Raw genomic sequence first — 72,089 nt, 5'->3', positions numbered from 1 at the left:
GCACCTTCATACATGTTTAGCACTTTAAGGCACTCTACAAGTGCTCTTGGCATAACTTACGCACTTGCATGTGGTCCTTGACTTGGTTAACAACATTTTAATTTTTTTTAAAAGTTTTTTATGTATTCTTTCAGCTTGTCTCCTAAGTGCAATTTAAAGTGGTTCATAAGTGCTTACGTGGTCTAGAAGAACTTAGAAGTTGTCTAGAAGCATTGAAAAGTGGTATGATGTACTGTCAACTAAAGTGTTTGCGGCATAGCCTGTTTGGACTCCACAGCAACATGCTAATGTGCCTGCACAATTTGTTCTCAGAGAATAAGCAGTTGGATGTGTTTAGCTATACACTTTGGTTACACTAGTGTTACCACTATCTGGGACTCCTTGTTTCCAAGTGGAGTTCTACAAAAGATTCAAGGCCCACTATTTGCATCTGATAATTTCTCAAAGAAGCTTTGAGAGCCTCAAGCCCTTTTTTGTGTGTAAGTTGAAGGATCGATATACTTGTTGCTATGTTGCCCATGTGCAGATGTTTTTTAAACGATTTATTCAATTACATGCGGCATAGCCAGTTCGGACTCCACAGGGCAACATGCTAATGTGCCTGCACAATTTGTTCTCAGAGAATAAGCAGTTGGATGTGTTTAGCTATACACTTTGGTTACACTAGTGTTACCACTATGTGGGAGTCCTCCTAAGGCCAGAAGACTCAATGTTCTGTAATTATTAATGCATAACAGGCATGTGTGGTGAATGTGGCACACAAAGAATGGTGTTATGTTCCAACAAGATAACAGATGTCAGTAACTTGCTCCTTTCTGTCAGGCTCTTTGAAGACATAGAGACATGACATTTAGATGAAGGTGGTGTAAATAAAAAGAGAAAGGAATTGGTGGTGCAGCAGATGAAGTGCATGGAATTTTTATCCTTGTTTGCAAAGTACATAAAGAGTTTTACTCAACACAACTTCATTTGCAGATGGAAGGCCCAACAGTACAAAGAAAACTTTCCTGCGCTGATGTGGTAGTTTCAGTCGACTTTGTTGAGAACTATTCCTTCAAAGAGAAAAATGAAATCCAGTCAATGCATTGGTATTGTAATCAAGTGACCATCCTAGTGCAAATAACATATGTGCTCACCTCTTTAGGTGATGTTAGTAAAACTCTCCATTTCTACATTTCAGATGACAAGATACATGATACTTGGTTTGTGCAACACTGCTTCTTGTTACATGATCAGTGGCTTAATGCTCAAGCTCTTACACTCAAACATCGGGTGTGGTTTGACGGCTATGTATGCCAATTCAAATCCAGGCATCCATGCTACTTCGTCGTCTCGCAAGGTACTTTAACTTAACAGGCCTAGAAATGTTATGGAGCTACCAAGCTTCAAGACATGGGAAAGGGGAGCACGATGGAGCTGGGGCTGTGATTATGCAAGAGCTCACACATGATCAGCTATAACCAAATGGTTGGGCTTTGAGGTGTGCTGTTGATGTTGTGAGTTTCGTAAGGGTAAGTTTTTCTGGTAAGGTTAATAGAGTGTTCTGGGAAATCAAGAAGGATGATAGAGTGTTCTGAAGAAAACAAAAGTATTATATGGGAACGCAAGCATGTTGGAGATTCATGTGCCATGCATTTGGTTAATGGATTTTCACCTACAGATAAATGTGCCTTAAGATGTAGGAGGCTTTCATGCTTTTGTGATCCTTGTATAAAGGGAAAATGGGGGAGATGCAAGAACAAGGCATATGTAGAGAGCTGGGAGTATCACACCATTCAACCAATGGGTGATAGAGACATATAAGATGATAGATCTAGTGATGAAGAAGAGGGTCTTGATAGCCCCACTTATGCCAGTCACCCAGATGCATTGAGTAACACATTGTGTGTTGGAGACAAATTTGCTATCAATGTGTCAAACAATGGGCAACAAGGTTCAAAAGACTTCTTCATTGTTAAGTGTACTAAAGAAAAGCATAGGATACCCTGGGAGATGCCTGACAATTGGGGCAATATTTGTGCTACAAAATTGCTTGTAGTTTTATAGGACTCTACTCTACGAGAGAGTCCATGATGATGTCTGGGAGCTCCTTGTAAACAAGTCTCTAGTTCTGATGTACTCACACCTCATAAGGGACATCAAGTTTCATATGGAGCCTATACCAGGACAGGAAAACCTCTTTAGGCTAGCATCCTAGGTGGAGGAGAATATATATAACATCATGCTCTTTATAACTAGCTAATCCTAGATCTATGAATGTGTTAGTAGGTAGCATGTAAAAAGAGGGTTTTGTTTTACTATCTCAACAAGCACATAGCAAGAATAGAGCCTACTTATTGTAACCATCCATACTCAGCTCTATAATGACTTGAATCATCGTGATGACTAGTCCATGTTGCTAGATTTCTGGTAGAATCTCATGCCTCACTTCCAAAAAAGAAGACTTGATGCAATGAGTTCTTATGTATTTTGCTACATTTTTAGTTCCTATATTGATGTTCTCATGGACTATGTACTTTAAACATATTAAAAGTATTTTAGATAGTTTTAAATTTTTTTAAACAACTCCTAACAGTCTCATTCACTACAAAGACAAAGTGATGAAGTTTCTCAGCCAGGAAGCAGAGTCTGGTTCTTAAGTACTTTACAATACTACAAAAAGTGTTTTTAAGTACTTTACAGTACTACAAAAAGTACTTTAAAGGACTTACAATATCAAGTTGAGGGGTTTACATTAATTTCTCCTTTTCCATTTATAAGTTTTTGTCCACCAATCTTCATAAGACATAAAATGCCCTCCATTCAGGAGAGGCACTGCTTTACAAATCCTTCTTCACATTGACGGGATACTATATCCCACATATTAAAGTAGTCCAGAGCAACTTGTTCTAGTTGATTTGATAAAATGAGCCATTTGCATAGCCATTGCCCAAGTTCCTTCGTCAAGAATTCTGCCCTACTGAGCTTCTTACATTGTTGGTACGATGAGATATGTGCCCACAGTGTTTCAGCTACACTTATAAAGGGAATCGTCAACTAATATGGTGTTGGACTCATCAAACTATGGATATTTGAGCCAAAACTGCTCAAATTGTTGAACACGAGCTTTCCTTTTGGAAACGTGAACTTGGCAATGAACAAGCCTCTTGCCCCATCCTTCCAGACAGCAGCGTTACAGCCCTAGGGAAGCATTTTTGTAACTTGTGGTCAAGATTGACAAGGCTTGCGGTGCTCCAGATAAAAACATTTGCATAGGCACTTTCCACGGCCAAGAACAGCTTTGCATCCTTCCACACATAGTATTTTCTTCTTCCATCTTGAATAATCTTCTCATTATCGATGCAAACATTCGGAAGATCTATATCCCTACTAGCATCAAAAGTCATTGTCAAACATGGTTCATGTCTATTATGAGTGATGGTTTCCCTTGTAAATCTTCCTCTCTGAATTTCATAGGTGTTCATACTTAGGTGGCACCTAGTCTATTGTAATTTCTTTCAATAGGTACCCAGACTGGTCTTTTTGTGCATCCTGGCTCTATACAAATGGGAGCATATTAGAATATACACATGCTATAACAAACAAGAATAAACAATAGTGTTGAAAGAACGGTAGAGGGGGAGGAGACACACACACAGGAGCAAAACCTAATGTATATTGCAAACCCTAACCATAGAGGGAAGCCATGTCCACTCTCACACAAAGCATAATGCCATAAAACCATAATCCACACAACACAATATGAGTTGTGTCCACACACATCTAACCCTAGCTAATGTCCACACACTATGACCAGCTAGACACACGGTCATTTATGTCTCACACATGTTCCTACCTAATCTGCCAGCACATAGCATAGCTGGCTCACACTGACATTGAGCTTGAATCTCAACAGCCCCTCTCAAGCTCATGATGTACTGCCGATGAAGATGTAGATGAGCTTGGGATATCAAGACTCTCAACACTCCCCCTCAAGCTCATCCCATGTACTCCCAACATAGAACAGAAGTACTCAAACTTCTCCCTGCTAAGTGGCTTCGTAAAGATGTCTGCCACCTGCTCATCAATCTTCACATACTGAAGATCAACTGTACCATCCAGCACCTTCTCTCTGACAAAATGATAATGGACCTCTATGTGTTTGGTCCTCGCATGAAATACTGGATTCTTGGCCAATTGTATACTGCTCATGTTGTCACAATGAATGACAACTTTGCCTTCAATAGGCTCACATAAATCTGCCAAGAGACTCTTTATCCATATTGCCTCACAAGTAGCAATGGCTGCACCCCTGTATTCAGCCTCTGTACTAGATAAAGCAACTGTAGGTTGCTTCTTGCTACTCCAACTCACCACGGCACTTCCAAGTGTAAAAGCATATCCACTAGTAGACCTCCTGTCATATGCGCTACCTGCCCAATCAGCATCTATGTAGCCATGTATGTCCAAGCTTTTACCACTCTCATAAAGTAGACCATAATGTGTTGTGGTCTTCACATATCTCATGATGCGTCTCACTGCATCCAAATGAGGCTTTCTGGGGCTCTACATAAACTGGCTTACTAGCCCCACATCATAACTCAAATCCAGGCGTGTGATAGTCATGTATATGAGACTACCAACCATCTTCCTGTACATAGAAGGATCATCCAATTCCTCGCCATAATCAGCCCGCAACTTCACATTTTGCTCCAATGGTGTACTCATAGGCTTACACCCTGTCATGCCATACTTTGCCAACATATCCAATGCATATTGGCGTTGTACTAACCAAGTACCTGCATGATCTTTGACCACTTCAATTCCAAGAAAGTATCTCAACTCACCAAGGTCTTTCATGTCAAACTGCCCACTCAAAGCTTTCTTGACATGCTTCACATCTGCACCATGATCACCTGTGATAATCAAATCATCCACATAGATGACGAGTAAAACAATCCCATGCTGTCTTCTTCACATAGAGTGAAGAATCTACTGTAGAAATCTGAAAACCAAGTGAGACAAGATATCTGCTCATCTTATCACTCCAAGCACGAGGTGCTTGCTTCAGACCATACAATGCCTTTTTCAATCTGCATACGTGAGTGGGATATCTTGGGTGTACATACCCAAGCACGAGGTGCTTGCTTCAGACCATACAATGCCTTTTTCAATCTGCATACGTGAGTGGGATATCTTGGGTGTACATACCCTTCTAGCTGTGCCATATACACTTCCTCTTGTAAATCTCCATTTAGAAATGCATTTTTGACATCCATCTGATGCATTTCCCAGCCATTAACTGCAGCCATAGCAATGACTGCTCTTACTGTGCCCATCTTAGCCACTGGACTAAAGGTCTCATCATAGTCCAAACCTTGGGTCTGTGCATAACCCTTTGCTACCAATCTTGCTTTATGTCTCTCAATAGAGCCATCAGATTTGCACTTCACTTTGTAAACCCATTTACATCCAATAACATTCTTGTCCTTTGGTAATGCAACCAAGTCCCATGTGTCATTATGGACCAATGCGTCCATCTCAACATCCATTGCTTTCTCCCATACATTCTCTCCAATAGCCTTTGTATAGCATGTAGGTTCCACATGCTTCACCATAGATGTCATATATGCATAGTGCATAGCAAAATCTCGATATATCAATCTGTCAAAATGGGATATCTGACCCTCTGGGATCTCCGCAATGCATGCGGGTCACTCTGTACACCTGTAACTCTAGCATGTGGTGGCACATATTTGTCCTGCCTAGCACCAGGTGTGCGTAAAATAGGTATGCCAAGCTCCTCATCCAAACTCTCAGAACTAGATGACTCATAACCTGTGATTCCAATTCCTTCAACTTTCTTCTTGCCTTTATCCATAGCACTACTCCCAGTGCTCACACTCTCATACCTCAAACGTCCTGACCATGGACGTACACTGCTACTCTCAGCTTCTGCTCCAGACATAGAAGTAGAACTAGAACTTGCTTGTGGCAAGTTCACAGGCACATCAGCCTCAAGTGACTCAATGACACCCTCATCTTTTGCTTTGTACCAAAACTAGCAAGCTCATCAAACACCACATCACGTGAGATGACCACTTGTCTAGTTTGTGGATTATAACATTTGTATGCCTTTCGATCCTGTGCATATCCAACAAATACACATTTCTCTGCCTTAGGATCCAACTTCCTTCTTCTTTCATCAGGCACATGTACATAAGCTATGCATCCAAAAACTTTAAGGTGTCCAATGTCTGGCCTATAACCTGTAAGCCGCATCTCTAGCGTGCTTCCATGAATGACTGCTGTAGGTGTTTTATTCAATATATACACTGCAGTAGCACATGCTTCTGCCCAATAGTAATCTGGCATGCCCTTTTCATTGAGCATTGCCCTAGCCACTTCACATATGACTCTATTCTTTCTCTCAACCACACCATTCTGCTGAGGTGTATACCTGCAAGTCAACTGTCTTCTTATTCCATGTTTCCTCAAGAAATGCTCAAAAGCCTTTGAGGTGTATTCACCACCTCCATCTGTTCTCAAACATTTAATCCAACAGCCATATTGCTTTTCTGCAAAAGCTTTGAAATCCATGAACTTTTCCAATACTTCACTCTTCTCTCTGAGAAAGTATATCCATGTCATCCTGCTGAAATCATCTATGAATGTAACATAGTATAAACTGCCTTTGATAGATGGGTTTTGTGCAGGACCCCATATATCACTATGTACGATCTCAAGTGGCCTGCTACTCATATTTCCTTCTCTAGGAAACCTCAACCTTGCCTGCTTTCCAAACTGACAGGCTTCACAAACATGCATATGTCCATCATATTTGAACCTAGGCAATCCACTGACAATGCCTCTTGTTTGCATGTTCTTTAATCTCTGTATATTGACATGTCCAATCCTCTTATGCCACATATCAATGTCCTGTAGTACCACATTCCTACTTTTGGAGAACATGGCTGATTTTAGCTCAGGAATTCCAGCATCCAGCTTAAACAATCTGCCTTCTTTCTTGCCTTTAGCAATGACTCTACATCCATGTTTGAAATCTTCAACGAAGCATCCATGCTCGTTGAAACGAACCTGTAATCCCTGTTCCACCATTTGACCAACTGAGGCCAAGCTTTTTGTGATCGAAGGCACGTACAATACATCAGACATAGACTTTGTTTGACCATTGTGCATGACCAATGGTACACTTCCAACATGTGTAATGACATGCTGGGTATCATCACCTGTCTCCACATAGCCCTTTATATCCATAGGCTTCATATGCTCAAACCATTCACCATGACATGTCATATGGTTTGATGCTCCTGAGTCCATATACCATGTGTCATCATTCTCAGCATTTGTCGTCATAGAACCCACAACATGCTTCATGGCAAACAAATGATTTGCAGTGCCATCATTACTGCTTGATGCATAGTTTCCACCATGTTGTGCATAATTTCCACCATAATGACCACCACGTTGTGCTCTTCCCCCTCTCAAATCATTCTGTTTGCGGAAACAATCTCTTGCCATATGACCATATTTGCCACAATAATGGCATTCCACATCCTGTATAGAATTTTGTTGGCCTTGCCAACGTCCTCTACCGGGGTTACCTCTGCCTCTCTGAGGTGCATATCCACGACCACCTCGAGCACCATATGAAGGCTGAAAATTTTGTTGTGGAGGCCTGTCCTGCCATCCACGACCATTACCACCACGTCCACGTGATGCAAATCTCCCCCTGCCTCTAAAGCCTCTCTGCGAATAGAAAGCCTGATTTCTGCCATCATCATGGCTAGTAGATGCATCCAGAAATGAATCACTGAGCTTGATTTCCTCAACCAGCAAGAGTGAAACCAACTCATCAAAGTCGGGTAGACCTGTACTCCGAACTGAGATAGATGTATCAAAAGATTTATATTCCTTGCCAAGACCACGCAAGGTAATATCCACCAAATCATCATCAGGCATGGGGGCATTTATTGTGGCCAATGCATCTGCAAACTTCTTGATTTCTTGCACATAATCATGTATGCTCCTCTTATTCCTTTTCACATTATGTATCTGCTGTCGCAAATTGAGACTTGCGAGCACTCGTATCTGTATCAAACATCTTAACCAAAGTATCCCATGCATCTTTGGGATTCTCAGCATCCTGTATGTGTATGAGCATAGCATCAGAAATACATATAGACAGATAATGCAGCACTTTGAATGCTCTCTCTGACCATTGCTTTGAGCAATAAGCTGCTGCTGTGTAGGTTGTCGAGGTAGCTCAGGCTCTGGCTCAGCACCTGTAATTAGATTCCAAAATCCTTTTCCTTTCAAGAAACTTTTTATCCTGTACTTCCATGCCTGGAAGTTCTTCCTATCCAGCTTTTCACCAACAATCTGAACTGGATTATCCGACATGTTTGCTCAATGCATACACCTTCCGCACACTTCAAATCTGTAAATGAGCCTTCCTCAGCTCAACCACACTCCAATGAATATTCCAGATACTCCAAGGTAGCCAACAAACTCCAAATTTGATGTAGAAAATCAACCTGTATGCATCCAAGATGAACTGTCTCGCAGTCCGGGATACCCTGCTTTGATGCGCCTTCCACGGCTCCAAATCACAATGTAGTAGTGCAATCAAGTATGGACAACTTGCATTGACACCTAAACAACCTCAATGTAGAGTATCAACACCATCTGACATGTGTACATATCAATTTTTGAAAACCCCTTTCTCTGTTTTGGGAAAAACCAGTAGTAATTTGGCTCTAATTTCTTCAATATTTGTTCAAATTGAGCAACCAGGCATTCATTAGCTTAGCAATAGTGTCCATCAACTCCATGTAAGAGGAATTTGTCCAATTGTATAAGACCAAAGATTAATTGCTCAATTAAAATTGCTCTGTTTCTCTGCAACCAGGGACAACCTGTTTAATCAGCTTATTCCCAGCTCAATTAAGCATAATTCATCAATCCAATCACATAGCCCTCTTCTCCAAAGTGTAAAGCAACCAATTGCTCAAGCAAACTTGAAATGTATCAAGCAACCAATGATTAATTGGCCTCCTCGCTCCAAAATGAACACAAACTGCCCTGTTTCTCTGTTGCTGGCTGTGCCGCCTGCTGTAGAGGCCTTTGGGAAGGATTGAAGTGCTATTTGATGATGTAATCAAGTCCCTAACACTCCTAGGTAAGTGTGTAATCCATCAATGGTTGGATTTTAGCCAAAAACTCACTCCAAATGCATCAATTTTGGGCTTCCTTTTCCCTGTTTTGTGAGAGCTCAAAAACCAGAGATTTTCATACATCCAAATGCTTCCAAAATGCTCCAAAATCACAGTAGGGCTTGCATAGAAGTTGCCAATACATCTCTCATTGTCAGATACATGTTTGCTTTGCCAGATTTACATGTATTTCCACCATACATCAATGTTTCCAAGCTTTAATGGAAAGCTTTCAAAAACCAAAATTTCTCTTTGCTTTGATTTGCTTTGTTTTTGCCTGTATCACCTGCAATCCGCTCAAGGATGTTTAGAAGACCTTACCCGGTAGGCCAAGCTCTCAGATCTGATAAGATTTGGTGTGCTCCAAGCTTCACAGCTCCAATGGCAAGCTTCACAGCTTCTTCTCCCTCTTCACTCACTCACTCATAAACCCTAATAAACAGCACAAGGCTCTGATACCATGTTGAAAGAAATGTAGAGGGGGAGGAGACACACACACAGGAGCAAAACCTAATGTATATTGCAAACCCTAACCATAGAGGGAAGCCATGTCCACTCTCACACAAAGCATAATGCCATAAAACCATAATCCACACAACACACTATGAGTTGTGTCCACACACATCTAACCCTAGCTAATGTCCACACACTATGACCAGCTGGACACGCGGTCATTTATGTCTCACACATGTTCCTACCTAATCTGCCAGCACATAGCATAGCTAGCTCACACTGACATCGAGCTTGAATCTCAACAAATAGATGCACAAAACTTTTAAAAAAAATTCATTCAAAAGCAAAGGTGTACATAAAAGTAGTGGTTGACTTTGCAACAAACAATGTTAAAGTTCTGCACGACAAGATTCAAATGGTCGGGGGCTACAAGAAATGGTGTAGTGCTATAACAAACATGAATAGACAACAAACAAAACATCATGGGCTATTCATTTCAAAACTGGCTACACATAGTAGAGGTAGTTTTTGCAGTAAGGAATAATGCGCAAGTAGCAGAGGGTGCTAAAGTTTTTGCAAGCCCTAGACTTCGAAGGGTGCAGTAAAGGAGGTGCAAGTGCAATACTTCTGAGGAGTCCTCCATCTCTTCAGTGCCCTTCTTTGCTTTTGACTCTGCAAGTCACTTGACTTCTTTATGGAGTCCGTTTTGCTACTCTTGCCTTCTTATGTGGCCTACTTACACAAATAAAATCATTAAATACTTGCTATTCGTTGAAGCGTCACCTTCACTCCATCAAGGGAGGTAGTCTCATCAGGATGCATTTTCCATGTAGCCTCTACACCAGCTAGAGCATCCTCTAAGTGCATCGCCACCTCCTCAGCACACCCACCAACGTCTTCTCTGATGTCTCGCCAACTATACTCTCAGTTGCCTTCTCAGCCTCCTCTCCAGGACCGCTGTCTGCCGAGCAGTACTCTCAACTGCCTTCTCTCAGCTTCTCCAGGTGTACGATTGACATTCGTTGGGTTGTCATAGGCATACTACCATGTAACCTTATCCACACCTGACTTAAATTCATCATCCTCCAAATCTAAAAAATGATGCTTCACACGAGATGCTTTATGCCCTACATTCACATGTAAGAATTAGATATTCTCTATAGAAGATACAATATAAGCTTAAGACCCTACATTCACATGTAAGAATTAGATATTCTCTATAGAAGATACAATATAAGCTTAAGAGTGTAGTTAAAGAACCATACTTACTTGTCTTCATTGGTTGACTGGACACCCATTGCCTTGCCACCCTCACACATGAAGGCTTGCCTTTGCACACACTAGCAAAGCAAAGGGGGTGGCATTTGTGTCTACATGCAAGCATGTAGACACCTACCAGGCAACACAATCCCCCTCCATCCCAAAACTGAACTCACACGGCTCTAGATTGGACTGGTGAAACACTCACCAAGTTTCATTTCTTTAACCAATGCCTCTATATAAAACGGCAATGGCAGCCGTTCATATGTGCCAATTTAGCCAAAGCAGCTTCATGATTTTTTTGCATTGCCATATCAAGTAGAAACCACGGTTAGACAAAAGTGTTTTTAGCAAAGCACTTGAGTTATTTACTACTTAAAAGTGTCAAAAATTGTCAGAAAAAGCATTTTAGATATTGGAAAGCACTTGAAAGTGGTATGCAAAAGAACTTTCAAAGTTCTTTCCAAAGCACTTGAAGTTCACAAAGAACTTTAAGGTTCTTTTTGAAGTACTTTACTAAATTACTTCAAGTGCTTTTTGAAAGCACTTGAAGTAATATAGTCAAGCACTTTTTGAAAGTACTTTCCAAAAGTAGTTTCAAAACGTGTTTTCCAAAATCACTTGCAAGTGCTTTCCAACACTTTTAAGGACAAAGTACTTCAAGTGCTCTAAAATTACTTTGGAGCACCTGGAAAGCACTTATAAATCCATAAAGCATTTGAAGTGCTTTACATCATCTAGAAAGCACTTCAAATGCTTTGAAAGTGACTTGCAGCACATAAAAGCATTTTCAGGTGCTTTCTATCACCCACAAAGCTATTTTAGGTGCTTTTGATAACCCAAAAGTACTTTAAAGTGCTTTTTAGGGCTCTCTATAACTCCCTAAACCATATTTTAGTTCTTTTTAAAGTGCTCTATAGCACTTAGTAGCACTATTAAAGCTTATGTGGAAAAGTTTTTTACTTACCTCTAGTGATTCAAGATCATCTTTCTTAGGTCCAAGGCTACTAGGGTCAACCCCGCAAAAGTTGAGGCCCCTTTTATAGAACTGGATTTGTCCTTCTTAAATATTGACCTCAATCATGTTTGGTTCTGGGGTTGCCTGCAGTTCAGCAAGGTCTTTCCTCAATTTCTTTAGCTCAGAGAGAAACATTGTAGCAATCTTTAAAGCTCCTTCTAGGTGCAGCAATGCATCTCTCTTGCATTCATACTCCGCCTTCTCTATCCTAGAGATGCCTTGAGAGCTAGCCTGCTCTTTGCTTTTGCAAGAATGGAGTAATGCTTACCAAAACCTCTTTGAATCTTGGTCTGCCATCTGAAATGCCACTTGACATGGCACCTGAAATCTCTTCCTCTGCCATGCTACGCCAGCCAGCTGAGTAAGCAGCCAATGGCCCATTTAGCTTTCCTCCAGTTATCCAACTTCCTATCAAGGCCACCAAATTGGCCCTACAGTGCCTTCAAGACACTCTCACCAAAGATGGCCCAAACAATTTTGTGGCTTTTGGGATCACCTTTGCTTGTATGGAACTTTTTATATGCGATCCCCTTCATAAATTTGGATGTTAATTCATTGTTTGGGGGTGTTCCTTAGTACACTTTGTGGTAGAGCAGTCAACACTCAACCACAAACCATGGATGAAGCATGCTAAGGAAGATTTTACTACCTTTCATATGACTAGCATTGAACACATTTAACCATTCACTCTTAAGAATGTCGTCATTGCTTAGTTGCTTGGGAAGCTTGCCTTCCAAGCCGAGTCCATACTCTTCATTTAGCTCTTGTTCTATGTAGCATAAACACGTGAGGAGTGGATATTCAAAATTTGAGGGCCGCTTACCACTCCCTCTGCAAATAACATGATAGCGGACGAACATTCATGATAGGGCTGATTGTAATTATTCAATACAATGATGTAAGAATCATATGTAATGACCAAACAAACACATGTAAACCTCGGGATGAAATGGGGATTCCCCCTATTGTTACAACATCTTACCTTTCAAATAATATTTCAAAGAAGTTGTAGAATTCAACGTTCATTTCACCATAAGTTCACCAAAGTTTTAGTTAGTAGACTTTCTTTCCGCACACTTCCTTTGCGGTATGTTCATCCTGCACCATGAAGGAGTAAAACAAAATGTAGAAGTCCATTTAGTGTGACATGTCAACAACTCCTAATTCCCAAGCTCTAGTTGATTCTTTCTTCTTTGGCACGTTGGTACCTCAAAATCACATTCTAGGATCAAGAGCAACCATTGCCAACTTGCTCATGCAATTCGGTTTTGTGTAGCAAATATCTCCAAGCCTTGTGATTTGTAATCAGAATAAAATGGTACCCAAGTGACTACTGTGAGATAGATTGTAGAGCTGAGAGAGAGAGAGAGAGAGAGAGAGAGTAGAACTTAGTCGACTTCGAGCATCACAGTGTAACATTTCCAAGATTCAATGTTCATGCTGGGCGAGGGCGGTTCGTTGTGGGGCTGTGGCCTATTTTACTGAGAGAGAGAGAGAGAGAGAGAGAGAGAGAGAGAGAGAGAGAGAGAGAGAGAGAGAGAGAGAGAGAGAGAGAGAGATGGGGACACTCAAAGTAGCAGACACAGGAGACGTCGAGGTGAAGAGTTCGGCTCGTGTGTGAGGGAGAGGAAGTGTAAGATTCCTCCCTCCAGCTTTTGAGGTGTAAAGGTGTGAGAACCTCCCCTTTTTGTTCTTGTAATTTTTTCCCTCTCTAAAATAGAAAAAAGATCTTGTTTTATCCTGTTTTGGCCTAGAGAGAGAAATTATCTAGAGAGAGATAATCCAAAATTGAGATATCTTTGGATATAAAAATCCTCCAAATGTCTAAAATGGATTCCCTTGAATCAGAAGTTCAAAATGAACTTTCCAATGTGCATTAGGAATTAATTGACAATGGTATAAGAGACCTTAGCCTAAGGGTCTACATTTTCAGAAATTTTTGGACTATGGTCCAATTAAGGTTCCAATCAAGTGTTGGGATGAGATAAATCCAAAGAATAAAAGAAAATATCCAAAAATGAGTAAATGCTCACATAAGATGAAGAGTTGACTGAGTACAAGGTCTATTAGTTAAAAATTAAGAGATATTACTAAAAAAATGAGATATTTTGGAGTAATGATGCATTTTTGACACCTTGGTAAGGAGAGGGGGACCTTTGAGATAGGCACCTTTTTCACGTGTGGAAGGGTTTTTTTAATTCAAAAAATTGTGATATTTTTTATCTCTCCTCTCTCTTGGATCAAACTAAATAAAAAAGGGAGCTAAATTGGTCTAAATCTTGTCCAAATTGAGTCAAACTGAACCTGGAATATTCTAGAACCCCGTTGGACTTGGTTCGTGGCCTCTCTCACCTATAAATAGACCCTCATTTCTTTGTATTTTTATATTGGAGTTATACCATGCTAGTATTATATTAAAATAATCATATTTTCTATTATCCTTTAAATTTTCATCTCTTGGGAGCTTGGAGCTTCTCTCTCTCTCTACAACAACTCTTGGAGTTGCTCTCCTCCTCTTGGTGGACCAATTGATTGGTCGGGGGATTCATTGTTGTTGTTAACAAAGAATCAAGCCAAACTTGGAGGTAAAATTGATTTATATGTTTTTTTCAAATTATCTCAATAACTTTCTTCTTCTCAATCCCTCTCAAGCTTGAGAAGCTTTCAAAATGATTGTTTTAATTCAAATCAAGCTTTTCCTAAAAATCTTAATGTTTAATTAAAAGAAAGTTAATCTTTATGCTTATTTGTAATGCTTTCTTTTTCAGTAAATCTCTCTCTCTAAAAGAATAGCCATCTTTATGGCTAAATCCCTCGAAAAAGGATGCTTCTCAATGATAGTCTCTTAATTCAAAGCTAAACTCTAGGCTTGATAAGCTAGAGATTAAGAAAATGATATTTTCATGATTTTGTGCTATTAAAATAATGGTTAATTCTTTTAGATTGTTTATGAGTAGTTAAAAACTACTTAAATTTATTCTAAATGAGAAATGGATTATTCTAACAATTTGGAAAAAGAGGAATGCTGAAATTAGCTTAATCTAGTGGGATAATCATAGTTATTTTTATAATTATGATTAAAATTATGATTTAAATTCATAGTTTGATTTTAAGTATAAAAGAGGAACTATTATCATATTTTCATTACAAGCTTTTATTCTTTAGAAAAAATTGAGAATTATCAGTAATAGCAGCAGTGAAGTTATGGCAAAATTTTCAGAAAATAATACATATCTTATTTTTATGTATAATGCTAAAAGAGGACTTCCTACCATATTCTAGGATTAGACATCCTATGCAAAAAGAATGATTTTCATCATATTCATGGGAAATAAATTTTTGGTATTTATGCATAAATATTTAATTAAAAGAAAAGAGAAATTTTTGGTACATTTATTTTTATGCAAAAAGAGGAATTCCCATGATATTTGAGATCCAAGTAATTAAATGGTAAAAGAGGAATTTTTGGCATAATTTAAATTATGAGTATTTATCAAAAGTGGAATTTTGAGTATTATTATTATTGGGAAATATAGGTAGAATTGATTTTTGTAAATCCCATGAATCTTTTATTCAAAAAGAAGAATATTGAATATATCTTATACTTGAGAAATTTGGTAAAGAATGTGAAAATATCCATCGAGAAAACTTGGATAATTCTTATTCAGAAAAAAGAATCTGGAATCCCTGGGGAGAGGATCGAGGATCTAATGAGTAAACGAAAGTTTAGAATTAATTCTCATTAATGAAGCTTAAGGAATGAAAATACATTATGTAAATGCTCTTTTTGAGTTTTTACTATTCAATTTTGATAAGGTTTGTTTTCCCTTTTTAAACCTTCAACAACAATATGATACGTAGATTCAATGGGATCGAGAAAAAGTACCTTTAACTAGGCCAAGCAATTGGCAGAAACTTAGAAAAGTCCTATCAGTATCGAAAGTAGAAAACGGTACAAAAAGTGGATGTGATAAGATGTGAAGTGGATCTGAATGAATGTAAATGAATGTGATGGGATGTAAATGGATGGGATGTAAATGAATGTGATGGGATGTAAATAGATGCGATGTGATAAGATGTGAATGTGATGTGATGAGATGTGAGGATGGATGTGATGAGATGTGAATGAATGTGGGATGCGAATGGGTGTGATGGATGTGAATGGGTGTGGTGAGATGTGAATGGTTGTGATGAGATGTGAATGGGTGTGGGATGCGAATGGGTGTGATGGATGTGAATGGGTGTGGTGAGATGTGAATGGTTGTGATGAGATGTGAGTGGATGTGATGAGATGTGAGTGGATGTGATGAGATATGAATGGATGTAAATGTGATGTGATGATATCTGAATGGATATGGTAAGATGTGAATGTGATGTGAATGGATGTGATGTGATGTGGATCTGGTTAGATATGAATGGATGAGATATGAAGTGGGAAGATGAGATGTGATGTGATGTGGACTTGGGGGGTAGATGTGAATGGATGTGAAGTGATGTAAATAGATGTGATGATATGTGGATGTGATGTAATCAGGATAGATGTGATGAGATGTAATATGATGTGATTGGATGAGAATGGATGAAGGACGATGGGAATACATATGACTGGATGTGGAATAAGCAATGTGAATTGGTGTAGAAGAATGTGGAATAACGAGAAATGATGTGGAATAATGTGGAAAGATGAGAGTTCGTTAGAAACTGTATTTATAAAACCTGTTTTTAAATGACTGTTTATGTCAAGAATGCTGGGGAAGTATTTTGACCATCTTGTGAATGAGGTCGTGGAGACCTAAGTGATAAAGTTACAACAACTGATGGAGAGTCAATGGAGGACGTCTCGCATAGCAAGGTCAGCCGAGGTCTTAACCAGCCTCGGTTCGATTTAAATGGTGAGCTTCCGTACGGTGGATGAGAGACCAAGGAAGCGGCCTACGAGTGAAGCGCTAGGTGACCTGCGCGAAGGAGCCTAGAGGGTGCTAACCATACGGTTCTCGGGCTCTGGGTCGCCAAAGATACCCATGCGTGCGTCGAGGAAGAAAATGGAACAAAGAGTTAGAGTTGTTTTCTGAACTCGGGCATGGATCAAGTTGATTGGCCTTGCTGGTCCTCAAAACGGATGAGTGCATGGCTCTTTTATATGGATCTATTGGTTGATCTTGCTGATCTTCAACGGCAGAGAGTCCATCTGGATTTTCTAAGGTGAATATATTTTCGGGTACTATGAGCTAGAAACTATTGAAAAGGTCCCTGAGTGAATAGGTGGTGAGCGTTCTGGTTACCAATGATGCCATAGGTACACCGATGAAGGAATGATTACAAATTAGAATTCAAGCTAGATATTTTGGAGGATTATGATCAGTGATACTATGGTTTCATTAGAAGATTGTTTTAAAGACAGCTGAATCTGTGAAACAGGTTATTTTATATTGGGTGTGTAAGTGGTGTGACTATATTGAAGGAATGATTGCAAATTGGAATTCAAGCTAGATATTTTGGAGAATTATGATCAGTGATACTATGGTTTCATTAGAAGATTGTTTTAAAGACAACTGAATCTATGAAACAAGTTATTTCATATTGGGTGTGTAAGTAGTGTGACTATATTGAAGTTTGCTTGAAGTGCCGGGTAGGGGGCTTGGGAACTCTTTTCCCTGGTATACCCGAGGCAAAACACAACCAAATTCCTAAATGGATCCTATCACGTAACCCGTGGGATTGGATGGGGTTAGGCTGGATTGATGGATCCCTAAAATGAGAATTCTATTAAGTTACGATAGTTGAAGTAAATCCCGGATAGTCCTTATTCTATGGAAACGAATCAACAGCTATGCCTCTTGATGAGGAAAAAAGCATTGGTGTCTATGATCCAAGTACAAGTCTCTTCCTTGATCTGACCATGTGACTTACGAGTTCAGTCGGATCAGTTTGGTTAGTTAAGGCTCTTGACTAGTTACAATAGATTTTTCCTGGTGGAATCGCCCATGCTTTCTGGGCGAGGGAAGTTTTTTCAGGTTCGGTTTTGAAAGAACCGAGGGACTAGTCTCTTGTCCAGACTAATCCCTCGGTTTTGAAAGAACCGAGGGATTAGTCTCTTGTCCAGATATCCATGGACGAGGCCCTGAGTAGGAGACTCTCCTCTGCGCAAGAAGTGCTACTTCCATTGCTAGCACCCCAGAATTCATTGCATGGAGGGGCCAGGGATCTTTCAGGAAGAGATCATTAATCCTACATGCATACACTTTCAGGAAGAGATCATTAATCCTACATGCATACACTTTTGTTTGGTAAAAGACATGCAGTACATTTACATACACTACCCTTTAATCATTACACTACCCTTTAATCATTACAAGTCTAAATTTTGAATGTTATAAATTTCATTTCCCTCCTCTCATTAAAATGACAAAAACCACTAATGTAACCCTTCAAAAAAGGAGAAAATGGTACCACCTAACCACTAATGTAACCCTTCAAAAAAGGAGAAAATGGTACCACCTAACCATGCTTTCACCTAAATCCAAAAATCATAAAAATTGAGCTTTTGATAGCAAAATTGTGTGTATTCATACACTTGGTTCATTCATAGAATCCCAACATTACAAACTCAAAAATTTAGAAATTCTAAGAAACCTCAAAAACATGGTAATGTGCAAAAGTATACATTGTACATTATTGTTATGTACGTGATAAACAATGATACATTATTCACCACATGGACATATGAAAATTTAATATGTGGCAAATGAAATAAATAAATCTCACTAATTGACATGTGTCAATCTTATCCCTACGATTCATTTGATACGTCGTACATTTATGAAATACGTTATATATATATATATATATATATATATATATGCACATGTTTCGATTAATAATTTGGTTAACATTTATCATTCTTCATACTTGAAATTATCTCGATTAGTTTATCATTCAAAATTGTTTTGTACTAGAGTTTTAAAAGAGCCATACTCTATTGCCACATATATTCATTGTATGTGTTATATAATATTATATTATACATGTACATTTTTAAAAAATATGTCACACTTATAGTCATATAATTCACATTATGCACGATAATTGTAGAAAAGTAGAAACGTACATATTAAAATTTTTAAATTTTGAGATTTTCTAAAGAGCACAAATGTGATAGGGGAGAGAGAAGAGAAAGAACAAAGGTGAGAGAGAGAGAGAGAGAGAGAGAGAGAGAGAGAAAGAGAGTTTGTGTGCAACTCAATGCTCAAAGTTTGATTGATCATTAAAATGCAATACAAGCCTTAGTTTTATATGCTTTCCTCATATCAAACCATTTGACCATGCTTATCCACCTATAAGTGGTGGTTCACACATAACTACACACTTAGCCTTTTAAGGGGTTGTTGACACATGGTCACACATATATAAGCTTTGAAATAACTTAATAATCCCCTCTTCAGAGCAAAGGAGGTGAGACCTAATATGAAAGAAAGATACTACCTCTAAGCCCATCACACGCTATGTTGGAGCCGACTTAGCATGCACACCTCGCGTGTTATAATAGCCCTCCAATCAAAATGCAACGGAGGTAGCAAGGCCAACACTTTAGTCACCCTTCTGGCTCCTAATTTGGATAAGGATAATACAAAGCCTTTTATGCACAATTCCAACGTCTACACACTCACAAGGGCTACTCGCCTTCCATTTGCATATAGTACATTGGGACTTCATGAAGATGCCATCGGAGAATCCTCCATCTTGCCCAATCAATTGGGCATCCCAATCACGATCCATGAAGCCGCCATATCCATGCACCCAAATAGAGATCTTTACACAAAACAACGATTCAATTAACTAGGCTCTACATCTCCCTTCACGGCAAAAAAAATTAGGCGAGGTAAAGATATCTAAAAGTTCAAAGCAATGCCACATGTCCCAAGTCTCAGGATTGCAAGGTAGCTCTATAATGCTTCCATTCTTCCTGCCAACATGGCCATGCTTTAAGCAAGCGGGGTAAATAGCCACCAATGTTTCAAAAAGAGGTAGTAGGCACATCCAGTTAGCAATGTGTCTGGCAAACCACCCGTAGTAGTTCGTGGTTTACCACTGTACTGCTAGCCTCGGTGTCCCAAAATCTTCCATTCTCATGGACAACCTAACCTCACTCGCACATGCCTTATCGGCTAGCCTCATTACACATCTACAACTAATAACCTATCTTAAACCATGTGTAAGAGTCGAAGAAAGAAGATAAAAATGCGTCGAAGAAAGCATAGTGTTGGAGTTTTCACTAGAAGAAGCTTCTACACGGGCCCACCTTTTGCATAATGCTTGACACCTATAATATATACATGGGCTTTGCATATAAATAGACACATAGGCATTGTTCCTTTGTGGACTTGTAGTGGGCCTCATCATTGACAACCCTCCAAGTTTATTTGTGGATGGGGAGACCATGGATCGCTTGGACCTTCCTTAAAATAGTAGGAACCTTCCACGGTCTTGTCTTCGACCACACCACCCCACCCCGTGATCCACCTTGCCTCTATCCTAAGTACTCTCAATAATGCCAAATTCATCAAGCCACAACACCTAGCACCCTTGACATTATGGGCATAACCATGCACAAACTATGCTACCATGCCTAATATACGATCTATTGATCTTAACTCCCCAAGAAAAGGGATGTCAAAAAAAGCAACAAAGAGAGTCAAAGAAATCAGTCAAGTTGGAGAAGTCTTCGTGTTGGAGAAGTGCACCCACATGTGCACATGTTCCACACATTACCCATGCATATTTCACATGTCTATTTCACTATGGGCTTCATAATTTTTTCACTTCTCGCATCGCACAACCCATACAAACACATGCACATGCAACTAACCTCATCAACACTAATCTTTCACTTACATATGGGAGGACCATGGCATGCATAAGCCTGGCCTGGCCCATGGTATGATCCATCGCGTGGAGAATTTTCGACCTTGCAAGTACCTCCAATGAGTCCTCATGCATGTATGCTATGCTCTATCCTCTGCTTTAACTCCAATTCAAAACCAAAAAAACCTCTCCCTAGTTGATGTATTCCGCAATGAAGAGCCTAATCTCTAAGCCTATCATGCATAGATGTCGCAGATCGCCATCTACCCATGCTAATCATACATGGTGGTCATGGTGCTCATTCTGCTAAACAATCATAGGGTGTGGCTTGCTTTTACCAACCACTTCATGATGAAGACTCCACACTACTTCCATAGCCAACGGAGACCTATTATGAAGAACCTCTACATTACCTATCACTTTCCATGTTGCCTTGACAAGCTGTCTGACATCAGGGCTACCTAAAGCTTCCCATCACTTTGTCCTACACGCGGATTGGTCTCGAACCTCGGCCACCAACTCCATACTTGCCAACTCCATGACATATCCCAGGTCATCAACACCATCGACTTGGGTGACAGAGAATCACTATTAAGAAGGAGGGTATATTAACCACTTCATAGGTTATTATGGTTTCACCCGCCTGACCTATAGGCACTTTGCCATCTTATAGTGTGAACGGGCACCTATCTTTTATAAGACGATACCGAAACATATAAAGTAGTTTTTCTACGCTTACTGTTAAATAGAGACAATCTACAGACTTAGTGTACATAGGTGCTTAAGACTAGTAATAGAGACCGTACTATTTTTAATTTGGATAACCTATTGTAAAAACTAGTCACTTGGATATACTCCATTTTTGACAATAAGAAGCACAAGCATTCACGTTTTCTTGTGTACTCTCCTTATTGTGAGGTCTCCTCCTTCCTATTGCAATAGTTTTCTTGTGAGCTAGCCTTTTACCCCTTCATGTTTGTGTGTTATTAAAGAGAGAGAGAACCTCGTATACTATGTTATTTGTTGAACACTCTGCACGGTGAACAAGTGTCATGATACGATGACCATGGCAAAGAACTTCCCCGCTGTTCTCCTTCAATTGTAGCCATTTTCTGTACACAGAGTTCGGGAATAAATGTTGCAAGCGATGGTGTGCTCTATACATTCCCCCTGTGTAGCGTCTGGTAACCATTGCTCAGAGAGGCCATCGTCTCTCTCCTTACCTTTTGCACGTTGTCCCATCTACAATCCTCTCAACTTCTGTGCAGGAAAATCACTTCGAAGCACCTTTCTAAGGTCATGGGGTCCAAAAAGGCAAAGCCCCATTTTTCCTCATGGGGGGCAGTTAGGTTTACAGGCAGGCAACCTTGGTAAACTAGGGTCTCATGCAGGAAAGTTAGGGTTAAAGAGGGAGAAAATGTCGCTGGTGAGAGTCTCTGATGGCTCTCATGACAAGGAAACTGAAGCAAAAAGGCAAATCAGCATTGGGGGATTATGGGTTTTCAAGAGAGATCTGCAGATTGTAGCTGGAGCAGCTCTGGTCATCGTTTTTTCTGTGGCAAACAGAGTGCTTTACAAGATGGCTTTGGTTCCCATGAAGGAGTACCCCTTCTTCTTGGCCTTGTTCAGCACATTCGGGTCAGTACATGTCTTCTTTTCTTTTTCTTAAAAGTTTTTTCAGGCTTGAGGTGTATTGGGGTGTGTTGTTGTGTGTGTTCGGTGCAGGGAATGGCCTTTAGGTCTGTTTTTTAAGGAAAGGCGACCCGCACCTGGAAGATCCTTGGAGAATGGGCCGACCAATGACAAGACGACAGCACATCGGCAAATCCAGAATTAAAACAAGATGCTGAAATAAACATGATTAAGACATAGGAGAGAGAGAGAGTTGGTGTTAGGTTTTCGTGTATATGGTACAAAAAGGTGACTTTATGTCTGTACATGGTTGAGCCCTTGGTCAGCCCCAAAGGGGTGACCTCTGGCCCTTACATATGCTTCTACTGATGAGTTCAATGGCAAATGACTGCAAACTCCTGAAGGGTTGATGAATGATGGCTTTTATGCTTATATATGTGTTGGAGATGCTGATCGGCCAGCTTTGGACAAGAAAATAGGCATTAAATGCCAGAAAATGCTGCACTTGCTTTTGCTGCTTGCCCCACATTGCTGGTCTTCAATCTGTTGCTGCCCCGTGTTGCTTAGGTCACCTTGTGGCTGCTGACTGATGCTTGTTGGCTGCCCGGGGTCCCATGCTCTCCATGCTGATGGTGATGCTGCTGATGCTGATGCTGATGCTACTGATGCTAATGCTATCGAGGATGATATTGATGCTAATGCTATTGCTGATGGTAATGCTCCTACTGCTAATGATGCCCTAAATGCTGTCCTAATCAGGGATTGATGATGTTCATGCTGAGGTTTAGCCATGGCACGGGCATGCACGTGATAGTCACCCTTTGGAATGATGACAGGTGTTCCAGGTGTTCGGCTTGTAGCCTGATACGAGGCATCTGTGAGAATTTTGGATTTGATGCTCGAGATCAATGCGACGCATGCGATCACGTGCTGCATATGTCTCTGCAAGGTGTGCCCATCTGTCAGAGACATAGTGGAAGTGCTGGAGCTGCGAATGAAACTTTGGTAGAGGGCCTTGCATAAGCTCCACTATGGCAGTGGCATTCCTAGCTTCCCAATAATAATGACTGCAGGAGGTGCTAGTGAGGGGTGATGTTTTGGTTCAAGTCCCTTCACGAGGTTCCAAGAACCTTGGGAAGTGAAAATCTGTTCCATAAGGTTAGCCCAGGTGGTGTGTGTAATTAGATGCATTGAAATGAGTCTTTTCTGTGAAAGCATTTCTGGACATAGAGACATAGAGAGAAGGAGATGGTGGGGTCCAAGATGGCTGGTACCCATATCCGGAGTGTAAGGGTTAGGTGGTACTCCAGAATAACCACTAATACTCGGCACAGGTGTAGGACATGGCGAGGTTAATCCATAAGATGGGATATAAGGCTGGGCACTCGGCGCAGATGGAATACCTCGCTGAGGCACAAATCCTTGAGTAGGCACATAAGCTGGTACTAGTGTAGTGCCTGTGATGGGTTGGTAAGCTACCTGACACCCATGAATGCTGGGTGGCGATACAGTGCCGGTGCATAGTGCCGAGAGATCCCTGTGTTGGGTAAAACCCATGCGCAGGTCCCTGTGGAGGTGCGGCCGCTAATGGTTGCATGCCAACGTCAGCAAGAAGAAACATGGGTTGGGTGGGAGGGTTTTGTGCTTGTGGTCGTGTAGTATTCCAAAACACATTAGGAGCAGGAATAGAAGGTGAACCAGAAGAGAAAACATTATTACCTCCTTGTACACTAGTAGTCTGGGAGCGTACTCTGCTCCTAGACCCTCCTCTATTCGGGTTCACATCACTCTAGGGATCGAGGGTAGTAATTGGTACGATATGGTGAACTTGTGCTGCAGAGGTGGACACCTAGGTGGTGTTAGGCACATAAACACTCAATGGTACATACGAACCTGACACGGTCTTCTGTTGAGTTGATGACGATGGATCTATGGATGACCATGGTGGTACCTGTCCTCCTTGGGAGAATGAACCAAACCAAAGTCTAGGCTGTTGGCTAGACTGCGTAGCAGGGCTCTCCAGATGAGGCTGGGTACCAGGATCCAATACTGGAACATTGGCTGGAGGCATGTATCCCCCTCTGGAAGGGAAGTCTGATAAGCTCGGAGAGGAAGGGCAAGATGCCAAAGGTGTAGAGGGTGAGCAGGTGTAAATAGGCTGACTGACTCCCAATGTAAGTGTCACTTGTACACCGATTGGTGTACAAGTGACATGGCATTCTAGGCACTCATAAGCATTAAGGAGAGCATTCATGAGCATTAGGTAGGACATTCAAGCATTAATCCAGTTGTTACAGCATTCATAAAGCATTTAGGACATTCAACATTAGGGCGGGAGTAGGTGTAAACCGGCTGATCGACTCCCAGTGTAAGTGTCACTTGTACACCGACTGGTGTACAAGTGACACGGCATTCTAGGCACTCATAAGCATTAAGGAGAGCATTCATGAGCATTAAGTAGGACATTCAAGCATTAATCCAGTTGTTACAGCAGTTCATAAAGCATTTAGGACATTCATTAGGTCGGGACCTGTGGATCGAGCCAACATCATTTAAAGGGGTTTTCTTTTGGCATTTATGAATCGTGGAGGTCCCAGACAACTGGCCGACAACAACCTTCTGCCCGACCAGCAGCATCATCTCATATAAAAAGCAAAAGCGCATCATTAAGTCATTCATCTTCTTCTTCTTAGTGTTTTTTGCCTAAGGAGCAAGGGCATCATTTGTAGGCAGCATTCAGCAGTAGACAGCATTCAGCATTCAGTCAGCCTCCTGCCTTCTACATAGAGGAAAGCCAACATCACAAGGGTGGACCTTAGCATTAGAGAAAGGAACATTTAGTCGTCATCTTCATTCAGCATCTCTCTCTTCCCGAGCAAGATATTCATCTAGGACAAGCATAGATCTATTCATAGATCTTAGTTGTAACCATTGCATATAATATAGCTGCATTGCATTTGCATTGAAACTCTTTCTCTTAAGTGTTTCTAAGTGAAGTATAGTTAAGCCTAAGGTTGTTTTACTACGATCAATCCCTCGCATGTCACATTGGTATCAAAGCTTTATAGGGGAAGCAGCCTTAGTTCATGTTCATTTCTTAAGTCATTCAGTAAGCCAACATGTTAGTCTTTTCCATTCAGTTAAATCTAGTTCTCAAGATCTTGCAAGCCATCCTTAGGGTTTCCCCCTTAGGCATGCATCAATAACTCATCCATTTATTTGCATTCTTGCATAGCATATAGGGTTGCACATGGCTTGCATCAACATAGCAGTCATCCTAGTAGTCAGTCTAGCATCTTGCATCTGCAAGGCATACATGATTTACCCATGAGTTTTTTGGGGAAGAATGACATCCATCATCAAAGGAGTAAATGGAGTTTTGGGCTTCAACTAGCATTAGCAGGGGGTTCTCTTCCACTTAAGAAGATGGAAGTTTGCTCCGACATTGCCTCCGGAGGTCTAGAGTTCCATGAACGATGGAGATGGTATGTGAAAGGATTTCATAGACAGGTCAGTGGTGATTCAGGTTTTTCCAAGCAGATCTATCATGGGTCAAGTGGGCACTTTATTTGAAGAGATCTTGGAGGTGGCCTTAGATGCTCTCAAGGGGCACTAGACATCATGGATGATGTCATTGAAGTAGGCGCCTTCTTCTCCTTCTCTCTATAAATTAGGAGGGCACATTTAGCTCCATATGACCATTGTGTAACTCTTGTATTAGCACTTGAATAAAGGGGCTATGTGCCTAGTTCTTTGTGGACTACATCTTGTGTCTTCTTGAGTTATTTTGTTGCTTAACATGGTTATGGAGCACTTGTAGATTTTGGGTCTATTTCTAGCATGGTATTTGAGCCATATTGCATGGCCATTGGCAACACTCTCTATGTGAGTTTTTTATTCTAGCTCTTGGTCAAGTATTTTGTGGAGCATGTCTAGCTTGTGGTTTAGCTCTTTGTGATGCATGTTTGGGTGGGAGTTAGCTTTGTGTTAAGTTCCTAATCTATACATTGAGTAGGACTTATCTTAGTGAGGATAGTATCCTATGTGGAGCTATTTAACTGATTATGTTCTCATTATGTTTCATGTCTCTCTAATCATGCTCTTTAATCCTATAAAGCTTATATAATAAGAAGCATTCTCTAAACCTTGTTAAGAGAGTAGAGGCTACTATTATATAGAGCTAATCTCTATTGTGAGAACCTAAACATTATGTTTGATGAGGTTTCTATGTGAGGCATTAGCCATTTCTTATTTTTAGAGAGAAAGGGAGAAAGAAAGAAAGATATATTAAGCGTCTACTAAAGACCCAATGGGCCTATGAGACCAAAGTGGTACAATAATGTCCATGGCATATCTCATCATGGAATGGAAAATAAAATAGAATGAAAACATAAATATAGCTATCTCATTGGGGTGATACAAAACTGTCCATGGAAAACTGAGAACATAAAAACATGGGAGCAACATCAGCTCCGAGTAGATGGTATACCACTCTCCAAAATGTCAAGCATGGGGTTGACGAGTATGGCCGAGAGGTCTCCCTCAGCTATGTCACGTGGAAAGGTAGCTCGATGGCGGTGGAGCATGTGCTGGATCTGGAGCTGATGAGGTGATCGTGGCCGACGGGGGGGTCGAGGGCATTGGGCACGCTGGAGTGCAGAGGCTCGGTCCGAGGTAACTCCTCTCGAGCGAGGTAGGTCCAGAGCAGCTCGTGGAGGGTCCACAAGATCCACACTGTCGGTTTCCTCCACCTCCTGGGTCCGGAAGAAACTGGTGATGGTTGGCTGCCGAGGGAGGGGGCGGGGTGGCTGGGGCCTGTGTCGCAAGAAGGTGTCCCTGTGTCTGCGGAGCTCAAGCAGGAAGAGGCCCAGGCAACGTTGGTCCTGGAAGTCAATGATCCTGGAGAGTGGACCGAATCCCTCACGAAATAGATAGTGAAACCTCCCGCGGATCTCATAGTATACTGGGCAGCGGCATATGTAATGCTCCGCCGTCTCAACCTCTGTGTGGCATAGACGGCAGATCCTCTCCTCTCTGGGTGTCCGTACGAGCTTCCTGGCTCTGAAGATGCGCTCAGCTCTACCTGTCTCCACTCTGAGGCGGTGGGAAGAAACCCGTATGTGGCCAATCGCAATCCGCATGATGGCATGGGACATCATGTGAACACTCAAGTAGCTTGGCTGATGAATCCATCCTCAGTGAGTGTGAGGAAGTGGTCTCTGTAAAAGTGCATCTTCGTGGGGAGCTCCGGGGGTGTGATCCATGTGCAATGTGTGTAGAGGCTAAGAAGATCTGACCGGATAACCCGGTTGGTATCCTCGTGAGACAGCCGGAAAAAAGGGGAGTCCAAACTGTACTGAAGGGGGGGTAGGCGGTCCATGCAGAGCCCGTATACTGAGAACCAAGTGGAAACCAGTGCATACCATACTCCAGAGTGCCCCTCAAGTGCTACCTGTCTGGAGGACTCTAGGGAAAGCCTTGGGTACCTGTGGGGATCCATGTGACTGATGGTGGGGCCTCTCAACTTGCTGCCAATCCGAATAAATCTGGCCCCTAGAAAGCTGCTCCATACATCAAGGCTGGTGTGACGAGGGTGTCAAAAAGCGAGCCCTTTGTCCTGGGCTCCTGGAAATGTTCCTGGAAGCATTGCCGCTCAAGTAAGCTCAAGGCTGCATATCCCCGCGTCACTCTGGCATGTGCTGCAGGAAGCATGGTAAAGCGTGGGCCACTGAAAGTGACACCAAGGTAGACATAGGATGAGACAATCTCCACAGGATCCCCTCTATATGTGAAGCTAAATCGGATGTGACGGGGCGGGAGGTATTGAAGACCATTACCTTGGTTTTACCAAGGTTAACAGAGAGGTCCCGTTGAGTGCAAAAGTCATGTAAGGCATCCAACTGTCTCTGAAGCCCTTTGGCTGAGTCTGAGAGGAGAACGATCTCATCTGCATAAAGTAGTATGGGGATCAATATGCCTGCTTGTGTGGGACCAGCCCCGTCTAACCATCAATGAAGCTCGAGATCTCGTCAATGTAGAGGCTGAAAAGAGTGGGTGATAGAGGGCAGCCCTGTTTCACCCCAATGGTGCTGGAAATCTCCTATGATGTACCTCCTGGGGCTCTCACTCGTCCGGTGACGGACTCATAGAGGGTGATGATGCTCCAAACCATGTCAGATGGGACTCTGATCTCCTGTAGACGGTGTAAGAGGCGGGCTCGGGGTACAGTATCAAAAGCTTTGCGGAAATCCACAAAGCAGCAGTAAATCCTCTGGTGTCGTGCTCTACCCTCCTCGATGATGGCACGGAGGGTGAAGATGTGGTCAAGGGTAGAGTAGCTCCTCCGAAAGCTAGCCTGTCCTGAGGCTCTGCATCCCTGGCTCTCTGCAAATGAACTGAGCTCCGCCTCTAGCATTGATCCATAGAGCTTGGCCAATGTGTGGCCAATCATGGTCGTCCTGTAGTTATTAGGATCAAGTGGATCTCCGGCTTTGAGGATGGGGGTGATGGTGTTGGTGGACCAAGAGGGTGGAAATCCTTCACAAAGGGCTCTATTGAACATGTAGACTAGTAGGGGCGCTAGGGTATCATGGGCATGCGAGATGTACTCGGCAGTGAGTCCCTTATGATCTTGGGCTCGCCCAGTGCGTAGTCTACGAATGGCCTCGAGGACCATGCCCTTTGTGAAGAAGGTGGAGGTGGTGGGGCGGGGGTCTGGTGGTGGGGGTAGGGGTGGCTGATGGGGGATATGATAGAGGGAGCGTGCATAGGAGTGCCATGTGTCTGGGCAGGTGATAGGTGTGGGAGGGCAATGTTCTCGGAGTTTCCTCCATGCCTCTTTGCAGCTCGGCCCTAAGAAAAGTCGGTATAACTCATCCTCTTTCCGAGCATAGAACTATCGTGTTGCGATTGTGGAGTGAATGTTTCATTGTTTCCACACCATGCTTGTTGATCAGAGTTGGGATTGTATGGGAGAACATGGGAACTGTTGGGATTGGGAGAAAGGATTGCCAGAACTATGGAGAACCAGCTTTTCTGTCACATTGGTTTGTGCTCTTGAATGGCACCAATTTGTGTGCATAGCACATGTTTCTGTCACCAATTGGCCGACCATTTGGTCCATTCCTAGCTTTTGCGTCTCGTTCACTTGAGGCCAGGCCGGTGTCTCATGTGAAGAGGCCAGTACCTTGCTGACATGGACGGGAGCCAGACTGGTGCCACCCGTGTGTTAGCAGGATGGTGTCGTATGGACGGGAGCCAGATCAGTGCCACCCGTGTATGACCTGGACTGTGCTCGATCCATGGGACTGTCACGCCATGGAAGAGCCAGTATTCGTGCCGTGTTTTACCTATGGGACTGTCACACCATAGGGAAACTCGTGCCTGGAACTGTGTCTTACCTATGGGACTGTCACTCCATAGGAAGACCAGGTTTTTATGTTTTATGTCGTGCCAGTTTTGTGCCGACAGATATTTTGTACATGTTCCATGAACGGGAGATATGTCCATGTTACTATTTGCACATGCACACATATTTTGCATGTTTGAAACTGTTTTCGCATGACATGTATTTGTGTGTTTGCCTGCTTGACGTGTTACTTACTGAGCGGGGACGCCTGCCAGTGAGTCGTGAAGTCTGCCCTGTATTCTGACAAGTTTCAGTGCATGTGAACAGGTGGTAAGTATATGGTACTTGTTGTTTTAATATTTAAATTCTAACCCCTTTGTTTTATAAGGTTAGGGGTTCACACTTATTTAAAAGTGGGCACCCCCTTTGGGCACCCACTTAGGGGCCAAGGTGGGGAGCCTCACTTTTAAGTGAGTGTGGGGGTGGGCATGGTCACCAACCCCCACTAGTCCCCCTTTATGCAAGCGTGGAGATCTTTAGTTGCAACTCCACCTTAATTTTATTAAAAGAAATCTCTCCCTTCAAGCGTAGAATGAATCGCTTCCTTCTGGCGTTGATTTTTCACCAACCTGCGCCTCCTTTCTTGCAAGCGATTGTGGCCCCCCTGCACTACTGGCTGCAACCATACATGCTCCCAGGTGGCTGCTGTTGAATCTATGCGCCCCTGCTCCTACAGCAACCAGGCTGCGGGCTGTATCACTGAATTTTGCTGCTGGCGCTGCCATCTCCCCCCTGTACTCTGGCGCATGCTCTTCATGGAGGCGACCCTCTGCTGCTGGCTGCGCCTGCCTCTCTACAGGTGGTCGAGTGCTGTTGCGGGCGGCTATTAACTCCACGCTACTAGGCGGCTACTTCCTCCATACAGGTGGCTGTGCACTGCAGCCAGGCGTTACATAAACTGCGCACCCAGGCTACTACTGAATTGTTTCCCCCAGGCGGCTGTGTATCCATCACCATCAGGCTGTGCTCCAGCAGGCGGTTGTCTACAGCTATCTCTTGGTTTTTCTACCTTGAAAGTGGTGGTACATCCTCTCCACTGGTGTTCTACAAGGAGACTTCGAATCACCTGAGTGACTTCATCATATCACAAGTATTGGTTTTCTATCAACCATCTACAAGTAAGTGATTTTCAGATTTGAGTAAAGTATTATATGTTTAAATCTGATAAAAGATTCATCCCGCTCGGCCAACACCCGTTCGGTGCCGGGTTGTCCAAGCTGTATTGGCGAACCTCGGTCCAAAGGTGCTGAGATCGGGAGAGCCAGGCGTTAGTACGAGAGCGCCTGTTTGTGCGTGGTCTCGGAACACCAGTGAGGCGCTCTCCGCGGAGTCCAGTGAAAGCACAGGACCGCAGAGATTGGACCACACTAGTGGTCGTTCTGCTTCGAGTTTCTACATCGAAATTCGAGCCTACTTGTTTGGTACTGTTTTCATATGTACATGGACATTATCTGGTTCTCAGAACCCATGGAGCATTGTATTCTTTAAATACTCCCAATAAATATATCATATATTGAGGGGGGGGTCGGCCCGTTCCGGCCCCAGTGTTGGTGTCCATCTTTCCATTTCTGTTCATTTAAATTTCAAGTTGTTTTAAGTTGTCCATTTCATATTTGTGGTTTTAAAGTTGTGCTATTAAGCGTGTGGGTGTCCAACGGAGTCTTTCCCACTTGACGGGATCGGTTTCAGTTTCTGTGCAAGGCACTAGTTTCTTGTGCATGTCTGACCGCTCCCTACAGGAGGCCTACGGATCGGAAGACAATATACACATATTTAGAACACTTAATTTAACTGTTATTAAACAACGGAAACAACATCAGCAACACAAATACTGGAAATACTGAAAATACAAATGACACTAGCACTGGGGCCGGAAAGCCCCCCCCCCCTCAATACTTTTTGTATTTCTTGGAGTATTTATATTTGTACAAGTGTCATGGGCCTGATAGGCCAGATCCACAAGGGAGTGAAAACAACCAAATAAAATTGGTTTAAGTCGATGAAGAGGTGTTGGTCGAAGTAGCCCCAAATCACAGGCTTATTCCCACCTTCACTGGGTGGACACTTGTCTTTCACTGGTCTTCCGGGACCGTGCACCAACAGGCACGCCCGTACTAACGTAGGCCAAGGGGTTCACTGCGGAGGGAATGTGGCCCGGTTCTCCCCAATGAACTTTGCTCCCAAATTCCCTGGTGAGTCTAACCTTAACTGGCTCTCAGAAGCTCTGAGAGCGCGGTTAACAACACCACACAGGGGAATATACTTGCCACACCAGGAAGAATTTCCCGAACATGGTCAGCATATACATGCCATGCTCCTGCACTACACAACTTAAAGCATTCTCTGAATTTAAATCTGCAAATTTTAGATTTATACAAATGAGAAAAATATGAGAGCACTTGGTACGTGAGTACAATCCAGATACAACCGGTACAATTTGTAGCAGGTACAATCCAGCACATCAAGAACTTCACATGTGTGGTGCAGGTACAACATGTACTGTTTGTACAGCTGGTACAATGAATTCAGCAGGCAGGTACAGTCAGGTACAACGAGTACATATGGGCAGCCAGCAGGTACACGTGGGCAGCCAACAGTTGCAGGTACAGTAGGTACTGGTCAGGTACACGTGGACAGCCAGCAGATACACATGGGTAGTAAATGAGCATGAGGGTGCTGTACAGCAACAGGTACAGGTGTGGGCAAGGTTGTTAGAGGCGTTTGGTGTACGAGGCGGATATGGTACGCGCCTCGAAAGACTCGTATTTTTTAGAGACGTTAGAGGCGTATATATATATATATATATATATATATATATATATATACATATACATATATATATATATATATATATATATATATATATATATATATATATATATATATATATATATACATATACATATATATATATATATATATATATATAGTGAAAGTTGAGAGAGAGAGAGAGTAGAGTGTGTATGTATGAGCCTTGAGGGAGGGAGGGAGAGAGGGTGTGTATGAGAGGGAGAGAAAGAAAGAAAGATTTTATTAACGTCTTCCAAAAGACCGAACTCGGCCTATGAGAATGAGTGGGGGAGGGGATGGAGCTCTACTACTAGGAGAATGCAAAGCTATATGCATGGAGTATACAATCATGATATGCAACCTAGCTAGCTCCATCCTGTACCATACTGGGGCTATAAAATGGTATACATCAATGAAGGGGGTGTTCACAGCTCCCTGAAGAACATGCCTGGGTCTGCTCTGAAGCAAGCCAATCGCTCCGCACCCTCTCTGTGAAACTGAGCTCTGATCTCTGTCATCTCTCTCTAGTATAGGCGTGGTGTCCGAAAGCCAGGTGTCCTCTGTCTTCTGCGGGCTCTGAGTGTCTCTGCTCTCTGGAGAGTAATTCCCTGCTGTGTAGGGGCTGGGAGTGGGGTGGATCTATGAAAAAATGTAATCTGTGTCTGGCGTCCCCCCTCTGGAGCTTTCTGAGCTTGTAATGATGTCTCTCTGTGACGCTGTATGTCTAGAATGAATCTCCCTAGTATGCGTTGGTCTGCTGCCTCAAAGAGCTGGCGTAGGGAATGTGGCTCTCTGAATAAAATGGGATCTCTCTCTCTCATGGCTGTATATGCTCTGCATCTGCATACATAATGCTCCTCACTCTCCACCTCCTCTCTGCACAATCTGCATACCCTCACTCTCCACCTCCTCTCTGCACAATCTGCATACCCTCTCCTCTCGAGGGATCCGTGCTGCTCTGCCAATCTCGATCTCCAATCGATGTGATGAGACTCTGAGCTGACCAATAGCTACTCGGGAGCCGTGTGGTAAAAAGCCCTCCATATATCTAGGCCTCTCTATAAATCCATCATCAGTGATACTCATGAAGTGATCTCTGTAGTACAGCATCGTCGGTAGAAGAGGCTGTGTAGGCGATATCCATGTCTCTCGTGTATAGAGCTGCCATAGGCCCTGTCTCAGTACTTTGTTCCTCTCACTATGAGAGAGACTAGCTCCTGTATCTCTGCGAAGGCCCGCCTTTTGCGGCGAGTAAGTCTCCTCATCTCTCTCCTCGACTCCTGCTCTGTGATGGCTCCCAAGGCTCTCTGTATGCGGAGCCGTGAGTATAGGGCTCTGCACTCGTCATCATACCATCTGTTCTGGGGCATAGTCCCAGATCTCGCAGGCTCTCCTGAGTGGACACGATGTGGGAAGCTCTGTAATAAAGCCGTGTGTAGGAGTGATGCCAGTTGGGCTGTAATGGTATCCATAGGTGCCAGGGGATCCATGAGTAGGAGCCCATCCTCTGCTCTGCCAGTGTATATGTCTGCCATGTCATGTGTGAAGTAGATGGTAGTGTGTGGCGTCGGTATGTGGGTGGCTGGTGATACTGGTGATCCGGCTAGTGAAAATGCCAAGTATGTATGATCTGGCTCAATAGGATGAGGTGGGATGGAGAATGAGGTGACAAGCTGTGATGCCTCCAAAGACCCCATAATGTAGTCTACCACCGTGCCTCCGGTCCGTGTATGACCCCCATGTGGGAAGCATGTCAGCCCTCCTGATCCCGGCCACTGTAGCATCCCGTTATAAATAACGAGACGATGCCTGGCTCCCAACGCTAGTAAGTGGTCCCCATAATGTCCTCTGTCTAGTCCAGTGTCCTCTGATGCCCGACTAGCCCCTATCTCCTCTGGATCTACAGGGTGGAGCATCTCCATGTCATCATAGTCATACACCTCACACTGTCTGCTCTGTGTGTGGGCATTGAAGTCACCCGTAAGAAATACCTCCCCTAGTGTAGAATAATGCATAATCTCCTCTGACAGACAAGTGTATGGCGAGGCTCCTGTCTCCTGTGCTACCACTCTCAGTCTCCCCTGTAGCTCCTGTCTAAATAGAACTGCTACCCCCCCCGACCCTCTCGAGGTACCTTGGCGTGTGGTCCACCTGTATGCTGACTCCGACTGGAATCCCTCTACTCGAGGTAGCCCTCTCTCTGGGCTCTGATGTGTCTCTGTCAGAAGTATGATGTCTCTCCTCACCATAACATGCTCCAGTCGTCCAGGCTGCACCCATAGTGAACCATTACAGTTCCATACTGCCATGTGTATCTCTGTCAGTGGCCTGGTCTGCGTCCCATAGGCCCCAAACCGCTAATCCATGGGCCGGCCATCAATGATGACCTGACCATCTCGATAGAAGGCCTTCTTGCCTTCTCTCCTCGCGTGTAAGACTCGTGGCATGCAAGCTCTCCTATGCTCTAGCTGCATCCTCGTGAGATGATCATCCAAGAAAATAGGAGCTCCCTCTAAGCCTCGTAGTATGACCCTCTTCCTCATGAAGATGGTGCGTGCCTCCACATCCCGAAACTGTATGATGAGAGCTCTCTTCTTTGTCATGTCTTTCCCGGCCCTCCAAGCTTTGAGGAAGGGGGGGGGGTCCCTCATGTGAGTATCCAAGTCGTGTGCATAGTGTCTGCCCATCCCCCTCGGGGGTAGAGTCAGCTACCTCGGGAATCCTCGTGACTCTCACATTGAGTCTACGAGCATGTCGCATCCGCTCCTCTTCAATGGTGGTGTTGACGATTTGGAGCCCTTCTTTTTGGGCATCCTCTTTCACTTGCTTTTTGATGTTCCTCTTCACCACTTCTACCCAACCCTCCCTTGTTGCCTCCATCTTACCTTCTAGGCTCTTGGTGATTGCCTTGGTGAGTTCCTCTTTGATGGCCTCTTTGTCAACTTCCACAATCTCCCCCTCCTCCCGTGGTGGTTGGTCCCGTAGAGAGATCGCCTCCGCTTTGAGGATGTCGGTTTCCTCCTTCATAGTGTCCTGTTCCTTCTTCCATCCCTCTTTCTCCTCTTTCCATGCTTCTTTCTCCTTCTTCCCTCCTTCCTTCTCTTTCTCCCTCTCCTTCTCCCAAGTCTCCTTCTCCCTTTTCCAAGCTTCCTTCTCTTTTTGTAAAGCTTCGATCTCCTTCTCGACTTTGGAAAGTCGGTTGATGATGATGTTGATGGCGGAGTCCGCCGTCTTCTTGTTTTCTCTGATGGAGATGTTCAGCTTATCCTCCATTTTGACTATCTCCTCTTTGCTTGCACCCTTGGCCATGTCGATGTACCTCGGAGAGATAGAACCCTAACACTTGTGTTGCTGCCTTGGAGGCCTGAGCAAGGGTGCTTGGGAAAAGGGAAGCGGAGGGGCTGGTAGACGCTAGCACAGCGAGCCAGTCCAGGTGCGAGAGAGGGCGGCGAGCAGGGGCGTGGACAGTAGTGAAGCGAAGGCGGGAGAGTTGCGGGCGGTGAACAATAGCGAAGCGAGTAGGGGCGCGAACAGAAGGCGGACAGTAGCGTAGCGTAGCGAAGCGAACAGAAGGCGGTGAACAGGGAAGTGAAGAGAGAGAGAGAGAGAGAGAGTGTGTGTGAACGAAAGAAAGCTGTATTAAACGTCTGCAAAAGGCCAAAATGACCTATGAGACGAAAATAGTCCATCATCATCATCTGGATACATCATCAAGATTCAAGGGTACAAAGTAAAATGAAATAAATTGATATGAACCGGTAGTATAGAGCATAGTTACCTGCATTCGCGAATGCACCTTCATGCAGACGTTTGCAAACGTTTGAAGCATGCTTGCGAATGCGTGGCCTTTGCAAACGTGGATTTTTTTTTCCATTAAAAATTTTGGCCGGGCCAAAATTCGGCCGTTTTTACGTTTTTTTAAAACGTTTTGTGTTATATATTGCGTGCGACGACTTCATGGGCACTCGGCACTATACACATAGGAACGTAGCAGAGCAAGGAGCATTGATAGATGAATTGGATGATTACAGGTCCTTAAAGGGTACTTTTTCTCGCCCACTTGCCTTAGATGAAAGTAGAATGCATGAAGGAGTAAAGTGATGGGAGTCTTTTGGTGCAAGCACACCTAAGTTACAACAGCTTGCCATTCGTGTGCTTTCTTTGGGAAGTACGGCTTCCCCATGCGAGAGAAACTGGAGCACTTTCTCTCTCATACATACCAAAAAGAGAAACAGGCTCAAACCATCAAACACTGAGAGATTGGTTTACATACACACCAATCTTCGACTGGTATCCAAAATCAAGGCTAGAGGATTTGAGAAATTGGAGGTAACTTTGGAGATGATCAACAAGGAGAAAGATGATGACAGACTTGTTGCTTTACAAGAGGTTCGTGAGAGTATAGAGGATGAGAATATAGAGAACATGCATGCAACAACAAATGCCAATTATGCCCAGGTTGAAGCTAGCAATGTGGAGACGGATGAGGATTACACGTCATCTTCTTCCTCCGATAAGGAGGATGAAGAATGATAATTAAACATTTTGTTCAGAAGGTGATAGGTCTCATACACGGGCACTTTTTACCTTGGCTGGACAAGGGTTTTTTCCCGTGTGAGCACACTTTAGTGTGTTGGGCTTTTAGCCTTGGGACTAGAGTACTTTACTCTTTAGTACTCTTACTTATGTACTACACTTATGGCCATAATGTGAGTACATTTCCAGCACTTTTCAGTTTCAACTTTCAATGTCCATTTTGAAGTTCTAAATGTGAACTTTGAAGTTTATGTGTGTGAGTCTGTGAGTCATGACATTCTGATTGTGAGATGTGTATGTTTGAATTTTTAGTCCCTAGCTTTAAAATTCAGCTTTCAAGTTTCATGCCACGAATGCATACTCAACCACCCTCTTGCATTCTTTTGCAAACTTGGCATTCTCGAATGCGAATGCGCGCATGCAAAGAATGCATGCAACTATGGTACTATAGAGAAAGCTCCAAAAGTGGGTATAAAAAACATCATCATCCTAGTGTGTTTGAAGTTTGAACTTTGAACTTTGGGTCTTGAGAAAGGGGGAGGGAGAGAATGAGGGAGAGAGAGAGTGTGTGTGAGAGGGGTTGCCTTGGGCCCTTAAAGCCCCCGTCTAAAGACTCAAACCAACAATTTTTTTTTGTTTTTTTTTGTTTTTTTTGTTTTTTTTGGTTGACGCCTCGATCAGGCAGTCGTACGCCTCGAACGCCTCTAACCGTTAGAGGCGCGCCTCGTAACAACTATGGGTGTGGGCAGCCCTGCAGGCGGGTACAACAGGCAAGTATCGGCGTGGGCAGCCCTGCAGGCGGGTTCAACAGGCAGGTACAGGCGTGGGCAGCTTCAGGTGGGTACAGCAGGCAGGTACAGGCGTGGGCAGCTTCAGGTGGGTATAGCAGGCGTGGGCAGCTTTAGGCGGGTACAGTACGGACAGGTAGGGGGCAGGTACAGCAGCTCATTAGGCGGGTACAGCCGCAGCAAGCAGGTGGGTACAGCAGCCGTAAGGAGGCGATGGAGAAAAAGAGCAAGCGATGGAGAGAGAAAGAAGCCAGCCACCACCCACGTGGGGAATCTCCAAAAATGTTCCATGCAAAAAGCCTTTATCAAAGGTTATAAAACCTTAATAAATAATTAACACTTATGGGCACCCACACTAGAAAATGTCCAACCCTTCTTTTAAATGTGTGTGAACACACTGCCTTATAAAAATTAAGGTTTACTCTAGTTTATGGATTTTTCCTTTTAAAAAGGGCAAAATGAAAATACTTACCACGTGTTCACACGCCACACCACCAAGTTAGCAAACAGCATTCCACGGTACACTGGGGCATCCCCGTCTAGTGTACTAGCACGACATGACAGGCAGACACACGCAAACAAGTCATGCAAAAACAAATTTATGCATGCAGGCATAATGCATGTGCACAAATAATGGACGAAATCTCCCTTTCATGAAACTTGTACAAGAGGTTCTTGTCGGGCACAAAACTGGCGCGACAAATATAAATAAATATGTCGTGGTCTTCCTATGGAGGAGTGACAGTCCCATAGGTAAGACACCATCCTGGCCATACACACGGGTGGCACCAGCAGGCTCCCGTCCATACAGCACGAAGCAAATCACACATGGGTGACACGAAACTGGTTCCCGTCCATGTGACGCAGCACTGGTCGCACATGGGTGGCACTGATCTGGCTCTCGTCCATGTGACACCATAAAACTGGCCCTTTCACATGGGACACTGGCCTGGCCCCATGTGAACATGGCACAAATCTGGCCGCTCTATGGAGTGACAGTCCCATAGAAGTGGCTCCAGAAATGGAGATGGACCAAATGGTGACATCCCCCCGGGATTCTAAACAGTTGACCTCAACTGAAAAGCCTCAAGATATGCATGTAGAAGCTGAAGGTAGTCAGCAAAATAATCCTCATCTACTCACTTTGCATCAATTGGTAAATAATTTTTAAATTTCACAAGGTATCTCTAGGAAAGCTTCCCATGTGGTAACTTTCTCTCCTTGTGAAATACAATCTGCTCTGGCGAAGGATCTCCTCAAGCTCATCAACTTCTGGTGGATCTTCTGTGACAGGCTCCTCTGGATCTGGCCCCACATACTTCCGCAAAAGACTCACATGAAAAGCATTGTGAATCTTCCAATGGCTGGGTAAAGCAAGCTTGAAGGACACTTCATTGATCTTGTCAATCACTTGGAAGGGTCCATAATATCGAGTAGAAAGCTTTGGATATGATCCCTCTCGTCCTGGCCTCTTCCGAAGCCTAGCTTTCTCAAATTTCAGCAATACCCAATCACCTTCCTTGACTTGCATTTCTCTTCTATGCTTGTCAGCAGTCCTTTTATGCTTATTCTGTGACCTTGCAATGGCTGTCCGCACCTGAGCAAAGGCTACATCCAAGTCACGCACATACTCATCAGCTGCAAAAATCTCATCCTTTGTACGAAGGATGGGTGGCAAGACCACTTTGCCGTAAATAATCTCAAACGGGGCCTTTCCCGTGGAGGCATGAACTGTGTTGTTGTAGGCAAACTCTACGAGTGGAAGATACTTCTCCCATGCAGTCTTTTGATCTGCCACATAACACTTCAACAAATCCAACACGGCTGAATTTGCAGCTTCACTTTGGCCATCCGTTTGGGGATAATAAGCTGATGAAAACTCAAGTTTAGTGCCCATGTTATCAAATAAAGCCCTCCAGAAGAGGCTTGTAGTCCTGGGATCTCTATCCCCAACAATGGACTTAGGCATACCATGATGCTTGAAGATGTTAGTGTTGGGTTTTATGCTGTGTATGCACCCAGGGGAGTGCTAGTGATCATCAGTAGGTTACTGGGGCACTTTTTACTTCAGTTAGTGGAGGTTTTTTCCCCCAGTTTAGCTTAGTTTCACTTATAGTGATTTATAAGTGATTTGGTCCACCTGGCACAGTTTATGGCCGGACCATGTGAACACACTATTAGGTCACATCTTTTATGTGGCTATTGTACTTCATTTTATCAATCAATATATGAGCAGTCGTGTTCCTCTCTCTTACTCTCACGCCTCCTGTTGAAGTGCCTTCCAAAACCCTAACCCTAACAGCTCAAACCCTACATTTTGGTATTAGAGCTGGTTGGCCCGCCTTGCCAGTACAGTTCCACGCCATCAGCTGCCTTCGTCTGTCCTGCCCGTACAAGTTCGCCTGCAACTGCCCGTACTGGTTCGCCATCAGCTGTTGCGTACCCTGCAGCTGTCCGTATAGTTCGCCTAGTTGTCTGTACAAGCCCTCACCTCCAGCTGCCCGTACTAGTTCGCCTGCACTGCCCGTACAGTCCCTCGCCATCAGACTGCCCTGCCTGCTCTGCTCCGTACACTGCTCCGTACAGCAGACAGCGCTGCGTATACCTGCAGCAGACCAGCACCTGTCTGTCCATATAGGCGACAGCTGTTCCGTAAAACTATTCCGTACAGCAAACAGCAGGTGACCAGCACCTGCTGCGTATACTTGCAGTTCCGTACAGTACCTGCAGCTCCGTACAGTCGCCCAGTACATTGCTACTGTTCCGTACAGCCTGCAGAGCCGAGTGTACCTGCAAAATCTTTTGGGTAAAATTTTACAGCTTTACATGTTTTGAAATTTGGGCATTTTCTCTGTGAGTTTTTCTGGCAGATACAGGGAGGTTTTCTTGCAAAGAAACCTCTACAGGTTTTTTGCAAGGCTTTGGGTGCAGAAATTTTGGGCATTTTTGGGCATTTTGGCACTGTGTGAGCCATTTTTGTTGCTCTACTCAGTTAGTGGTGCACATTCAGAGGATTGAGAGTGCAGGCATATTTGGGTCAGCTGTATTCAGTGGAGTACAGTTGCTTTCAGGGTTGTTGCTTCTGGGTTTTTTGATACACAGGTACAACATTGTGCACTGGCATAATGGCAAATCAACAACAGAGTGATGTGTTCATGTACTTGTCTAAGGAAGACAAGCTGGATGGCATGAATTATTCCTTGTGGAGTTTTATGCTAAGACATGTGCTCGTGGCAAAAGGTCTTTGGGATTTTGTTAGTGGTGATGAACCACGTCCAGGTCCATTGGCTCCAGAGACTCCTCCTCAAGGGTGCTCGTGGAAGAGGACAACAGGCACATGCACCAGGTCAGCCACTGCCTGTTCAAAGAACAAATGCTCAGAAGACATGGGATGCCAAAGATGCACAAGCCTTATCACTTATTGCATTGTCAGTACAGAGGTCTATTATACCTCATATTCGTTCAGCTGGCTCTTCACGGAATGCATGGGTGACTTTGGAGCAGATGTATGCTGCTTGTAATGAGGCACGGATCTCATTTTTGAAAAGAGAGCTGGAAAATCAGAAGATGCATGAAGGAGATGATATGTCTAGCCACTTGAACAAGCTGCAGGATTTGAGAGAGCAACTCATCAATGTGGAGACAGCTTGTATCCACCATCTTAAACTCTTTGCCAAGATCCTACTTGGCTTTTCATACCTCTTTGAACCTTAGCATGAGGAATGCTATTGAGCCCCTAAAGTATCAGGAACTTGTTGCTCTCTTGTTACCTGAAGAGCAAATCAGGAAGAACATGAACATGAACACAAGTGCTGAACAAGCATTTGTGACATGTCAAAAAGGGAAAGGCAAGTCTCAGCCAAAGAGTTCAAATCAGAATTCAGGTGATGGTGGTTCATCTCAGGATACCATGAAAGGTGATGGACAGCCCAAGAAGAAGGGCAAATGCCATTACTGTAAGAAGCCAGGTCACTACATCACAGAGTGTAGGAAGAGGATTGCCAAAGAGAAGGCGAAGGAATCTGGGATGTCTGTAAACGATGCCTCTAAAGCTCCTCCGGAGACTGCTTCCTTTGTTGAAGACATGGATTACTGTTTCTACACATGCAGTTATGATGCCTCTTGGTCTTCATAGGCACTCAGTGTGACTGAGCATGCATGTACTTGGTATTTTGATAGTGGTGCTTCAAAGCATATTACATCTCGCAGGTAATGTATGCCCTGTCCCTGTTGGCAAGACCGTTCAGTGTGCCAATAATGCTTCATATCCAGTTCGTGGCATTGGGGAGATTCAGCTCACAGCCATTGATGGCTCTATTCTTCGCCTTACAGATGCCTTATATGTACCAGGGGACAAAGCTAATGCCTTGACCTTGATGCTTACTGGTACATTATGTCATGGACTCTATGAGTTGGATGCATTTCAGCCAGTGGATCAGTCTGCTTATAATGCATTCACTCTTACTCCAGCTATGGTTGATGCGGAGTTATGGCATGCTCGCATGGGGCATGTAAATTTTGGTAGTCTTATGCTAATGCATCGACATAACATGTTGACAGACCTACCTCTTATGGAGAAGCCTCCAGATCACATATGTGAAGGATGTATTTTGGGAAAAATGCATCGGTTTTCCTTTCCACGTGATCAGGCTCTACGAGCAACTGCAAAGTTGGAGCTTATACACAGTGAGTGATCCCATGCAGATGAAGTCATTAGGAGGTTGCTTCTATTTTGCTACACTTATTGATGACTTCTCTCGGATATGCTGGGTCTATTTGTTGACACAGAAATCATAGGTATATGATGCATTTTTGGCCTTTGTAGCACTTGCTGAAACAGAGTTAGGATGCAAGGTTAAGACTCTCCGTTCTGACCGAGGGGGGGAATATGTGTCACACATGTTGAATTTCTTTCTTGAGAGTAGAGGTATCAAGCATCAGTATACTACTCCTTATACTCCACAGCAAAATGGGGTTGCAGAAAGGAAGAATCGGTCACTCATGGAGATGGCCAGATGTATGTTAAAGGCAAAGAAGCTACCACATGTCTTTTGGGTGGAAGCTGTTATGTGTGCTTGTCATATTTTGAATCGATGTCCCACAAAGGCATTGGTTTCCATTACTCCTTTTGAGGCTTGGCATGGCTGCAAGCCTTCGGTATCACACTTTCGTACTTTTGGGTGTCTTGCATATGCACACATACCCAAAGAGTTGAGGAGGAAGTTGGATGATAAAGCCACAAAATGTATTTTTGGTTGGGTATACCCGTGAGAGCAAGGGCTACCGGTTATATGACCCACTGTCCAAGAAGATATTCACTAGTCGGGATGTGATTTTTGATGAAAAATCAGAATTATCCATGGCTAGTTATGATGCAAATCAGGCTGAAAATGATGTGTTTGAAGGCCTACTACCTATGGAGTTTCATTCCACAGTTGGTGATCCAACCCATGAGGGTGCAGGGCAGCCAGCTAATCATGAAGGTGGTGCAGAAATTCAGCAAGAGATGAGCCAGAAGTTGAGCCAAATATGGGGCAACAGGCTCCACAGGCCAGACATATACCTAGATGGTATTTGAGGACATTACAGGACAGCCATCTAGAGACTCCTCTTGCTGGCCGTACTCGTAGGGAGACACGGACCAATGAGCATGCACACATCATGGATTTAAATATGGTTATGGCAGCCAGTTTACAGGATGATGATGAGCCTGATTCATTTGTGGATGCACGAGACAATGTGCATTGGAACAAAGCCATGCAGGATGAACTCGATTCTATTAAAAAGAATCAAACATGGGATTTGGTTGATCTGCCCAAAGGCAAGAAAGCCATTGGTACTAAGTGGGTCTATAAGTTGAAAAGACATGCAGATGGATCCATTGATAGGTACAAAGCCCGTCTAGTTGCAAAGGGCTATGCACAGAAGAAGGGCATTGATTATGAGGAGACATTTGCTCCTACATCCCGTATGTCGACACTTAGGAGTGTCATTGCATTGGCTGCACATCGTGGTTGGGTTGTTCATCAGTTAGACATCAAGACTGCTTTCCTACATGGGGACCTCGAGGAGGAAGTTTATGTACATCAGCCCATAGGTTTTGCAGAACATGGTCATGAAGGGAAAGTATGCAGGCTGAAAAAGGCCTTGTATGGTTTGAAACAAGCTCCACGAGCTTGGTATGCAAAGATAGATGCTTTCCTGCTCACTCAAGGCTTTGTGAACAGTCCATCAGAAGCCACCTTGTATGTAAAGAAAGAAGAGAAAGATCTGCTGGTCATCAGTCTTTATGTAGATGATCTTTTGCTCATGGGATCAAATGATGACAAAATTGCAGCTTTTAAAGAGATACTGCAACAGACATTTGACATGTCTGATTTGGGGCTCGTACACTACTATTTGGGCATACAGTTTGTGCAGGATAACAGAGGCATTGGGTTGTTGCAATCTCGGTATGTTGCTAAACTTCTGGAGAAGTTTAAATTTCAGGATTGCAAGCCTATCAGCACTCCTATGGAGCCTGGGATGAAACTGTCACTACAGCACTCCTATGGAGCCTGGGATGAAACTGTCACTACAAGATGACAGTACTTTATTTGATGCCACTACATATGCTTAGGCTGTTGGGTGCCTTATTTACTTGTGTACTACACGGCCAGATATTCAGTATGCCGTATCTCAGTTGAGCATATTCATGCACAGCCCGCGATTGTCACATTGGCAAGCTGTGAAGTGTGTATTTCGGTATTTGCAGGGTACCTTGTCTCTTGGATTGCTTTATCCTGAGGGGGGTGACATGCAGCTATATGCTTACAGCGATTCAGATTAGGCTGGAGATTTTGATACCAGACATTCCACTAGTGGAAATTGTTTCTTTCTTGGCTCTTCATGTATTTCTTGGCTAAGCAAGAAACAGACCACAGTGGCCACTTCGTCTTGTGAGGCAGAGTACAGAGCAGCCTATACTACTACCGTTGAGTGCGTATGGCTGCGTCGTCTTATGACTGATATGGATATTTCAGTGGAGGAGCCTACACCTATCTATATTGATAGTCAGAGTGCCATTGCCGTGGCCAGGAATCCTATGTTTCATGCTCGCACGAAACACATTGAGATTCACTATCACTTTGTTCGGGAGAGACTCCAGGCAGGTGATATCAGTCTGATTTACTGCCCTACAGATCAGAATGTGGCAGACATCTTCACCAAGGCACTACCACGTCCGAAATTCAAAGCATTCCGCACTGCTTTGAATTTGTTTCCTTTTGGTGGATGATGTACAGTGATCACATATCACCCCAGGGGGGTTTGTTGGGTTTTATGCTGTGTATGCACCCAGGGGAGTGCTAGTGATCATCAGTAGGTTACTGGGGCACTTTTTACTTCAGTTAGTGGAGGTTTTTTCCCCCGGTTTAGCTTAGTTTCACTTATAGTGATTTATAAGTGATTTGGTCCACCTGGCACAGTTTATGGCCGGACCATGTGAACACACTATTAGGTCACATCTTTTATGTGGCTATTGTACTTCATTTTATCAATCAATATATGAGCAGTCGTGTTCCTCTCTCTTACACATGCGGAATGACCCATCTTTCTTTTGAACAAGAAGCACGGAAGAGCAATAAGGTGAGGAACTAGGCTGAACCAAACCTTTCTCCAAAAGCTCATTAACCTGCTTCATGATCTCTTGTTGTGCGGCACTCACACGATATGCAGGTTTGTTAGGTGGAGAACTAACTGGCACAGGATCTATGTGATGATCTTCGGGCCTAATCTCCCTTTCATGAAACTTGTACAAGAGGTTCACCTGGTTGGTGATTTTCATTGGCATATGATTGATATTGGTGATTGAGACACAATTGGCTCTTGTGCTTATGTCTAGCATATCTTCCATGGAATTCTTAGCCATTTATTTTGGGACATGATTTTGATATTGGTATTATGGAGACTTATTTAGTCTCACCCATTTCTTTGGGACATGGATTCTTCAGTTATATTGGATTTTTGAGATTGTCTCGTCTCGCCCACTTGATGGGACATGATTATATCTTGACTCTTAGCATTGGTTGTATATCATGCCCACTATCTGCTTATGAATAATAGAGCAAATAATTATGTCATGTAAATTGTTGGCCCGACTCCGATGGAAATTTTGTTCGCGTCATTACATCTGGAATTGAGCAGATACCAAGAGTTGGCAAAGTGCCTATGACAGAATGTCTACTAGTTGGGATATTTTTAGAGGTAAAGATTATGGGAGAACCCATCTCTTAGATTGGGACATGTGGCAAGAAAGTGGATCAATGTGAGACAAGTGGTCTCACACTTGTCAGAAAGTGGATCAAAGTGAGACAAGTGGCCTCACACTTGTCACTCCAGCTATTGTATGGCTCTCCACTTGTCATTGTAGCCTTCTCTTGCCATTTTAGCTCATGGGAGACCCAAATCTATAAATTGGAGCCCTCTCTCTTCATTAATAAAGACTCTCTTGATGCACACTAGCCTCTACCACCGTTACAGGCTGCCCTAATGATGGCTACTCTCTTTCTCTCTCTCTTGAAGGTTGCCCATGAAGAATACTGGCTATTGGGGACTGTTTTGGAGGCTTCCATTGGGAAGAAATACTGAAGGCAAGGGTATTTAATCATTTATTATGATTTCTAGCCATTGTACTTGCTGTACCAGCCCTTGTACCTGTTGTACCAGCCACTGAACTGGCTGTATCAGTCCTTGTACTTGTTGTACCTATTGTACCAGCTTTTGTACTTGCTGCTGTACCAGTCACTGTATCTGTTGTACCGGCTGAATGGAGAGTTGTACTTGCTATACCAACTCTATTGCATGAAGACTCGTGGTTTTTGGGGAAGAATCCGTACCCACATGGAGGTGTATGGATTATATTGTTGGTTCAGCATTTCTACAGCCTGTGTTCCGGCTCGGTTGCCTCGTGTTGGGCTGTGTTATGGCATTTGTATATGGATAATCCAGCATCTCCCGTGGGGAGAGTAAGGCCCTCAAAGCTTGTACATGATATTATTCTCCTTGGGTAATAAAATACTCCAAGGGAGGGGTCGGCCCATTCCAGCCTCTATGCGGTGTCACACGTGCAAGCTCCACTTTCAGCATTTGTGGATGTTTTGTCTAGCTTTTATGTTTCATGCAAAGTGATGATGGGTATATGTTAAGGCTGTGGCCATGTTTAAATGTTTTGATATGCATTGATGGTATCAACAAGTGTGTCAAAGGTCCTAGTCCCCTGGGCGCCTGCCGCGAGTTACAGTAGCAGCATTGGTCTAGTCTTCATACAGACCAGACCACAGGTGTCACAGCTTTTAGCTGGGATACATTTGTTCATGACGTTAAGACTAGATTCCTCCTGCCCTAGTATATGTTCGGCATGGCAGATGAGTTTTATGGACTCAAACAGAACGGGTCACCAGTGCTTCAGTTTTCCAGAAAGGTTATAACTTTAGCTCAAGAGTTAGGGTTATCTGAGCAGGCCAAGATGGATCAATTCATTCGTGGATTAGATCCCAACATCCGATTCACAGTTCGCAACTTTGAACCCTGTACATACGACCGGGCTTTAACTCTTGCTCAAAATGAAGAAATGAAGATGAACGGAGGCAAGCCCATGCAGGCATCGCAGTCCAGTACCAAACCCGAGCAGCACCAATCTGTTGCGCAGCCAGGGAAAGGTAATGCATCTTCTAAAGATGCTAAGAAGGATGGCATTAATAGCTCTAGTTTAGGGGGTAAGAAGGATAAAGAATCCAAGCCTAAGAAAACCCCTGAGAAAAAGGCTAAAGCAGGCATCATTGGAGGTTATCTTCCTCCAGAGGAGCAAAGGACATACCAATTAGAAAACAGATGCTTTTTCTGTCATACCATTGGGCATGGTAAGAAGGATTGCCACAAATGTCAAGCGGAGTAAGCCTCCAAAGCTCCTTCTGCCACAGTTGCCACAGTTGCCACAGCATCTCCAACTTCTCCAGCCCCGCCTACTACCACAAATGCAATTCAGCTTTTACCTTCTATGCATCCTATGCCATCCGTGGTATTTGATGTTAAGCAAGAGGTTGAGAGCGATGCTGCACAGAAAAGCCTCATCCGAGCTTATGGCTCTGCCAAGGGCCGGCAGTTTGTAGTCCTGTTTGACATGGGCAGTTCTGAGGACGCCATCTCTCCCCAGTTGGCTAATAAGATGAGCTGCACATTAGTACCATATCATTTGGATGTGGACGGGTTCACACCTAGTCTCTGCACCCACATATCTGAGAAGGCACAAGAGTTTGCCTTTGAAGTTCAGAAGGCCTCATTCCAACGAGATTTCATTGTCTCACCTCTTTTGGGGTGTGACCATGATCTTAGAAATCCAGTGGTTTCGTCAATATGAGCCTATTCCGGATTGGGGGTAGGACACTTTTGCTATCTGTAAAGGTTTTCCTAAGCCTGTCATGATTCGTGGGGATAGAAGCATTCTTGGCATCCCATTAATTTTACACCTCCAGGCCTGACGAGCTATCTGCAAGGGAGCGGAAGGAGCACTACTTTATGTTCGTGCTTAGACAGCCTCTACCTCATCGGTAGCACCTATCTCATCTTCAGTCCCACTGTTAGTAGACCTCCTGTCTAGACATCAGGACATTATGCTTAGGGACGATCTTCCGCCCAGTCTCCTTCCATCACGTCCTGAGAACCATCATATCGATTTGGTCCCTAGATTAGAACCTCCTAGCACGTTCCCCTATCGTTTCTCCAAGACTTTAGAGGGCAAGCTAGAAAGACATTTATCTGAGCTCCTCCGAGTCAGATTCGTTCGTCCTTCTTCCTATCCATTTGCTGCACCCGTCCTATTTGTCCAAAAGAAGGACAAGTCTGCACGCCTTTGTGTACACTACATGGCATTGAATAAACTCACCATTAAGAATAAGTTTCCTATGCCAAGGATTGCGTACATTTTGGAACGATGCAAAATTTTTCTCTAAGATCGACCTCAAGAGTGGTTACCATCAGGTCCGCATTTTCGAAGTTGACATTCCAAAAACAGCTTTTCGGACAGAGCGTGGTCACTACAAGTTCGTAGTTATGCTTTTTGGGCTTACAAATGCATCCGCAACCTTCAATAAAATGATGTCCAGGATTTTCGCAGTCCTCATTGGTAAGTGTGTCTTCATCTTTCTTGATGACATTCTTGTATTCTCGGCCACGGCGGAGCAGTATGAGAAAGATGTGGAGAAAGTCTTGCAACTTTTGTGAGATAATGGGCTCTACATAAACACCAAAAAGTCTATCTTCGGCGTTAAAGAGGTTCAATACTTGGGCTATATCATCGGTTCTGATGGGATTCGATTGGACCTCTCAAAGGTTAAAGAGATCTTGGATTGGAACATCCCTCAAACCGCCCAAGAGATCCGTTCTTTCATATGTCTTTGTCAAGCCTACATCACCCATGTTCACCAGTTTTCCAACCTTGCAGCACCTCTCACACCGACTTGCTCAAGGCGGTGAAGACTCGTAGACAAAAAGTCTTAGTCACAGGCAAGGAGCTTGATGCATTTCGTGTACTCTAGAAAGCTGCCTCAAAAGCACCTGTTTTGAAGTTAGCATCTTGGATTGCACCTTTTGAGGTCATTACCGATGCAAGCAACGTAGCCATAGGTGCAGCTCTCCAGTAGGACAATAGACGTGTGGCCAACTACAGTCGAAAGTTGGATGTCGCCGAAAAGAATTATTCAGTTTATGACAAAGATCTTTTTGGTGTGATCATAGCGCTCAAACATTGGAAGTCTTTCCTTGATAGACAGGTCTTCACAGTCAAAACAGACGACCCAGCACTTAAGTGGCTTCAAACCATGCCAAGTACCCAGTGGAGTGATCGGCAAGCCAGGTGGATTCAACTCTTTCAACAGTTTGGAGGAATGATCGAGTACATCCTTGGTAAGCATAACCCAGTTGCAGATGTTCTTAGTCGAAAGACCAGCACCCAGGCAGTGCAAGAATCTATCATTCTCGAAATCACGGGAAAGGACTAAGATAGCATGAAAGACCAGTATGTCGACTCCCTGAGTTTGGTACTCAGTATAATTTGGCGCCCACTTCTAAGCTTGGCCATTATTCAGTGTAGAACGGTTGATTGTTTTTCAAGAACCGTCTCTATGTCATTCGGAAAATGCGATCAGCTCTTCTCCATGATGCCCATGACTCCTTAGTTGGAGGACATAGAGGTATCAATAGTACCCTTGAGAAATTAGAACGGTTCTTTTATTGGCCAAAAATGAGGCGGCGTCGTGACGTGGGCGGTATTGTTGGGCAAGTGCGAGACTTCTGGCTGTGAGAGTAGTTTCAAATCCCAGCAAGGAAACAGAATATATATCTTTTCAAGGGGCATATGACATCTCCATTTTGGATGACATGTACATGTGCCAATTCACTTCAAAACATCCCCAAATTCAACTTGATGATTGCACATAAGTTATGTGTCAAGAGCATGACCAGCTCCAAGCATAGATCTCCTGACCCTTTATCCAAGTGCCTCATACATAACACATGTAGGCACAACACAATCTTCAAAAGATTTCCACATACATGTGACCATTCACATCACATATATCATATATTGCCAACATCACCATTTCAAGATGACTCTTGATCTCATGAAAACCTGCTTTCAGATTCCAACAACTCACAAAAGCAAAAATAACATATGGCGTATATACATCATCATGTAATTTTCAAAAGCTTCATGTTCACAAAACTAAAATCCAATCAAGCATTCTCTTACAAGGTTCCAGAATCAAAACCACCTTGAACTTTGGAACATTCAAACTCCAAAACTCTCAAATTCAAGAAAAACTCTCCACTCTCTAAGGCCATAAGCATTAAGGCTTTTACCAAGAGTTTTTGTTTTTGAGGTAATTAAAGCCTTAAAACTAAAACCTTTTCCACTCTAAGGAATTACGATTTTTGAAATCGAATTCATAAAAAGCTTATCTCTGTTTCATAAAAAACGAATTTCATGTCATCTCCATGAGCTTCTACGCCGAATTCTCTCCTTGCATAAAATCGGGCAGCAGTTCGCTTCATATTTGAAAATTTTTGGAATGCATATCACTAAATGAAGCTTCTATTACTCTCCAATTCTAACCCCTACAAGGCTCGAACAGAAGCTATAATTCCAAAGCAAGATAATCTGCAAAAAACGAGCTCTGGTTCTCTCCCCATCCCTTTTCTGCACACTTCCCCTCCTCATATGTGCGCCGCCTGGTTATTTCTGATTTTTCCCGCAAGGAATTCGGGCAGAATTCCTTTTGCGGCCAAAAACTCGCGTTTCCCAAAATGAAAAATACGCTGCACCCCTTTTTCTTGCTTAAAATTCGGATATTCCTTTAAAAAAAAAACTGCCTTCGTATTTTCCCCATGCAAGACGCCACCCTGAGGGGCCCGTGTCGAACTGCTTCACAAACCACTGATTGAGTCCCCTGGTGCAAGATAAATCTTGTATAGATTCCCTCCTCTAAGAAAATGAAGGTCAGAGTGAACGTGTGCTTCATCAGCTGAGGCTAGTGAGAGACCATCCATGCTGAAGCCAAGCACAGTAACGGGACCACTGTGGCCAACAAGGAAGGAGATCATGCCATCTGTAATCATTCCGGTAGCTCTTGGTACCCCAAAGTTCGGAGCAGTTACAAATATCCTGCCGTCAATACTGCCTGCGTACAATGAGTATTCCCCAGGGTCTACAACAACTGCATTAATAGCACTTGGAAACTTGATGGTCCGAAGAAGACTCCCCAATGCTAAACTCCAAACCTTACAGAGAGTATCTAGGGAACATGACACGACGATTGCACTGGAGCCCCCACATCCACAAAAGACGCCCGTAACTCCCAAAGTGTGACCTGACCACGAATACAGGTATGGGACTTGTGTCTTCCCTTGACCTCCTCTCTCTTCTGACAGATCTAAGACCCTTAAGAGTAGCCACACATTGACAAATCCATCATCAGCTCCAGATATAAGCAAGGATTCGTCATCCGAGAAAACAAGGCATGTTACAGGTTTATAATGAGTAGCCCAAACCCTTAGCAATCTCCCAGTTGAGACCTCCTAAATGTGGATTCTTCCCGAAATGCCTCCACCCACAATATATGACCCATCGCTTGTGCACGCAAGAGGTCCTATAGGTTCAACAGGGTAACTTTTGAACTCAGGCTGTGACTCTGTTGTGTTTGAAAATGCATAATCTTTGGCAGCTAACAGTATCCCAAAGGCATACTGTGCAATCCTCTGCAGCTGTTGATGTTCTCAAAGCCTCTTTTTGAAGCTCTTCCTTTAAGCTCTTAATACTTAGAAGATCTGCCTCATACTGTGCAAGGACGAGCTCACAAGCCTTCAGCTCTGCCTCAGCTGCCCTTAGTTCTTCTTCCATCAGCAATGTAGATGTTTCCTCTGGTGATGTAACCTTGGCATTCTCTGCATTGCTAGCATCTTTTAAAGCTTCTACCATCCCAGAAGAAATGTTCATAATGCCATTTTGCATGGATGCATCTTCAACCACATTATCTACTCCCTCTCTAGAAGTGATCAGTTGCTGGTCCTTCAGTCTTTCTTATGCCTCCATCAAGATCAAAAACTGCAACTAATCCCTCTTTCTTGTCAGCCCCATAAGGAAGTGATGCTGCTTTTGGTTCATTGATAATTCGTGCTACCTCAAGGTTCACCATAAGCATAAAAACTCCATGATTCACACCACACTTATGTATAGAGGCTTCGAGACCTGGCTCAGCCTCAGCTCGTCTTATTGAACCTCATTTACAATATGAACATATGTACATAGGCATCATAAAATGACTCAAGTCATGGCACTTAATCCCATGCATCTAGATTTATATTTAATGGCCTCACATGCATGGTTTCACACCATAGACGTGCCATGGCACGACAGCGTGATGTATATTCACATGTACAAGCTTGTAAGATTTGTCAAAAAGTTAAGGTTCCACATACAAAGAAGGTTGGGTTACTTCAACCTTTGCCTATTCTCGACGGACCTTTCATCGACATATCTATGGACTTTGTATGGCCTCTACTAGCATCCACCGGATCTTGTAACACTTAGTGTTTCACCATTATGGATCGCTTCAGTAAGTTCTGCATGCCCATCCCATTTCTGAAGGGCATTATTTGAAAACGTTGGAACTAAGTTACAGTTGTCTAGTACATTCCATCCACAGACAGACGGCCATGCAGAAATCTATAACTAGTTGGCCTTTGATATTCTCAAGTCATATTGTCATGACCAGCAGTCCAAATGGGAACATTATCTTCCATTGGTCCAAGCCATCTTGAACGATTCTCCATGAAATTAAAGTTGCCTAACAGTTGGAGGATGCATGATGTTTTCCATGTTTCTTGGCTAAAACCATATGTTGGACCTGAAGTTTTTGATGTTTCATATGAACAACAGCCAGACGTGGTAGACGAAGCAGAAGTCATCGAGCCTGAGCAGATCCTTCTTCATCATTGGAAGCATGGTTCCGGTCGACGGATACATTAGCTCTATACGAAGTTTTGAGATCGAGGTACCCACGAAGCCGTTTGGTTAGATGAGGAGTTCTTTTAAGAGTACCCTCAGTTGTTGGCGGACTACTTGGAAGCCATGAACCTGCCGCCAAGCTAAGCAGGAGGGAATGTCACATGCACTCTGCACTGTAGTGCATGGTGACAAGATGGCTCATCATCATCAGTGCAACATTGTACATTATTAGTACCTTTTAGGATGATATTTGTCGTATGCCGTGACGCCATTGTAATCCTCAATCCAGGATAAGTCAGGCACGAGCTACATAGGTCATTCTCAGCCTTGGATAGTCTGTCAGTCAGTCCAAGTCCCTTAACCCACTTGAAAAGATGCATTCATGCATGTAGAGTCAGTAGAAGCCTTAGGGTTTGCATTAGAAAGCTCTCTGCATAATGCATAGCATTCATCCACTTCATTTAGACCGTTGTAGAACCCTTCAGATAACATCTAGCATTCATTAGAATTTGTCCAGTATTATTCCCATAATTTACAGCATTTATTGGGCATTTTTACATCATTTATCTATTTTATCCAGGATAGATGTAGTTGGCCAGCTCTGTAGCCAGCCGACCAGCATCATTTGGCCATATAAATAGCTGAGCATATCATCCATTCATCATTCATATCATAATAAGCATTGAAGACCTCAACGCTTGGAGCCTTCAGCACAAGGAGCATAAGCGATTGCAGAATTCAGCACATTAGCCTTCAGCGTTTTCCTCATCAGCATATAGGAGCATCAACGCTTGAGTAATTCAGCCTTCCTTTAGTAAAATGTAGCATCTACAGCATTCAGCCTACAGAACCCCTTACGTTTTTTCAGCATTTATACAGTTTTCAGCATCCTCATATGCATCATTTTGCTATAGCCACCTGGTGAAGATAAAACTCAGCATTCATACTCATTTTCAGCATTCATACATAGCCTAGAACAGTCCCAATCAGCCCCCTCTCTCAGCCTCAGATTTGCAGCCTTCCTACATCCATTGGGAAGAGTGCATAGGCTCGAGATTGGTCATCATTGGGGCTTCTACAGCCGTGTACAGTTCTGCCCGACTCTTGGTCCTTGGAGATCTTGCGTTTGGCTTATCATCAGTCCACAGTCAGTCTCTTCAAAGAAATAAAGCAAATACTATTCCGGTAACGAGATAGAGGGCCCTTCAGTGGGTAATTCGGGACCCCATACGGTGTACAGTTTCTCTCTCTCTCTCTCTCTCTCTCTCTCTCTCTCTCTCTCTCTCTCAAATCTCTTAAAGTTTGAAGTCATAAAGTGGATTGCTAAACTCGCGAAACTCAGGATACAGAAGATGGTGTGAGCATTTGTGTGACAGGATCCTTAATTACGAATACTTCCGCTGCATGTTACATTAAATCACCTCCCAACCACAGCCAAAAAGCTACACGACCTTCTGTCCTTGGACCCCATTCTTTTATTAGCTAGTTGTCCTTCACATGTGCCTGGCCACTCTTATTAGTACTTGGTCACCCTAGAGTCTGTATTCGTTCATTTTTTGGCTCCCCTAAACCCCGCCCGTGCCTTGTCTAGACGGTCGAGCTCTCTAGATTCCTAATAATCCCATTGTCATGACACGCTCACTCCCTACAGTGTAATATGGTACAGATAGGAGATGATTGCTAACATATCCGCAACTCCTGGAAGCATACTTGGAAGCTTTTGAGTTGCGGTCAACTGTTAAGAAGCCGGGGGGGATGTCTAGTTGGGCATTCTCTACGCTTCTAGACCTATGGATGGGCTTCATAGTGTGGACGTGACACCTCGTGGCAGGGGACTTGTGTTTATGCCAAGGGTCATGTGGACTAGCACCTCATGATAGGGGACTGATGTCTACACCAAGGGCCAATAGATTGGATATGAGAGGCTGGGGATTCTAGTCCGCACCCATATCCAGATTACAGTATTTTGGTTGGCCTTGGGACATAATGTCTATGCCCTGAATGATCGCATGCTCCAAGCTAAATGAAAGGGAGATTGTCCAATACATTCTTATGCATGGCATACTTGCATGCGTGGCATTGTTTTCGCATGAAATGTTTTATTGCCTGCAAGATCTGTGCGCCTAGTTTACGGGCAGGGGACTCCTACTCCCGCTTGTAAACCGTGCGCGTGAATCTATATTCTGACCTTGCTTGTGGGTTGTAGACAAGTGGTAGGTGTGACTAAACTCTTTGTTTAAGCCTATTTGAGTTTTAGCTCACTTTTCTCTTTTGTAGGTCCACACTTCATTAAAGTACGGCCGGACAACTTATAAGTGAGTTTGGGCATCCACACTTCGTGAAAGAGTGGATAGATGGGTTATAAGTGAGTTAGGGCACTTATTGGATGGCGGCCGGCCATACTCTCATAAATTAGGCACTCTTTTAAATAAAAGAGTGTGGACAGCGCCATGATCTACTTGAATGGAAAGGCTTATCCTCTCCCTCTCTTTATGGGAAATAGGCACCTTTTTTATGAAAAGGTGAAGGCAGACAATTTTCAGCATAACCAATCCATACACATACTTTTTGGCACGGTTTCTTGCTTCTCCAACTCTTGGATCAGGCAACAAATGAGTGCTATCCTACTGTCCATCCCTTGGGAGTCCTTTCTAGCTATTATCTCTTGCTAGATATGTACCTACTGAAAATGCTTTGGAGCATTTCTATTGCTGACAATTTGATCAAAAGCTGATTTCTTCTCTGAAAATTCAGCAAATTCAGCGGTAAGAGCTTCTTCAAGTTCTACATCCATGTGCTTTACCATTAAGGTCTTCTATGTCTTGGCCTGGTACACACATGCTTGTGTGTGAATGGGTGGAGCATAGCTCCTTATGGCAAGACATTAGGGATTGGGGAGTGAGGTTCTTCATGACAAAACTGTGGAATCAATCCCGACTTTGGCAAAACATGTTTGCAAAATGTTTTCATTGCATGGATGCAAGGTCACCACGAAATGTTTCACTATCGAAACGAAACGATGCTGAAACGATTTATTTTGGAACAAAACGTTTCAACACCAAGTAGGTGGACAATGAAACGTTGGACCGAAACGATCATATATATAAAATGTGAAGGTATTAGCCAATAGTTATAAGATGATATTAGCATATTTATCATCATTAAACAAAGAAGACATACGAAAGAGAAGAGAAAAGAACAAATAGGATGAAAAAAGGAAAGAGGAAGAGTTATGAAAGCCAAAAAGCACGTAAAATCACAACCTTTTTTCCCAAATGAAACGATATGGTTTCAATGTGCACATGAAATGTTTCAACACTAAAATGTGAAACGAGTTTCAAAGCCACTGAAACGAGTTTCATGGTGACCATGCATGGATGTCATTGGAAATGTGGCATGTGATGCTCATGAAGCTTGTAGCTTGTAGCTTGAGGAATCCTTGATAATACAATCATATTACAAGGGGGGTCGGCCCTTTTGTAGTGTCATTTAAATTTCAGCATTGCTATCTTATTTGTTTTTGTGCCATTTCATAGTATTATGGTGCTCAACTCTTTTTGAGGTTATTACATTGCCACCCATTCTCACACAAAGGATGAGATTTTTGCCGCCAATGATTTTGTTAGGGACCTGGAAATCGCCTATGCACAGGTGCGGCCAACTATTAAGCGTTCTAAAGAAAAACATAAGAGGGCTACCAATAAGCATAGAAGACAATTAGACATCAAAGAGAATGATTGGGTATTGCTGAAATTTGAGAAAGCTAGACTTGGGAAAGAGGGGATGTGTCACAAGCTCTCTACGAGGTATTATGGACCGCTCAAGGTCATTGAGAGGATCAATGAAGTGGCTTTTTGGCTGGCTTTTCCGAGTCATTGGAGGTGTGTGATTGCATTTCATGTAAGTCTCTTGCGTAAATATGTGGGTTCGAAGCCTAAAGAGTTGGTTATGGAAGATCCACTTGAAGTGGATGAGTTGGAAAAGGTGTTACAGCTAGAGCAGATTGCGTTTCATAAGGAGAGTAACCTTGTAGGTGTCAAACTTCAAAGATGCTAACTTGTGAAGTTAAAGAACTATTCACCCATGGATGCTAAGTGGATGGATGAGGTATAGTTCCGGGAGTATCCATAGCTCTTAGAAGCATACTTGGAATCTTTTTCAATTGTGATCAACTATTTAGAAGTAGGGAGGTTGTCACTATTTGGACATTCTCTACGATTCCAGACCTATGGACGGGCTCCGTAGTGTGGACATGACACCTCACGGCAAGGGACTTACGTCTACACCAAAGATCACGTGTATTACGTCTCGACCAACCTAGGGTTAGGGCTAGGGACGTGTGTGCTAACCCAGGATCAGGGTTGGGGTTAACCCATCATTATGGTTAAGGCTTAGCCAAAGGCGTGGGACTTGGGAGGGTTCACACGTGGGCTAAGGGCTAGCAAGAAGAGGTCTTGATTGGCTGTGGGCTTGTAAATAATAGCCACGTGCTAATAATAATAACTAGGAGCAATTTCTAGCTAAAATCTTATGAATAAAGCAAGAAATCTTTATAAATAAAAGCAGGCCACTTATAGTGGGGTTATTACCATTTAAGGAACCTAGGGTCACTTACTAGACACAAGAGATCAAGGAGCCACACGATAGCCTGGGGCTACTATAGAGCGTGCAAGATCTCATAGCCATAGAGCTGTCAGTGCGGGTGGCTACGGGCCACGGCTTGGTGGTACAGGACGCCAAGTTGGGGTCATTGGTGATATTGGCAGACTCGCGACGATCTGACCTCAGGCTCGTGGCGGGTGGTTCGAGGAACCGAACCTACGGTTGGGTGGTGAGTTGCTAGCCACAGCCTATTGTGGTCATGCGACGTGTTCGACGTTCAAGTCTATGGAAACCTTGCTATGGTTTCTCAAGTATGTCCTCTACCTTGATCCACAGTGGTTCTATGTTTGATTATCCATGGGCATGGTCTTCACTACTTTACATTGGTATCAGAGCTTGGATATGGCAAAGCATGAACCGAGGTGTGGAGGAAGTATGGGATTGTTAAGTAGGTATTTTGGGCCTTCACAGTTCTAGCAAGCATGCCCACCAGAACTCCTGGATGGACAGGCATGGATGGGCAACATTGCCTGTCCAAGCCCAAGAGTGCCTGTTCATCGTCTGATCTCTGATAGCTATTTCATGCCCCACCTGCAGTTTGATAACCTGCACAAGTATTGTGTAGGCGGGCCCAAGAGCATGATGATGTGACTGTAGGATCTGTGTTCTAATAACAGGCAGAAGCTAAGTTACATTATTATAGATCATTGGAATTTGTTTTAGGGTTGGCTTTGTCTCAGTCACAAGAGACATAAAGGTTTTTCTAAGAATGCAAAGTAGGAACTAAATGATTGTATATTGCCATTGTAAGGGTTTTTGTGTCTTGATTCTTGCAGGTATGTTCTAGTTTACTTTTCTATTCTGTACCTACGGTATCGGGCACATATTGTGACTGACGAAATGTTAAAGCTTCCAAAGTCTCGTTTCATTGCAGTGGGTTTTCTTGAAGCCCTTGGTGTTGCTTCTGGCATGGCAGCTGCAGGTACACCTACACTGAACCTTTTCTTGCATATCTTCAAGCTAATTGTGAAATACGTTCTAAGGGTCTTTACAAACATAACCCCCATCAGTGGAAAAGGGAGATCTAACTGGCTTGTTCCTCATGGGCAGGAGATCTCCCCCCCATCAAAACCCCACCAGTCAGATGGGCAAGGGATCTGTCTGTAAAGACCCTAAACCAAACTCTTGAGAAGAAATTAGTGTAACTCAATTTATTGTTTGTTTACGACTTCTATATTGGAACAAGCAGCGGTCCTTCCAGGAGCTTCGCTTCCTATTTTAGTCCAGGTATTTATCATGGGAATTGCTGCTACATTTTTTTGTTTCAAATGAATATTTGCAAGCATGTACGTAAGTGTTGTCTCTATGAGATTAAAGTGATGATTTGGTTGTTGGTGGGTCCTTGCGAAAGTGGCTACTATCGCACCACACTGCCCATAAAAGGGGCATGAGTTTGAACTGGAGTGCCTAAATTATAATATATGTTTTATTATTCAACATATGATATAGAATGTATAATAATAGCTGAGGATTTTGAACTGGTTTGCAGACCTTTTTGGTATGGCAACTCATTTTCTCCACAATATTTTTAAAGACGAGATACTCTTTCTATCAAATCATAGGATGCGGTTTAGTGCTTGTGGGAGTCATCCTTGCTCTTACAAGGTGAGATAATCTATGTTGATTTATTTTTCAAAATTGGTTTTTACGAGAGCTCTCCTTGATTTTGCATAAGCTGTATTGATTTGGATTTCATATAACCGATGTCCATGGGTAAAACTTACTAGTGTTTATACACTTAACATGTCATGTGCCAATCAGCATGCCCTATCAGTGGGTGTGACCATGCCATTCTATGTAGGTTTAGTCATGTCTGCTTCTACACCGGAGGCGTCTCTGACCTGGGGCACCCCATCCCTGGTGGAGGCTGCCCGTCTGTTGCATAAGACATTAGACCTGCAGATTGTACTGTCTGAGAGAGGTATGACACATATACATGAGAGACACAAGCGAAATGCATAAGCTAGACTTGCAGTGCTGAGAACCTGAACAAGAAAGAGTGAACTCTTCCTTTTAGAGATACACTATTTGGGTCATATTGTTTCAAAAGATGGTGTCCGTATGGACCCAACAAAGATTGATATGATCCGGAGTTTGGTAGAGTTATCTAATGTACACGAGGTTTGAAGTTTTTTTAGTCTATGCTCATATTACATGCGATTCATAAGGCACTTTGCTCTTATTGCCTCGCCGTTACATGAGTTGACTAAGAAGAGGGCATTGTTCAAATGGACTAAGAATGAGAAGGATGCCTTTCATCATCTCAAGGATGCAATGATACATGGGCTAGTGTTGATCATTCTAGACTTGCATAAACCATTCAATGTAGAATGTGATGCATGTGGAGATTGCATTGGAGTTGTCCTAAATTAGGAGGGTCGTGTTGTAGCTTATGAGAGCCGACGATTGCACGATGCCGAGGTTCACTTGGATGTCTATGAGAAAGAAATCTTGGTTGTAATTGATTCCTTGAAAATTTGGAAACATCACCTAATTGGGCTGATTCCATAGTCAAGACAGATCACCAAAGTTTGTGGTATTTTCTCACGCAAACAAAGCTTTCTAAGAAACAAATGAGGATGACAGATTTCCTCTCTATGTTTCAATTTCAGATTGTCCACACTCCGGGAAAGAAGAATCTGGTGGTTGATGCATTGTCCAAGAGATCATATGTGGCTGCAGTTTATGTTGCCTCACATGGGGACTTGTCTACCATGCGTGATTTGTATCATCAAGATGCTGATTTTGGACATTTATGGACTAATTTGATGGTTGGTCATGCACATGTATCTTATGTGACATGAGGCAAAAGGTTATGGATGACTGCCACGCTCCTCCTTATGTTGGTCATAGAGGTATATTGCCTACTACGCGCATGATTGAGTGCTAATTCTTTTGGCCAGGTATGCGCGAAGACATGGAGGCATATGTGCGTGCATGTATCACCTGCCAAAAGGTGATATTTGATAGGCAGAAATCTCTAGGTTTGCTTCAGCCATTGCCCATTCCTTCACAACCATGGGAAAGCATAGCTATGGACTTCATAATGGATTTGCGAAGGACCCAGCAAGGTAATGATGCCATTTGGACGATTGTGGGCAGGTTTAGTAAACAAGCACACTTCTTGCTTGTCGAGAAGACCATAAAACCCGAGCATATGGTGAAGGTCTTTCTTGCACAAGTGTTCAAACATCATGCTATGCCGAAGTCCATTGTGGGGGATAGAGATCCCAAAACTACGAGCCTCTTTTGGAGGGCTCTCTTTGATAACATGGGAACCAAGTTGGAGTTCTCATCAGCTTATCATCCCCAGACTCATGGCCAAAGTGAGCTGCAAATTCAGCCGTGTTGGATCTTCTCAAATGTTATGTTGCAGATCAAAAGATCAAAAAACAATAGGGGTAAAGTATCTACCGCTTGTAGAGTTTGCATACAACCACACGGTACATACATCCACAGGGAAGGCTCCATTTGAGATTGTATATGGCAAAGTGATTCTATCTCTCATCCTTTGCACTAAGGATGAGATCTTTGGTATGATAAGTATGTAAATAATCATGATGTAGCCTTTCCACAAGTACAGTCAACCATTGTGCTAGATCTCAAGATAAGTATAAAAAGGCTGCTGACAAACATAGAAGTAGCTGGACATCAAAGAAGGAGATCGGGTATTGCTGAAATTTGAGAAAGCAAGACTTAGGAAGAGGTCAATATATCCTAAGCTCTCTACCAGGTATTATGGTCCCTTCAAAGTGATCAAGCATATCAATGAAGTTGCCTTCAAGTTGGCATTACTTGATCATTGGAAGATTTGCAATGCTTTTCATCTGAGTTTACTACGGAAGTACGTGGGGCCAGATCCGCAAGAGCCTATCTCATGGGAGACGCGCTAGAAGTTGATGAACTAGCAGAGATACTTAAACCAGAACAGATAGTCTTCCACAAGGAGAGAAAGCTAGTTGTGGCAAGCTTCCCAGGCGATACCTTGTGAAGTTTAAAAACTCTCTTCCCATCGATGCAAGGTGGGTTGATGAAGACTTCTTCACCAACTATCCACAACTTCTTGAGGTGTACGTCGACTCACTGAGGACAACTGTTTAGAAGCCGCGCGCGGGGGGGGGGGGGGGGGGGGGGGGGGGGGGGGGGATGTCACCATTTGGCTACTTATATGGTCTCGCGCCGCCCAAATGTGGAGAGTGTGTGGATCCGAGTGTTATGGATTGCAATTCCGCGCTCTCCGATGTGCTAGATTCGTTCCCAGAAATGCTAGTACTGTACATGTTCCATGACCGGGAGATTTCCATAAATCAAGTGCACATGCACACATGTTCGCATGCATGACACTGTTCTTGTTCTCGCGTGATCTGTATTCGTGTGTTTGCTTTCTATGAATGCCTAGTTCACGGGCTTGGGACGCCTACTTGTGAATAGTGCGAGTGCCTTGTATTCTGATGTGTTTTGTGGCCTGTAAACAAGTGGTAAGTATGCCCAAAACCTTTGTTATTTTTATTAAAATTGCTTTGTAATGTTATAACCTTTGCAAGTTCACATTTATTGGTAAGTGGTGTGCCCAAGGCAACAGTGGCATCCAAATGACCATGGCATGTGAAGTGGACATCCCACTTATACATTTTAACCTCCCCCATGTTATTAAGGTTGGTGGAGAACAAATCGAGGGCATGCAAAGCTTCTTCCTACTCACAAAATGTTTTCCAAAAGAAAGTGCAGACCACCTTGGATCAATTGCTTTGGCTCATAATCCTCCATACACAGGTCGGTTTGCAAAATGGAAGGCATAGTAGGGATCCCCATCTTTAGTTCGACCCTTAGCCACCCTCCATACTGGTTATTTTTCTGGTCAAGCTCCTGAAGGCTGCTGGTCGACTACGTAGGCCTGGTCATACTGGACAGTCCAGGCTCTTCAAATTGGGACACTTTTATGACTCTTGGCTGATGGTCGGCTGCTAAAACAGGTCGGACAGTTTGTAAGGCCAGCATCTTCATCTTCCAACGAGTTTCATTCCACTAAGAGTGCCCAGTCCAGGTGCCAATACGGGCACACCAGCATCGTGTGTGGGCCTGGAAAGCTAGTACTGTGACTGCTCACTCCAGTGAAGGGCGGGAGGATTTCTCGAGGGACGGCGACTACAAAAGAAACTCTTATCCGACTGTCTTGTCTAGTATCTGTATTCATTCGTTGTGCATATATGGCAACTCTGATGTGGAACGTTGTACAAACAAAATACTCCAATAATTGAGGGGGGGTCGGACCGGGATTCCAGTCCTAATGTGGTGTTACTAAGCACTTTCTCTTTTTCAGTTTTGTCTGTCTTGAGTTGTCTTAATAATCTTAAGTGTTTAAGTGTGGCTAGCCATTATGGTTGCAATTCGTGTGAGTGAGAGTAGCTACAGACACAATGTTTTGCTTTTGAGGTGCTATGCACTTGTGGTAGCCCCAACATTGACAAAGAAGGTAACAAGGAATGTTGTATAGGGCAGATTGATGTGATGGCTGACTTGAAAGTTGATTGACATTTAGGCAAGAGTCTAGTTGTATCGAGATCAGGCCTAGGAAGGAATTGATCACTCCGACTTGGGTTTATGTCTCTAGAGGAGGTCTTATATGGAGTATATCGTGTTGGTATGGGACACGAGGATCTATTGCATGTAGGGTTTCTCGATGCAACTATATTTTTTCTTAGGTGTCGTTAAAAGGCAAGCAACGATGATTTTTGAGTCAATTACAAGGAAGGGGGGAAAAACAGAGGATTGCTGATGTTTGGAGTGGTGTTACTTCTGTATTGCAACTATGATTGGATCTATGATTGATGTGGGGAAATGCTATGTTTCTTTACTCGTATGGTGAAGCTGCTGTTATGTTTAGCTACGATTGTTGTCTCCGAGATTTCAGATTGTCCGATTCCATGCGAGGTGTATTGAGGAGCTGTCATGCTTCTCGCAACCTTGATTTGGTTTTGATTTTGTCTTTTTCCACCAAGGTAGTCTTGTAGAAACAATGGCTTGTGATTAAGTTGGTTCTGGTACATGTAACTGTGTGGAAAGATTAGATGTATATGAACCTGGGTCCTGACTTCAGCATCAGTTGTGCAGTGTGGCTAGACTTTCCCGATTTCATTTCCGAGAGTGGAAATGTCTAAGGAGTGGAAGTATGTCACGTACTTGATGCCCGCAGGGCTAGCCAGCCTAACCCTGGGTTAGGGGACCCTAAAGATTAGTGCAGCAGGCTGATTAAATGGCCTAGGGTGTGTGTTAGTGTTATCCTATAAATTATAGCTATCTATATGTTACATACCGAGTGCTAATCCTCGCTATTAGTGGCCTAATCTGGCAAGGTTAGGGGAGCCCTAGGATTAGGAGAAAGCAGGCTAATACGGGTGGCTAAGGTTATTATTAATAAATCCATGTGTACTGGCTATTTATAACAAGATGGTTATTTATAGCGGCAGTGGGCACTATATAAGTGAGACATGGATTATTGTTGTCATAACCTCACTATTGGTGAGAGTTCGACCGAGACTCCAACTACGTGTGTGGTAGAGCATGGATCGGCTTGCCGAAGGAATGGCATGGGTCAGACCTTAGCCCCTAGCTCAGGGGTGGTTCGAAGCATAGAACCTATGGTTGGGAGGTGAGCTAGCCTGCCCCCCTCTTAGGGGGTTCGTTTTAATCACTCATGATTTGCATTTAGGAGATATGTGGGGTTGTAACACTTGGTATCAGAGTGGCTTAAACGCAGAAGGTATTGCGATGCACGGGCTTTTCCGTTTTGCTTTCCATCCAGGTGGTCGACGAGTATCATATCCCCCAGCTGTGTGCACTCCGTGAATTATTATAATGAGGGAGTGCTGGCCTCTCCGACATCTAGGTCCCCAATAGAGTGCAAGATTGCTTAGGTTTGCGGATATAGGTGAGGCAGGGGCTTCCCTAGGCTGCGGATGCTTGGTGTATGGGAGGCGATTTAACATGATTGAGATGGCTGCTGATTGGCAGAGACACAACACGGGCTCCTCTGAGTGGATTCTTAGTGCATTGGAGGCGACTTTAACACGATCAAGACGGCTAAGGATTGGCAGGGGCACAATATGGGCTTCACGAGGTGGATGCTCGGTGCATGAGAGGCAACTTCAATGTGATTACGATGGCTAAGGATTGGCAGAAAGGCAGCAAGGGCTCCACCATTTGAGTTTGTCGATCCTTTTCTGGAGTGCCCATGTAGTGAAGGACAGCTCTACTGCTAGTTGGGAGAATGTGACACCTCTCTTAATTTAATTTGCAGGCTTAGTGTCGGATACAGCAGATGGGCAGCCTCCATTAGGGACAGGCTGCCATTGGACAGACACCTCAAGTGTGGAAGCAGCTTGGACGAGGCCTAAGCATTGGAATTAGTGATGAGCAGATGTGCAGGCTGTGTGGACATGTGGGTAGGCTGTTTGGCAGTTGCCAGCCACCAGGCAAGGGTGACCACAAGCAAGTAGGTTGGGCAGCTTGAGTGAACAAAGCGAGAACATTATCAACGCTTAACCTTAGTACTTGAACAACTTAATAATCTTTAGGAGTAAAAGCATGTCGTGATCATTTCTACCAGTTTCTACGCATCCGGCTTGCACATGCAGCAGAAAATGGCAACAATTCAGCCAAAGTCAAGTAGTTTAGGTACGTAGTTTAGATACAACCTTTGACACATGGCCAATGTTGTCAGTAAGCTGTTTGTGGTTACTCTGTTGGCAGCTACCATAACTCTACTGGCAGCTCACAGGGTATGTGTCGTCCTATATGGCTGGCTTCGTTACAATAGATATACAGTTCCACACATGGTTGTACACGTGCTCACATGCGTGTGTACATGCATCACTATTACTTATAATATATAATTGCATTATGGAGTTAAGTAGGCTTGTAGTGCCATGCTAATTAAGAAATTTATGCAGCCTTTTTTTGGTTCTCAATTTCCAGCACAAGCAGTGGATTGGCATTTTCTCCCGATCAAACAGGCCTCTTTTGGCCATTGTTGATGATTTTATCGGCTTCTTTTCAAGCTGGTGCCAGCATAATTAAGGTGACTAAATACTGTTTAGATCTCATGAATCAATTTTGAAATGAACTAGCTTAAAAAATGACAAAACCTGTAAGGTGCTAACAATGGGCTTCATTGGGATGTTCCAGGAGTTTGTGTTCCGGGATGCTTCAAAACGCTTGCAGGTCTACCACATTTTTTTGTTATACCTGTGCCTCTCCCCCAAACACACACACACACACATACCATCAAGATGAATAGACAGGCTTCCAGTTGATGGACAGCCCCTGTCATTCCTGGAGCAGCTGCTTTTACACATGGTATAACAAAGGCCAGGCCAGGTCAGTGTACTGGTACTTGGATGGGCTTTACAGGCAGGTGGACAGGAAGGTTATGGCATGGGCTGGCTGGGTGGGGGCAGTGGCAGCCAAAGGGCCTGTGTGGGGTTCGACGGGGTGAGGGCGTCTAGCTCCCTGGAGTGTGCGTGCCCAATCTGATGTGATGAGCCTTGCCTGCACTCAGCACATGCATGCGCACTGCACACACACACACGGACACGTGCACATGCACACACACGAAGGCACTTGTAAGTTGTATCTAACCAAGCTCCCTCAAATGTTTTGCCAGGGTGGGTCAGTAGATATCTTTGTTGTCAACTCTTTTGGATCAGGCTTTCAGGTACCATATGCCTGAACAAGGGCTTTTGGAATGTTCTTCATACTTCCTCTGCAATCTTCTTCCTTGATGTCGGTTTGCTTTGGATGTGCTACACAACCGTAAGCTCATGTTATCTACTTGCCTTTTCTTGTGTTTGCAGTCCCTTTTTGTTTTTCTGTTGCTTCCTCTTCTGTCTCAAGTGCGCGGGATTCCATTTAGCCAGCTACCAGGCTATGTAAGGGATGGAGCTGGTTGTCTGTTCAACATTGGTTCACACAGCACAGGCACGATTCTTGTGCTTGTTCTTTTTTTTTTTGGGTTGGTTATATATTAGGGGCTTTACAGACATAACCCCCACCCGTGAAAAGGAAAGTTCTCACCTACCCATTTGTAACAGGTGGGGATCTTCCCATACGACCTGGCGGGGGATCTGTCTGTAAAGACCCTTAAAAGTGTCGGGGTTCAAACTTATGTTCCCTTATGGGCAGCATGTTTCGATAGCCACACCGGGAAAGGGCTGTCAACTTCTCTTCGATTTTTCGAATAGCTCTGGTTCTAATTCAGCTCACCTTTTTTGAGTTTATGGTATTACTGCAGAATGTAGCAGCGCCACTCTGCTGGCGTTTGGTTACATAGCTGTGAATTTGGCTTTCAACATATCTCTCCTGTCTCTTCTGAAAAACTCATCTGCTGTAGTCACTTCCCTCTGTACAACACTCGCAGGTATGAGTTCTTGTTATTTGTTGTCACTTTCATTTATATTTTGTTGAAATGTAGTCTCCAGCATAGATATGAGGTCTCCAGGCCCAGACACCTGTTTTGCATGGTCCTCCATAGCTGTTTCCATTTTGATCAAGTCAAAATGATTACTTGAAGTGCAGGGATCACGTGATTAGGAGCCCAATGCAACAACACACGAACACACTGCTGCATGTGTGCATGTGCGCACGCGCACACAGAATAATGTCATGTTCTATCCAAGAGAACCTTTTACATGTGCATCCAAGAGATGGGTAGATCCTCCAGACTTTTGTGAACATCCAGCATAAGTTTAGATACTACACAGTCTAAGCTCTAGAGTGTTCATCACAAGTAGAACCCATCCTGGCTTCAGATACACATCAATTTTGAGGGGTGTGGAATGAGGGGGAGGAGGGGACTAAGGGAACCATCATGAAAAGACATCCCTATCTTTGTCATAAGAAGATAGTCATACTGTTGCTTTTTAAGACTTTTAGGGTGTCTTCATCATCCAAAGAAAAATTCAACATGGTCGTTTGAACAAGTTTTAAATCTTTTCTTTGCTTTTGCAGTGCCTATTTCCATTTATATGTTCACGCTTCCTCTCCCATACGTTGGAGCCCCAGCATCTCTCCCTCCACAGTTTCTGCTTGGCACAGCAATGCTGATATGTGGTCTTGCTTTCTACAATTTTGCTGATCGACTCACCCAGAAGCCCAAGGATGTATGATGCTTTCTCATTGAACCACATACACATGCATTCTTTTCTCCTATACTTCTTAGTGCCCATAAGTACTAGTTGCACCATTGCAATTAATCCAACTAGATTATTTTCTCCTGTAATTCTTAGTGCCCATAAGTACTAGCTGCACCATTGTAATTAATCCAACGAAAATATTTGCAACTCAACTATTGTTAGGTCTTTTTGTTGTCTGGCTCTTACCGGAGTGGTTAGCTCACCTCTTACCCTCATGAGTTGTCCCTGGACCTCTGATTATTTATCGAGTATAATTGAGGTTGGCAAAAGATTGTTTGCTTGGCTACCCTCTCACTAGCGTTAGTGGTTCATATTGTTTCCTTAAAGGTGAGCACATGCACTTCTCTGTAGTCAAGTAAGCAGGCTCTTGTTGCTCAACAAGTTTAAGCAGCATAAATTCTTCATTTCGTTTTCTTATTTTGAATCTTTTTGAAGCTTAGAAATGAGCTTTGTGTTACTAGTGGTGCAAGTTATCATAAATCTAGAAAGGCAATAGCTTTGATATCATCCTTGTAGTTTAGATAATGATTGTCACTCTTCTTAAAGCCAAGATTCATCAGAATTTAGGTGTAAAATTAAGCTTTAAATGCCAACTCTTTGAAGTCATTTAACTACCCTAGTATTGACTATATCATGTTGAGCTTTGAATTCATGACTGAATAATTACTTAGTAGATATATTCATTATGCATATTATGTCTATACTTGTGCTAGTGAAACCCTCATAAATAGGTAAGCTTATCATGTAGGGCTACTCTTCATCATTGTCCCATGCTGCTTGAGTAAATAAAAGGAATAATTTATGCAATTATCTATTTATCTATTGACTTATTTTCTTGGCCATGAGCCCTTTGTTAGCATGACTTTTTAGCTTGAAGGTCAAGCCATTTATGTGCCTTTAAAACGCCATATCCGAATCAGAAGGTATATAAATTTTGATATTACCAAAAGACTATATTTTTACTTTCCATCTAGTGAGATTTTTGTAGTGGTGTATGACCTTGAAAGTTCAAAATGATACCCAATGTTACCTTCCTTGTCCAGCATCCTTGATCAAGTGCATTGATAGACCCCCCAAGCCACTAGAATGCGCCTAATTGGAATAATTCATGAACTCCTCAAAACAAAGTGGCCTTTTTAGTGTAGTGTGGAATAACCTCTTTGTGCACTCAAGTGAGATTATCAAACGGTTCTGGTGGTTGGCTTTTGCCACAATCATACTAACCTCTTTAGTTGTTGGTTAGTTAATCAAGCTTCCACCAAGTTCTATATCCAAATTCTTCTAAATGGAGTTTTCTCTTCGATTAGCTAAGCTTATCTTTCCTCTACATAGAAGAAAATCCTCAACGGCAATTGGGCCTACCCTTGGTCAATGCCAATGCTCCATTATTATCATATTTTGTTGTCGTAGCTCATGGATGTCCAACTCCCTCTAAATGGGTTTTCTCATTGATTAGTTAAGCTCATCTTTCCTCTACAGAGAAAGAACAACTTCAAGTCAATTAGGTTTACAGTCGTCAGATATTAATGTTCCATCTTTATATTCTAATGTTAGGCTGTTGAGTAGTTCATGTATGTACATGCACCCCTTATGAGAATAAGCCATGGTTGAGTAGCCTAGACATCCTATGTTCCCATGTCCACATGGTATGATAGCCTTGGCTAGATTGTGTAGAAATGGATTTAATGGTTTTAGCACATTATTAGATAGGCAACACGGTTACTTGGGATAACAATCCACCTATGGGATTGGTAGAGTTTTACTTGGATATGACTAATAGATAGAATAGCCACATTATACCTTAAGTCAATAAAGCAAGCATCTAGCTCCCTTACCTAGTAACCTGAGAAATATTTAAAGGAACGAACCAAAATCTAATAAAGAAATTGTTCTCATGTTAGTCCAAGATAAGTCTAGCCTAAAGAATTTACTCTTGCCCCATTTTTGTATGAGGCTCTTTTTATGTGTGAATGCATGCAACAATCTCAAATGTAACACATGTAGAAACATGACTTTAACATGGATATGAGCAAGGAAACACTAACTAACCTTATAGAATCATTCATAGGTTCTTTTAAAAAAGAGTATATGTCATGTCAAACTATATAAGCTCATAAGTATCCACGATCTATCTTTACAAATTGATGACTAAGGATCAACCTTGAAGCGATTTACTATAGAATTAGTGATCATTCAAGTTAACCATCATGAGTAAAGGAATACTATTTTATGAATACCATTATCACATTCATTGGTCCACGTGTAGGTTGCCACGATCACAAGAATATACAAAAACTCTAGAGTCTAATAAATTAAACATCAAGGACTCCATAGGTTAACATGGTTTCATTCGCTTAACCTATCATATGTACCTTGCCATCTTACCCATCATTCACAAAGGTGGGCTGCCTAGACATATGAAATACATTCTTAGTTTGTGAACCTTCATGCATGCTTTTGAGTTGGCCTTGCATTTCACATAGTTGCTTCTTGAGAGTTGCAATTTCAGCCTACATAGCATCATGTTTAGTTTCCTCCAAAGCCTTGCTTTTGAGTTGGCCTTGCATTTCACAAAGTTGCTTCTTGAGAGTTGCAATTTCAGCTTGCATAGCATCATGTTCATTTTCCTCCAAAGCCTTCTCCTTGGCCACGGGACGGCTGTCCCAAATGTACGTATGCTACATGCTCTTCCTCTCTAGCATGGGACGGCTGTCCACCATGCACTTTGCCATCATGAACTGCATGAGAGACATTTTCAGCCATATCTTGTTTATGCATATGACATCACTGTGTACATTCTCTTCTCCATGCTCCACATATACATATTGTTTTGCATTTACATCCCGCACGGTACCTGTCTGACTTGCCATATTGTCTAACAATGCTAAATGCTAGTGTTTGCAAGATTTTGGATCATCTTCCTCCTAAGAAGAGAAGATCCTAGGCTCTGATACAAATGAGACTCCCTTGTTCAAGGTTGAGCACAATCTTGCCTTACACTTCAGCAATTAACACAATTAAACAAGCTAAAAATGGCACCACAAAATGAAGCTTAACAAAATTGAAAATTGAAATAACTTGCACACTACACTAGGGCCGGAAAGGGCCGATCCCCCTTGTAATAGATTGTATTATCAAGGTTCATGTTACAAGCTTCACGATCACTTACATGCAAAACTGTCTATAAGCATTCATGCAAATGAAAACGACATCGTAAAAATAGTTGTTGATACGGTTGATTGGTTCCATAGCTTCCATTTGTCTCACTCCTCGATCCCTCATAGCTAATCAAATGCAACTATGCTCCATTGGCATCCATACACAAACATTGTGTGTGCCAAGATCGAGACATAGAACTATAATGACTAGTATTCGGATCTTGAGTAAGTGAAAGAGAGCTTAAATGAGCTCTTACCGTCGCTATTCTGCTTCTTGAATTTGAGTACAACCATCGCATGGTTGATGTCCACGCTTCTAAGGGTGGTCCATTTCCACTCCCGGTTGAAATTGGGGTTTTTACAAATTAGGGTTTTTAGCAAGTATTTGGACTCCAAAATTGGGGTTTTTGGGTGCAAAAGATGTCCAAAGCAAAGATCTATAGGTGTTCTATGGTTGCCCAAAATTAGGGTTTACAAAAAATTTGGGGACGATAGAATACTTAGGAGGCTCCATATTCATGAATAGAAGAGGAATTTTGCAAATTGGTGATCATATGGAGACTTTATAAGTAGAAGACA

The 72,089-nt window shown here is 43.2% G+C and overlaps 1 protein-coding gene and 2 pseudogenes across 2 annotated transcripts; 1 reads left to right on the top strand and 2 right to left on the bottom strand.

Moving 5' to 3' along the window:
- The first annotated feature begins 21,705 nt into the window (after window positions 1–21,705).
- LOC147628328 (protein CLT2, chloroplastic-like) lies at window positions 21,706–68,765 on the top strand. Of its 2 annotated transcripts, XR_015268072.1 has the most exons (11): window positions 21,708–22,446; window positions 58,939–59,084; window positions 59,352–59,389; window positions 59,652–59,767; window positions 66,137–66,239; window positions 66,347–66,382; window positions 66,825–66,875; window positions 67,015–67,138; window positions 67,452–67,577; window positions 67,736–67,867; window positions 68,168–68,292. XR_015268072.1 is itself a non-coding variant. In XM_086813420.1 (10 exons), exons 1-10 carry the CDS (start codon window positions 21,944–21,946, stop codon window positions 68,323–68,325), a joined length of 1,401 nt encoding a protein of 466 aa, XP_086669546.1. In that variant the 5' UTR covers window positions 21,706–21,943; the 3' UTR covers window positions 68,326–68,765. The 2 variants fall into 2 exon arrangements, 1 of the variants encoding a protein (XP_086669546.1); XM_086813420.1 differs by lacking the exon at window positions 67,736–67,867 and having other exon boundaries at window positions 21,706–22,446; window positions 68,168–68,765.
- LOC147628330 (uncharacterized) lies at window positions 34,755–36,047 on the bottom strand (annotated as a pseudogene).
- LOC147628329 (protein ROOT INITIATION DEFECTIVE 3-like) lies at window positions 47,884–52,489 on the bottom strand (annotated as a pseudogene).
- Window positions 68,766–72,089: the final 3,324 nt, after the last annotated feature.

The sequence above is a fragment of the Cibotium barometz genome, chromosome 19, assembly GCF_041138505.1.
Source record: "Cibotium barometz isolate CiBa-2024 chromosome 19, ASM4113850v1, whole genome shotgun sequence".
Taxonomy (NCBI): Eukaryota; Viridiplantae; Streptophyta; class Polypodiopsida; order Cyatheales; family Cibotiaceae; genus Cibotium; species Cibotium barometz.
The sequence above is the reverse complement of the archived record's forward strand: the minus strand, read 5'-3'. Positions and strand labels throughout refer to the sequence as shown.

Coding starts and splice junctions, on each gene's coding strand:
- LOC147628328 (XM_086813420.1), top strand. CDS start 21,944: ATGTTGCAAGCGATGGTGTGCTCTATACATTCCCCCTGTGTAGCGTCT. Junction 22,447..58,938: donor GCCTTGTTCAGCACATTCGG/GTCAGTACATGT, acceptor TGATTCTTGCAG/GTATGTTCTAGTTTACTTTT. Junction 59,085..59,351: donor TTCTGGCATGGCAGCTGCAG/GTACACCTACAC, acceptor TGGAACAAGCAG/CGGTCCTTCCAGGAGCTTCG.